Below are 72,089 nucleotides of genomic sequence, written 5' to 3'. Positions count from 1 at the left end.
AAATCGGAGAGTGGATGAACTAATATAGCCGTTACAAATCACAATCCTGTAAAATGCGTGGTACGGTGGTGAGCTCCTAGGAATTATCACGTGGTGGTCGAGCTGCCTGTGAGGTATTGCATGATGGCGAAGTGCCTAGTGGCGAGTTGCCTGCTGCATGGTGGCGAGCTGCCTGTGAAGTGGTGCATGATGACGAGCTGCCTGCTGCATGGAGGTGAGCTGCCTAGTGGCGAACTGGGTGGGGCGAGCCGCCTAATTATCACAAGGCTGCACCTAGTTGTCACGAGGTATCACTAGAGGGCCAAATCCGCATCATAACCTAGTTTTCATCAAAATTTATGTGGGTTTGATCAGTCAAAATTCATATGGTGTCATATTATTCGGGCATCTAGATTTTCCCTCTAAATTTTGTTATGCTTACAGATTCTTGATTATTTTGAAGAAAAATATGCAGAAAAGTTAATAAAAAGAATCAAACACCGGTGCGGATGAAATCTATTTCTTCCCTTCCGTATACGCTAAAGGCCGAATTAGAAAATAGAGAATAACGTGCGATTTTTTATTTCGAAATTCAAATATGTATAGTGAGAGTAAAAGTTTGGGGATCTCATAGTCACTGAACCCACAGCCAAAGAAAATAAAGTGGGAGGGATATACCTACCATATACAGTTAATTCTACACTTGTATAAATACACTTCAAATTCAAATTTTCAAAAGCCAATTGGCGCCATTGTAATTTGGAACAAGGGTTTAATTCGTAGCACGGATTTCCAGTTGAAACTTGAAATGATTCGCCTGCTTTACGTCGTACATTCTCATCTCTCTCGTTACTCTTTCCTAAATTCCATCTACAGATCTGATCTATTATGTAGTATGTGCTTTGATATATTAGATGTTTATTGATTAAATTATAAATACTTAAACATCATTAGATCAGTAATAAACCGAAGTCTGCTATTATAAGTCCCTAGATTCACATAATAGTAGAAATGTTGAAATGGTGCCGATGTTGTAGCATTTATCCAATAAACCCTCACGATTTTAAATATATGCATAATAAATATTTATTTATTTTTTCATGAATTTATTACAAAGAATAAAAAAAAAAGAAGTTACGAAGGAGCCAGTTTTATTCATATTTCATAATCAAAGGAACCAGTTTATTTAATAGTTAAGTGTAGAGGAGGTTCCAACACCAAGTTTCAAACTTCAATAATACTACGGAGCCAGGAGCCACAACGCGACAGAGCAAATAAAATCAGCGCTACCACTGTCCAGTGTGGCAGTGTCCACTACGGACTTTGTATTTTACTTTTTTTGCCTCGACTATATGAAATTAATCCACCCGTACCCGTATTCCAACTCAATATAACATGGAATCCGATGAATGAATCTTTGATTGAGTGACGACCATACACACTGCCATGTGTCCTGTAATGAAGATTAAAGAACGATTATAACATGGCCTCCCTCTCTCTCTCCGTTTGGGTTTGGCGTTTGAATCTGACCGATAGTCCTCACCACCGATCCGTAAATTTGACGGGTGGCGATTCACCGGCGTGAATCCCTCTCCAGCCTCGCCCCCACCTCTCCCTTATTCTTTGTCTATCGGATTCCAAATTTTATACAATTGAATTCGAGATTACATTAACACTTGTGCATGGTGATGGTGGTGGTGTACACTGTACAGACCGCCAGATGGCACTTCCACATCCATCTTTTGGTCATCTATGCAGTTGAAGATTTCAAGTACAATGGAGTCCTTTCTAACAGACGTCGGATGGGCGTCCTAGCACTGAGACCCGCCACATCAGCCATTCTGGGCTATGCCCCTCCCACTCCTGAAAGGGCGTTCAAATCAGCCCTTCACAAGATTGCTCCAAGCAACGTCCCACAGTATATCTCCCGCCCTGTATTGAAAGTATCTCTTGATGTTAACATCTTCGTTTCTAAAATTATCATTGTGAGATATTTTCAATGCCAATTTTCTTTTTCAGTTATTTGGTTTTAGGAAATTAGAGAAATTACTGAAAATGCAGAAGAATAAACAAGGAAAGAGAAAACCTTTCAATCAATATTGGGAGGAATGTGAATCACTCTCGTTGGGTTGGTGTGGTGTGGGTTCCTTCTTTTTTTATTTCTATCTTTTTTTGTATAAATATAAAAAAAAAGATATTTAGATTTTGATTAATAAAATGAGGCGTAGTTTGCCTTATTTGTATTTAATAGGTTGAATTTTGGATATGACCTGATTCGACTCAATAAATATCCGAATTCAATCGGTTATTTAATTCTTATATATAATATATAAAATATTTTATATTATATATATAATAATTAAGTTATATAAATAATTTAGATATTTATATACTTTATATCAATACAAATATTTATTAATTATCTAAAATAATTAGTTAATTGAATTCAAATTGAATATTCGAATATTTAATCAGATTCGAATTCAGATATTAATTTTCAATATCCATCGGATATCAAATCAAATTTGGATATCAGATTTTTTAATCAGATTTGAATTCAATCCGTTTACACCCCTAGTACTCCTGTTGAATGTTTGATATGCATTAACTGTTAAATGATAAAATCACTAATTAGGGGTTACCGGTTCCAACTTCCAACTTCCAAGTTGCAACTTCAACCACAATTAGCTCATGTCCGCATGTGAATTTCACGTGAGCACTGACTTCTTTTATTAAATTCTCCAGTCCGTGGCCTCGTGTAGGGATGCAATGGATCGGACCGGATTCGAATAAAAGTATATTTGAATCTGATCCGATATTGTTCATATTGGATCCAATCGAATCATATATATATATATCGGTAAGTTAAATCTTTGGATCTAATTCGATATTCAGTTTGATTTATTTTCTTTAAAATTAATAAATTAGTAAAAAAATAACATATAATAATTTAAATAAGGTAAAAATAAAAAATATAAGTATTTTTTTAGTTATTTTCATCATATATACATGTTTTTTTATAAAAAAAATAGTACAACAAATTTATATAAATATAATATAAAAATATATTTATAAATAAATAATATATATCTGTATATAAAAATATGTATATAAATAAATAATAATGCTGATGAGACTCGTGTAGCTCTACGTACGATATGTTGAGGATTCATCACACTATACGCCTAACAAACTGACAAAGTAGTCATTTATTTATCATTGATCAACAATGCCCCACCCACTCACCCACTCACCCAACATCGCCCTCTATCATTTTTCCTTTGCCGTTCCATTTTTTTTTTAATTTTAAATCTATGCACCAACCACCTTAGTTGTCAAGGCGACGAGGCGCTCTTTGAGGTTCGCCTCGCTTAACTGCCAAGCTGTTTTTTATTTCCTATTATAAAATATTTTTTATTCATTATATTTTGAGATTATAATTAAAAAATAGATATTATTAAACTAAAATAATCATTTTATGTGTTTATATATTAATTTCTTTTTATTATTTTCTTATTTATTAGGGTTTAATCAATACAAATATTGTTAAATGCTGTATTGAATCCTCAAAGACTTAAAAACCCGAACCAATATATAAGGAAGAATTTAAAATTTTATCTAATCAGCACATTTTCCTCTTCCATATTCTTCTTCTTCTTCTTCTACTACTACTACAACTACTACTAATACTTTTTATTTTCTTTTTTTCCTATAACAAAAATAAGGGTTCAGCCCCTATATTTTTTTGAATTTTATTTTCATTCTTCTTTTTTCTCTCGTGAATATGTTGATTTTCTATACTTTAATATGAAATTTATACTTTTCTTATAAAAATCATAAATAATTATTAAAGAAATATGGTTATGTTACCTAGGGAACTACCTATAGGATCTATGTGTTTAACATAAAAAAATCCATTGCCTGGGCGATTAGGTGACAAGGCGCTCCTAGTCGCCTAGCCTCACGTTGGCGTGGCAACCACCAAGTTTATCAATTCGCCTTATCTAAATGTTCAAATATTTAAAATTATATAAATGTCATCATTAATTTATCTAAATTTCCAAAAAATTTAAATATCAAGAAACGAAGTGCCCAAAATTCTTGATTTGGAGCCTCACTGATAAAGAGGAAAGTCACCTTACAAGTTAGTCACCAAAACCTATGAAATGTTAACTTGTACGATGGAAACCGGATTCAGTCAGTGCAAGCCCCATTCGAACAGTCTTTATAGCCTTTCAATGGGAATATCTCCCCATGAAATAAAGCACAGAAGTACGAAGATGTATCCAATGCTAGGTTGTTTGAACACCGTTCGAACGGAGTTTGCACTAATTGAAGTAGATCTCTATATGATGCAACTTAGCCTATATATGGTGCCTCAATAGACATGGGATCAATTTCTACAATTATAAAAAAAAATGGAAAAGTACAGACAGACCCAATGCATATTTCCTGAATTCCACTACAAAACTATAAACATTCAAAATGTCAAATACCCCTACTCTATGCTTCAATGCGAATTGACATTAATTCTGAGATGGCACCTACCCTAATTATACTTTGGGCCTAAAAATTCTGACCTTGGGCTGAACCATCATTCTCCAAAAAAAGAAGGATAAGTGGATTGCAATCCACCTCAAAAATTGGAATTGCAGCCCCCCCCCCCCCTAAAAAAAAAACCTTAAGGGAAGATCTTCTGGTAGTTTTGATAGTTAAAAGTCGCATTGAGCTTTTTGCATGAAGATATGAGCAGCCCGAAGCTAGTTTGGCAACGATGCGTCTTTTTGTGTCTTTCCGTGCAAGAATAAAGCAAGAAAGACGCAAAAAAAGCTTCATTTGGAGTTGCCCAAAGCTAGTTTGGCTACCATGCGTCTTTCCGCACGAGAATAAAGCGAGAAAGACGCAAAAAGCTTCATTTGAAGCTGCCCCAAATGGGCTTCTTATGTCTTTTCGGCGCACCAACTTTTGGTGACTAGATTTGTTACAAACCAAATGGAAAAAGACCGTGGCACAGTCTGCCTGGCTTTTAAACAACTGAAAGATTGCATGAAAAGACATGCCAAATGGGGCCTTAGCCTATATCATCATATCATATCATATAATCATATGTAATTTATTTGGATAATTGATAACAACTATTCCAGGGCTTTAAAAACTAACCAGGAACCTAGACCCATGGTTTTCAAAATTGGACCAGACCGGACGGTCGGATTGGAAAATCAGGAACCGGTCAGGTGGCTAGTTTCGTTTTACCCTAGAGTCGTTATTTCCCTAAAACTATTGATTTGGTCAATAAGCCGTCTGTTCAATCCAAACGGTTGGACCATTTGACCCGGGAAGTGGACCCCTAACCGGTTCGTTGTTCGGTTCGGTTTTAAGAACCTTGCCTAGAACGTTATAGCCACTAGTTTCTGGGTTGACGGTTTGATTGTCTGGTTTAAATGGATGGCTTGTTCAAACTGGAAAAAAAAAAAAGTAAAAAATCGTTGAATGGGTTGCAAGGGTCATGTTGCCCAAATCAATGGATTTTGGCCAAGGACTAGGTTAAGGGTGAAATGGAACTGGTTGTTTAGACAGTTTCTAAGCTGGATGGTTTAACCGTTTGGGTTAATGACAGTTTGAAAACACTAGTTCCAAGCCCCAATTTCCTGAAATTCCATTACTACACAAAAAGTGTTTTTTTGGGCCTCCAATAGGAAAAGTTCTTTGTTTGAAGATGTTTGGCTCTTTTAGGGGGGCTTATACAACACAAATGTTTTTTTTTTATTTGTTTTATGAAATCGCCACACCAGCTAAAAATAAAAACATGTTAAATTTGTTTTCAAGTAGAGAAAAAGAAGTTAGTTGTATTTCAAAATATAATAAATGTTTTTGGAACCATACAAATTATATGATTTATAGAACATGATATCAAATAATTACATGAAAACACGTTTTTAAAACCAGAAGTTCAAAAACTTTTTTTTTGGTTTCAATTTTGAAAACAAGAAATGCACAAATAATCAAGAATATTTTTTTTCTATTTTAAAAATCAACATGTTTTCAAACAAAATGATTTTGATTTGTCTTTAGAATTAGCAACAAGAAAAACAATTCAATGTTGTAGGCCTTAGACTTTCCTTACATTTTTTTTTTTTAACTTTTATAGGCCAGAATCAAGATGGAGTTGGGAATCAAGTTGGTTAAGTAACTTAGGTTGTGTTTGGTTGCAGTGCAATTTCTAGTACAAATATGTGGGAGTGCAAATGAAAAAAAAAATGTAAAATTTGGTTTGACTTTGTTTTGGATTTTACTTATTCTGCTTTAGGTCTTATTTTACTTTATTTGTACTGCAACGAAACAAACTAAGATAAAATTTGAAACAAAAATAAATCAAAATTTACACCAAAACATTTACACTACCATAGTTTTGCATCTATGCAAATTTATTTGTATTGCAACCAAACACAGCTTTAAATTCATCCAAGATGCTAGATGTTATATATGTTCAATCCACTAAAATAACGTATAAATACACTATATATATATATATATATATATATATATGCATTTCAGCCTTGTTCATTTTTCATTACTTGGGTAAATTGTTCCTGATCAAATGTTGCCCGAGTAAATTTGTGGCAATGTTGGATAGCACTTCCACTTACTTGGGTAAAGAGTTTTGCAGTAGATAATTATATTTTACATGGGTGAATAAAATATACAGGGAAAATTCCTGAATAATATCTTGTACTTTGGGCCTAGTGCCACTTTGGTCCATGGACTTTAATACATGACACTTACCTACCTGAACTTTTGAAATGTGCCAATCCAATACTTGTCGTTAACTAACAATTAAGTGGAATTTAAAAAGACACAAATGCCCTTTGAGTGTCATCTAATTATCTTTACCAGCCATCCAAACATTAACAAAAAATGAACAGTCCCAAATCCTTGCCTCTTCTATTCAAGAAAGTTGGGGTCGCATCTCAATGGGCATTCTGGTGACTCAAACTTTCTTGCATGGTTTTCAAAACTGGACTAGACAGGACAGTCGGACCGGAAAAACCGGGAACAGGTCAGGTGATTGGTTTCATTTTCCCCCAAAAACATTGATTTTGGTCAGCAAACCGTTGAACCGGCCGGTTAGCTGTTCGAACGATTTTGACCGTTTTCCAATTTTTTTAATTATTTACACATTAAGGTATAATTAGATATGCATCATATTGGCCAATTGGTGTATAGTGCATTAGTGCCCCCTCTCAATCCCTAAAAATCAAATGAAATGTAGAATATCTCGCAAAAAAGGGGATCAAATCAGCCCCCCACAACGTCTCACATTATATCTCTGCTGTATATTGGGAACATCTCCCGATGATATCTTAGAAATGATGATGTCATCATTGGGAGATGCTCTCAATATAGACAGTGGGGATATACCATGGGACGTTGTTATGGGGGGCTGATTTGAACTCGCAAAAAAGAAAGGATAAGGGCTGCCCGAGCTTCTTACTTTGCGCGTGAATGGGGAATTTATTGGAAGTTCGTAAAGAGAGAGAGAGAAGAAAAAAAAGCACTTTCCGTTTTAATAAACTCCTTCCGATTGATATCATGAGGTTTCAATTGATGGAACAAACCATTAAAAGCTCATGTTATATGTTCCAATGGTCGTAATAGTTCAAATTCTTAGATGTTGGACTTTTTTATGACATAACTTTGAGCTTTTATTATATGCCATGTTCAAATGAATAATTAAACATTGTGCTTAACAAATAGAAACAAGAAATAAAGCTTTCTAATAACTGTTTAAGATTCCCTAAACGACTCCTATTTAACCATTGATTCAACCCCAAATGGATTGCAACAATGCATCATCCTTTGGTAAAATTTGAATCCCAATATCTCATTAGCTACCTTCACCCATCATTTCTGGGTATTTTGGTAGCGTTTTGAATAATCCAGATTACTCTTCAATTAATGGTGAAATAGGTGTTATTCCATGGATATACCTAAACAAATTCTGTATGAAATTCTTTATTTTATCGGTGAAAGGAAGTAGTACTCCATCACCACCAAAAAGGATATGAATGGAAGTAGTTAGAGGCTCATAATATGACACCGGAAAGATTAGAATGGGAGAAGAGGATTCATACAGCCAACCTATGTAGTTGAGACTAGGCTTCAATTGAGTTAAGAATTCCTCATTTTATGACTTATTTGGTCATCCTTAAATTTCCTAAAATTGCACTCATTTTCAATTATGTCATTTCCAGCATTCAAATCTGTATGGTTTAACATCTTCACGAGATAATATTATTCATCATAATGGTAGTAAACTGTAAACATCGAGAATGTATTATTGTCATGCCGCATGCGTGACTTTAGGGCTAGGAAAACCGAAAATGTATCTATATACAACCATCCAAATTCCAATACAGAAAATTTCTTCACTTTGGTCACATCATCAATCTGCCTTTATGCATCTTACCACGTCAACTACCCTCTTGTAGGAATTTTGTTAAAAAGTGTGTGCACCTATTTTGCATCAAGTGGGAGCGCCAATTACTACTCCATTACCTACATGCCCCACAAGCCCACAAGCCCACAAGCCCACAAGCCCAGCCCGGATTATTATTTTGTCCGGGCCAACATAATTTTGGACCGGAGCATAAATTCAACCAGATGGGGCTGTACCTGTATTTCTTATTCTAAGATCGGTCATAAGAACCTTGAGACATAATAAGTCCTTTTTTTTTTCTGATAATTTGTTCGAATCATTTGGGCGATTCCGATCATGGAACATAACTACCCATTACCTGTCCATAACTTTGCTCGATAAGACCCATTCCACGCCCATTTCATGCCCATAACTTTAAACAATTAAAATGTTTTGGCTCATAATGTCGCCATACGGTGTCTTCTAGTTCTAACAAATGTTATGGCTCATTCCAGATTTCCAATCCACTAGAACAGTTGAAACTGTAACAACAGGGGGGGGGGGTTTGAGTCGAATAATACCAGGTTCTAGTTTGGTTCGAGACTGTTCTATAAGGCTTGAGCTCAAGTTCGAACTTGGTTCGAGCCAGAACCTTGAACTTGAGCTCGACTCGAGTAAAAAATGCATAAGCTCAAGCTTGATTTTGAAAAAAAATATATTTTATAAAAATAAAAATTATATATAAGAAATTTTTATATTATATTTACAAAATTAAGAATTATAATAATTAATAATTATATATATATATATATATATATATATATATATATATATATATTGATCCGGCTTGCGAGCCTCACAAACCGAACTCTAATAGACTTGAACTTAGCTTGTTTAATAATCGAGCCATTATGTTGGGCTTAAGCTTGAGTTCCATTGAAATCGAGTCGAACCAAGCGGCTCATTGCCACCCCTACTAAAAACCTAATAAAAATCAAACTTCCGAAAAGAAAAAAAAAAGAAAAAAAAAACATTTTGCTCGACAAGACCCGGAAGCGACAACAAAATGGGGTTGGAATAGGGGCATATAGGACCTGGCCCAACCCGATCGGATGACACCAGCCCTAGCCTAGGGGAAATAGGAGGGCTATTGGCACGATTTGCTCACGTCAAATTAGTATTTCACATCGCATGTAGATTGAAAGCTTCGACTGGGTTGAACTGTTTAGAGACAGAAATTGATCAATGGCACAATATTATGGTGGTGGGCGAAGGTTTCTTTCTCTCTTTGCTTTAGTTGTTGTTGTTGTCACAACACTCACAAGCACTGTTTGTGAATACTCCTGAGTTCGAGTCTTCTGACCGAAGATGCACTTTCTCAAATACACGTTTATCAAATCCAAACGCCAAACGCCAAACGCTTTCGCGCGGTAGTTGCCTAATGGAAGCTGGCAAGCTGCATACTCCGACACAGACACAGTCTATTTTCAAGCGTGCAACTGCCAAAGTTCCAATGAATGCCAATGAATGGCTCACCTTCACCTTCTCTTGACTCTTGTGATCCGCACTAGCTCTGAATTCTGAAACCTAGCCCAATATGGGAAGCCATCGATGAAATCTACCTTCTTTTTTCCTTTGAGCCATAATAACTACGGTTTGTGGGAATTGGTAAGGCATCCAAAGCCTCCCTGCTCAATTATTAAGGTATATGGGCCTATTTTGAGCAAGAGCCATAATAACTACGGTTTGTGGGAATTGGTAAGGCATATTCTCTATTTGTCCTTTTTGTTCGTGTTACTGGGAGGAAGATTAGAGGGACCGACTTCTCAATAGGTAGAAAAATAATTGGAGAAATAAATACCTGGGCAGTGGAGGACTTGAAGAATGTTGGAAGAGAAACGTTTCAATAGGTTCTCTGTCTTCTCTGTTCATTGAATAGAGGACATGAACCAGTTGTTTTCTCTCTTTGAGCTTTTGGGTGTGGGTTGAAGGTAAAATTTCATAGACTTTTAGGGTGGTCTACAGTTAAAAGATAAATGCTTTTTCATTTTTTATTTAAAAAAGGAAAAAAGAGGAATGGGAGTGTTAACCCAGCTCTCGTTACTTTTACACTTCTCCCCAAAAAAGCAACATGGAAGAATAGCCTGCTTTGTAACCATAGTTTTTAAAACCGAACCGATCAAGGGTCCGGTTACCGGTTTGAACGGTTCGACCGTTCGATATGAATGGCCGGCCCGTTCTGATAAAAAAGATAAAAAAATTGAAAAAACTAAAAAACGATCAAAATCATTAGAACAATTAATCGGCTGATTCAATGGTTTACTGACCAAAATTAACAGTTTTAGAGAAAAAAAATGGTTTTGGGAAAAAACGGAACCGATCAGATGACCGGTTCCCAGTTTTTCTGATTCAACCGTCTGATCCGATCCGGTTTTGAAAACCATGATTATAACAACAAACTGTAGCACATCCGAACACAGTTTGGCAATCCATGTAATGTCGTTCTCTATAAATTATAAATGCCCGTCCAGAGTTTCATTTTGCATTTAACTTAAAGAATGGTCAGAGAGAGAGAGAGAGAGATATGACGATGTCGGAGTTCGATTTAAGATGAGACGAGAGAGGAAATCAGAATCGTAACTCTGATCTTTGGAACGTGAAAAGCAGCAGCACTATATTTATAGGCAGGATGCAATGGAGGTTAATTTTTTTTTTTTTTTTTTTTGATAAAAACATGTCTGTGCTACACAAGTACGCTCCCACAGGTCTTTCCTACAAATAGAAAGTAAGGTTCAGTTTGGAAAGAATAGGAATGTAAATAAATAAATAAACAAAATATAAAGTTTTAATTTTACACTACATATTTGCATTGGCATTTGTATTCCTTCCAAATTCATCCAAAGTCAATTTTAGTAGTAAGTCACATGGGATATTATTCAAATTCAAATTTAGATGAACAGAGCAGACCCTATGCTCAAAATCAAATGGGCTTTATTTGTAATCCAATCTGCCACTTTAATTATTTGCAATGTAGGTTAATTCGTCGATGATGCCGGGTCCGATCAAGATCATCATGAGCAGAATCATAACCCTCGACCTCGAGCGATGTCGTCTATGGGAGAAGTGAGAACTCGGTGGTTGACCTAAGCAATCTACGCCTTTGGTGAATGGTGACCCCAACATTGCAGCCGCCGTAAATCAAACACTACAGACAACCTCCATTTGCGTGCGTCAAATGTGTTAATCAAACACAGCCGTTGGATTGTCTGATATGACCACATCAATTTATTTCTGGTAATTAAAATAGACATACCCTGATAATATAGACAGGATAGGAGGTCAATCCCTTCTAAATTAAAAAAAAAAAATATATATATATATATAATATATATATATATATATATATATATATATATCTTGAATCTTGGAAAATGATTACATTAATAGAAGAGGGGTCTTCCATGTGATGTGAAGGAAGAGCTATGTGGAATGACTTGTATAACACTTAACAACAAGGAAATTTCTATAGCAGATAAATTGATGAAACCTTTACCTTTGGCGGATAGAAACAGTTCAGAAAAGAAGGTCCAACTCCACCACAAATACACAACAGGATTAAGGTATGGTCTTTTGCTTTGGGAAGTGGGTATTAGCTGTTTATACCGAACATCAAAATAAGTGGAGAATTAGGATAGCCTTTCACTCGTACGTCTCCTCATTCCGGTTTAGGCCATATTTGAGTGTTTGAAAATAAGTGTTTATTAGGGCCGGGGCCATAATATTGGTGTTTGAGAAATAAGTCCAAATTAAGTATTTATTTAAAAAAAAAAGAGCTTATTTTTTTAAGCCAAAATTTTAACTTTTTTAAGTGCTTATATAATAAGCACTTATTCAATCTTTTTTTTCTTCTAAAATTATCCTTAGTTGAATTTTATAAAAGTACTTTTGTAAAAGTGCTTTCGTAAAAGTATTTTTGGGAAAATACTTCTATAAAAGTGCTTTCACAAAATTACTTTGGTAGAGGTTCTTTTAGTAAAGTGTTTTCATAAAACTACTCTTGTAAAAGTGCTTTCGTAAGACTAATAAAAGTGTTTTCATAAAGTTGAAAGAAAATGAAGGACAAGATAGTCACAAATGCTTATTTAAGTGCTTATCGGAGAAAAAGACTACCAAACCCCCCAATATTAAATAAGTGCTTATTCTTTAAAATAAGAACTTGAATAAATTGGGTACCAAATGCAAATAAGTGCCTATTTGAATAATCACTTATGTTTAACATAAGCACTCCCTAACATGGCCTAAATAAGGAAGCAAGCACATGACTAAATCCTGATGCTTCTAATTAGTCCCTCCTCATTTCTCTTCATTGGCAATCGGATACACACCATCTATATCTATAGATTAAAATGGAATTTTCCAAGTTGGTATTTTTCTGCTTTCTGAATTTTTCTCAAAGGCACATAATTTTTTTGGTTTCTTTTGATTTTTTTTTTTAAATTGAACAAAATAGCTCAAGTGGCTAATCAATTTTAAGACTTTTAAACTCTACTCATTAATTCACACATTAACTCTCTCTCCTCTTTCTCATTAACTCATTAATTATGACTTTAACTCTCTCATTGAATAACTTAAGCCAATAATTTTCTCTCATGTCATTTATTCCATGGAATTGACTAAATTCGTCAAATTTATCTATATCTATATCTATTCCAAATTAAGTATAAGTTTATGTACATTAGATATAAACCTTTTTACCTTTTTCCAAGAAGAACAAAGAAAATTATTCTTTGAAAGTTGTTTAGCAAAACAAATTAGTGGAGGGTAAAGTTGAAACTTTAAATCGCCTTATCAATGATAAATGTATTTTGGTAACTTCAATGTCTTTGTTATTGAAAAGTCAAGGGAAATGAGTTATTTGCACTTTTTTTTTTTTTGAAAACTATAGGGAGGCTTTTGTTAGGGTCAAAATAGAAAAGTGGTGTATAGTATTATTATAGAGACGGGATCTGCTCCTCACACTTGGGCGCTTCACATGCACATCCATCGTGCATTGGGAACATATCCTGTGAATAATAACTTAAAAGTACGGAAGATGTTCCCAATACATGGTAGGATGTACATGTGAGGAGCAGATCCAGTCTCATTGTTATAAAAGGAGTTTTTTTAAAAGAAATTTACCTAAAAATAATACAAAAGTAATAATAAACCATTAAAATTAAAAAACTAATGAAAAAGTTAACACTAAGATACAAAAAGTAATATAAATTTATCTAGAACATAGGAAATTGGCCACTTTGCCTGATTAAGTGCAACTTAGATTGTGATAAGATAAATTAAACATAATACAAAAAATAATAATTGAATTGGATTTAGATGAGTATCACTTAATTGAAAATGTCATAGAACTCTGTCTCCAATTTTATTTAAAAATAAAACCTATACATCACATGGGTCCTCACTAGTTATTAATTAATTTAAACTCAGAAAATGGAAGGGTATCGACCTCCACACACATATCATGTGTGTGATTGATGATATGAACACATATCATGTGCTGGGCTGTAGAGATAGTTTTGGATTTTGTTGGGAAGGGAATGAATGGCTGCGAATAAGTTGTATTATTAAGTAAAAACATGGATTGGATGATGGGATCTAATAAATTTTTATGTATGTGAAGGTGTTGCCACCGACATGTCGCATTGATTTACGGGAAAATAGGTGTTTGTCGGAGGTTATCTTCTCAATCTCACCACAATTAATTCCAGCAAAATACATACTTACTCTATAGTCTACTATTGATAATTCACACACAGAAGACAGAGTTATAGTTTAATTTGCTGTTAGAATTTAGGACCTGGGAAGGAGATGTTTCCAAACTTTGACAATCTGCCACCAACTGCCACTGCCATAAACCAATCACCCATCTTCCTAAAATATTAATATGGTAATAAGAATTAATAACAGAAAATGACTTTCCATAGTGAAATACTGAAATTCACTTGGCCAAGTAGAATAGTAGATGCAGGCTAGTGCTTTGTTTTTTTTCCTTCTAAATAATGAAGAGAAATTAAACTATTTTATTTTTTAAAATGGTTGGTCTACATCCAAATGGCCCCATCTAAAATGGTTGCCATGAAACAAAATCATTGCGAACACACATTCTCTCTCTTCCAATAAGCAATTCATTCTCAATTTATTCTATTTTTTATTTACTCTATCTATGAGCCAACATTCTGTATTGCTCCAGGGTCCAGACAGGATTTAAATTGATCCTAGGTATGTGGTATGGAACTTAAACTCGATTCTTGCAATGCACCATTTAACTTGGTTTATGGTCCGTAAGAATGCTAATAAATAAAAAAATTGCCGGAACTCTTGTCTTTGTCCTGTAGTTTTGTCTTTTCATGGGTTCTTTCATAGTGAATAACAGAAAAGTTGTATTGTCAGTAGACCTGTTCATGGGCCAGGTCAGGCCGGGCTTTCACTTGTCAGTAATAAAAATATATTAGGCCCAAGCCTAAGCCCAGCCCGACCAATGGGCCTATAATTTGGGCCCGAGCCCGGCCCTGGTAAAAAACCCAAAACCCAAGCCGGAGCCTGAAGCCCGACCTAATTGAAAAAAAAAATCCCCTATTCAAATTAGAATTAAAAATTTAGATAGTATTTTTTTTTCTATTTAAATGAACAATGGGCCTATAAGATGGTACTTTTCCCTTTCTTTTATATTTTAAAACACAATTTTATAATCTTAAATAAAAAAATTATTCAAATGAACATAATCACATAACTAATTTTAAGTTTAATATTAGGTTGGGCCGAGCTATTTTGACAAAACCCAAGCCCAGCTCGAATTTATTGCGGGCCAGGCTTTTTAGCCCAAATTTAAACCCACGGGCCTATAAACATGTTCAAGCCCGTCTGGGGGTTGGGCCGGCTCATCAGGCCACCCGGCCCATGAACAGGTCTAATTGTCAGTAACCAACTGATTAATATCTACCAACACTCCTTTATTTTCTATTATCAAATACCTCAACTCAAAAACTCCATTTGGGCGCATCATTTTTTCAATTGAAAATATAGAATTAGCAAATACGAAAAATCTTGGTTCAATCATGTTCATTCAGGTTGAACGACGCTGAACGACATAAAATCCTAATAAGACCATTGTTGAAGTGCGGTTGTTCAAAAGCAACAATTTTTTGATATATTTCGGAAGATTTATGTTTCATCCAGTGGTATCTTAGTTGGTAACAGGGGTGGAGGAAATTTTCAGCAGGGGCCAAAATCTAAAGTGGATTAGAGAAGGGGTAATAAAATATAAATAGGGCCATAAGGGGAGCCTTGGCATCATTGCTGCTACTTGAGATGCTGTTAGGCTGTGCCACCTAGGCATTTTGAGTTCTAATAGCAATATTCTGTTTGCTTGAGACTGTTGAGGGATATCAGCTACCCATTTGAAGAAACAGTCCAATGACCTGGATACACACCATGAGTACACATAAATCCTACCTCCAAAATAAAGGTTCTTTTTTTGGTTGTATATTTATAAAACCATGAGGTCTGTGTCTTAGATAATTTATGTGTAATAATGAGTCAATCATCAAAGAACATTTATTTTTAAATTTGACCATTGGATGAGATTATATAGTAGTGTATCTGATATCAGAGTGGAATAACAGGCTTACCATTTGCAAAACATCAAATTGAAATAAGCACAAGATACTCTCCCAATTCACCAGAGAGAGAGAGATTTGGCTGAATCCTTGACTATTGAGAAACGAATGCTACTTTGTTTTTATTTTAACATACAAATGACGCACAAAGTCAGAATTCACAGATGATACAATCAATCTGAATGGAGAGACATGCATCTTGAATAAATATTGGAACACACGGAGAGTTACAGCAAAAGATTGTCTTTGTCCAATGAGATCTGCATTTGACAGTCCACAAGGAAACCTTGACAGTTAAAGCTGCCCCTAAAGAAATTTCATCAAAACTAAATGAACAAATCATTGAAGACCAAAGTGATATCAAATGTCATATCTATTCCTTGATTTTATAAAACATCCCACCGAGTAAATTGGTTTGTGAAAGTAAGAAGAAAATGATGGGCAAATCATATTCCTTCTTCTTGACAATTACGAAAATGCTTTGATGCAATGCAAAAACAAGGTAAACATTATTGAAACTAATGTTGTCAGACTCAGACCAGATAAAAACGGGAAACAGTTTGTGGGCAAGAGATCCGAGCTCGCTGGCACTCCAGATCTCCTACCCACAAATTTCCTACATCCAAGACACTACCGTTGTGTATTAGGAACCTCTCTCCCCATGAATGACAAGGGATATATTCCCACTGCATGCCCGTAGTGTCCAGTGGGTATGGATGTGAAAACAGTTCATGGGTAAGAGATTCGAGCTCTTCACTGGGTGAAAACCATGGTTTTCAAAACTAGACCGGACCAGACGGTCAGACTGGAAAAACGGGAACCGATTCCGTTTTTCCCAAAAACGAGATTTTCTCTCAAAACCGTTGATTTTGGTCAGCAAACCGCTGAACTGGGCGGTTAACCATTCGAACGGTTTTGACCATTTTTATTTATTTTTTAATTTTTTGTCATAACAGGCCAAGCAGTCGATTCAAATGATCGGACTGTTCGATCCAATAACCGGATCCTGACCGATTCGGTCTCCAGGTCAGTTTTAAAAACCATGGTGAAAACCGTCATTTTAACTGGAATATAGAAAGGTCACTGGGTCATCGTCACCAGTTCAACCGTCCAGTCTGGCCAAGCCTGGCAACATTGATGGAAACAAACTGAGAGATTACCAAGAGAAGATCCTCATCGGTACCAAATGATTTGCGGGCTTCTTCTAGGAATCCCGTGGAAACCTTGTCACATTTCCTGCAAAAGCTTTGGAAATTAATAAAAAGCAATTTAAGTTAATAACTGATAATCAATAAATACATTTATATGGGTTCTGATGATGATGATCCCCTAATAAATTGTGAGTTCAAGTTCTCTAAAGAAAGAATTTATTAAGTAAAGGTCTATCTACTTTTTTCAGCACTTCTGATCTCTATGCTTAATGGTCTATCATCCTCTTTTTTCCATCCTACCAAAAAAAAAAAAAAAAACAAAACCTAATGGATGAAATAATTGGTGTGACAGATCCGACGGTGGGTCATGATTACTTGGGATGTCTGTTAGATGGAGTGCAACAAAATATGATGGCATGGCTTCTTCCCGTCTCATTTTTTTCCTATTCCTGTCAAGTCTTGACCTTTTGATTCTGTTTGGTTGTCAATAAAAGATAAGAAAATGAAAGACGACAAGAAATAGAAAAGAAAAGAAGAGGAAATTTTTATTTTTCTTAAACTTCTATTTGGTTAGCAAGAAAGTTAAGAGAAAAAAAAATTAAAATGGGTCCCACCTACTCATCTTGAACATTCAGCTAACTTTGTAAGGAAAAATAACCATCATTTAAAATAAAACTTTGGAATTAAAAAAAAATCTTATCGTATGCCGTAGCACCTTTCATAGGCTAAATGCTTGGCAAGATGGTGTACATGAGGTTGTATGTCTGTGTACAAAATTCTGCAAATGAGCAGCCCATCTCAAAAATTAGGTAGGTAAAAAGCTGTCACCGTACATAAAGGTCCTTTCTACCCCAGCTCTAGCTGACTGAACCACCATGTTGACTTCTTTTTGAAGTCCATTGGATATCATCTGTAATGGAAGCTAAGAGTTTCCTGGCTTTGTTTAGGAAGTGGGACACCATGGGCCCCTTACCACACCTTGGCTCATCTAGCGACATTTGCTTTTGAATTGCCTTCCACTAAAAAAGATGCAATATTTGCCCGGCTAGCTATCTGAGAAACTATAGGGAGGGCAATAACTTCAGCAATTTGGAGTCTGCAATCCCCACTTATGCGTGGCAATCTTGGATTTCCTTGTGATCTCCTAATTGTATTACCATGTTACACGGGGACGGGAGCCCACACAAATGGAAAAGCAGGGGAAGGCTGAAAAATCTCCAGGAGGTTATTTCTTATGTCATCAGAAGAAATGCCTTGAAGTTACTCGGAGGCAAGAATTCATGAACAAACAAGTGAAAATACATGCCCCCCAATAACCAAATTCCTGTTTTAAAAGTTTGTTGTGAAAATTTTACAAATAAGGGAGAAGAAAAAGAAAGTGCTGATGAAAATCTCTTTTAAATAAAATCATCTAAAACATTAGATACCTAATCTTCTATACGTGAATTGAGTCCTTCCAAAATTTGAAATAAGGATATAACTAAACGTATTCAGTTAGGGTAATCATACTAAGAGTGATAATTATAAGCATTGATCAGTATTTGTACCTGAAAATAAAAATTAAGGCTCTTCTTGGCACATTTCATGTTAACATTGATCACAGAATATCATTAGGTTGAATGAATAAAACTTGTCCATGTTCTGAAACAATATTTATTCAAGATAAATGTCTATTTTCTGTGGGACTGATGCCACTGTCACTCTGACATAAATGCTGTTATCTATAGATTCATAAAACAAATATTCAAATGCACAATGATTTACAGATTAACACGAGTATTCAAAATGACAACAGGAATTATTTCCCAAAGTTTCCAATTTGTCAATATGCAGAGGTTGTACCATGAGAGAGTTTTTGGTCTAAGAGATGGATGAATACCATAAGCATTATAAAACCAAAAGTATAGATGTTATGAAAGTAATTGTATACAAGGAAAACATGCAAGTTGTGTTTCTGTAGGTTCACATTGATATTGGGAGATCCATCACTGCTAAAGAGGGTTAAAAGAACTCCATTGACCAAAACTTTTTCTTTTTTAAATGTTTAATATAGGGTTACTAATTAGTATTTGAAATTGACTACTTCATTGTACCAAAAATGCATGGAGGTTGCCAATTCATCAGAAATAAAGAACTCTCCAGGAAAAAGAAGAAAAATAAATAAATAACTCTCTACAGATCACCTGGCAGACAATGGCATAACCAAAACCTGGCAGGCAGTAATCCATTCATATAGTAAAGATTCTTCCTGTCAAACCTGTAACAACAGCTATCAACTGTCCCAGGTAAAATGACAGGGAACACACTGAAAAGTGAAAGAAGTTGAGAAGGATGAAAGAAATGAAAAATGGATACAGTTTCTTAGCTTTTTCCAGCAGACATGATGTCAGAAAACAACATGAGGGCTTTCCACTGACAATTCATGATGCAAAAATCACATAACTTCAAGCGCATTTTTAAGCAGTGTAGTAATAACCATCATTTATGGAAAGCCATTACTAAAATATACATAAAAATTAATGGTCTCATGAAGTTGAAGCACCACGAGTATGCATAAAAAGAAATCTTTGCATCACATTGAACATATCATCAATCCAATCAATCATGAAAGATGGTGGCATCTAATACTGAGGAAACTAAAAGGAAATGGTACCTGGAGCTGGCTGGATCCCTTATTTCAAACTCATCTCTCTCTGCATCATAGCCACATACCACAATATAGTGACCTGCAATGTGAAAAACAGAAAGTTAATATCTAGAATTTATATAGTACCTTAAGCATAAAAATAAAACTTAACTCTAGATAAATTTTATATGGAACTCTAATCATAAAATTACAAAGTAGAAACTTATATTCTATATGGTCCCTGTAAGAATGAAATATAGAATTTATATGGTGCGGAACATAGAATTAAAGGTAAGGAACTAGAGATAAATTTTAACTTTGTCAATTTTCCCTTCTTGTAGATCTTCAGACAATTTCGCAAGTTACTTTAGATACAAGGAAGCATTCCTTAGATGCTGCATATTCCTTTGTCTTCAGATGCAACTTTAAGAGGAAAACTTCAGAATGGCATTACTGCATTCCTCACCCACTAAAGCAATTAGGTTAACTACCTTAACATCCCCCACCTTCCAAACTCGGTGAATGATCATCTACAGAAGTCACTTCAGATTTCAACAAGATTTCTTATAATTTTCATTTCACTTTTATGATGCTTTACCTTTTTATTTTTTATTTTTGTTGGAGACGAAATGGTTAGTTAGGATTAGGAAGGTAGCTTGCCCATGAAACTAATATGGTTCTTCAACTTTATCAAAATATTTCCTTTAAAACAGAAAGTTAAGCCTAAGGGAATTTCCTCCACATCATCTCTAAAATTATTTGCTCTTACCCTGTTACTTCAATGACTCCAATCAACTCTACCACTTGAGTTTGTGAAGAGATACTGCTGCACACTCATCAAATCCTCTCCAAGTTGACTAATTCTCATTAACGTGTAAATGGAATGCTTAAACAAGAAAGCTGGACCATTTATGTCTTGCCCAAGTGAAACAATTTCTTGGGAAGACCAAAGCTATAACAAGTGGAGACCCCATAAAAAGTTGTATTCCTTCAGTTACATTTCAAGAATTCCACGGTACTATTACAAGATCTTTTTAATTGCCATGAGAACCCCACATCAATGCAGAAAGAGAAAAGTCCTACAGGAATGAATGTGGAGGGAAGAGGAGGGAAAATTAAGGATTTGAATTTTGAGGAGTTCAGGACATCATCATCATCATCCAATCCTTATCTCAACTATAAGGGGTCAACTACATGAATCTTGTTTCACCAGTTTGTTTTGTTTAATGCCATATCCATTTTTAAATTATTGGCACTTAAATTATTTCTTACTACTACTCCTGTCCTATTTGGTCTACCCCTTGCCCTTCTAGCCCTTTCAACTTGTAATAAATGACTTCTTCCAGGTGCTGTTGATGGTCTTCTATGCACATGACAAAACCATCTTAGCCTACTTTCTCTCATTTTATCAACTATTTGAGCTACTCCTAAGTTTCTACAAATGACTTCATTTCTGATAATCTGATCCTATCCTTTCTAGCTTTTCCACTCACTCATCTCAGATATACATTTTGGCCACACTCATTTTCTGTACATGTTTTTTCTTGACTGTCCAACACTCTGCTTCATACAAAATAGGTTGCCTTACAACTGTTTTATAGAATTTTCTTTTTGCACCTATCACATAAAAGTCCAGATGCACCCATCCATTTTGCCCATTCTGCTCTAATTCTATGGGTGACATCCTCCTCCTCAATCTCTCCCTTGTCATGATTATCAAACCAAGGTAATAAAAAAGGTCACATTGAGTTATCCCTTGCTCTCCAATCCTAAGTATACCCTGCTTTGCACTTCCATTGTTATTAAATTTACGTCATATATCTTGTTTTAATCCTTCTTACTTTTGTTTCTAGGGGTTTTTATTGATTCCCCCACCTCATAAATTTTTATTGGTTTGTATGGTTGGGAAAAGTGACAAGTGCAGGAATCAATCAAAATACAAGGGGTAGTATCGTATCATAGCTGAGTAGGGGTGCAAGCCGGGTGGGCTGGGCTAGGTTTTAGCTCAACCCAGGCCCAACCCTAAGAAGTGGGCCTAAAGGCTAAAGCTTGAACCCGGCCTGAGTTCGGAGATCAAGCCTAAACTATCCAATCCAAGCCCATCCTGCACTAAAATTTTATGCACTCGGGTTGGGCTGGGGCCTGGTCTGGGCTCAAGTTGGTCAATCAGCTCACTAAAAATTGATATACATGTATCTATGCATGCATGTATGCATATATGTATGGTTTATTAAAATGAGTTATGCATATATGCATGTATGCATGCAAATATGTATCTATATATGCATATATGCATGTATATAATTAGGCTGGCCTTGGTTTGGGATAAGGTCAGGCCGGGCTTCGGCTACCAAAGTACTAGGCCCAAGCCCAGCCAAAAAAAAAAAACTGAACTGTTGGGCTTGGCCCAGCTTGAGGACCAAAAGTCCAATCCCAGCCTGTGTAAAATTGTGGGCTGGGTAGTCCGGGCTCAGGTAGGGCCCGCTCAAGATGCACCTCTATACCTGAGTGGTTTGGTAAATAAAACCAAAAGAACAATAAAAATTATGAGATGGGGCAAGCCATAAATTTCCCTTGTTTCTGAGGCATTTGTCCAAAAGATTCATTTTGCACGTAATCCTTTGTTAGTTTCATCATTTAAAACAATGCCATCGGCAAACAACTGAAGAAGGGATTCAGATCTGAAATAGAAAAGATAGAGAATAAAATATGCACTTTTTAGAAGATCACACTGTTATCTGGAGGACTTCAAAAGAAACTTTGCTTTCCATTGATTCCACTCTAAGGCCCCGTTTGATTCGTGGGAATAGGGGTCTGGAATCGGAATCGGAATAGGCTATTCCGATTCCAACTGTTTAGTTGGATGTAATTGGAATCCCATTCCCATTCCTGCTGGAATGGCATTCCCCCATTTGAGGGAAGGCCATTCCCTGTCCCTCCCTTTGGGAATGAGATCCCACTTCCTTCTGATTTCAATTCCCATTCTCATTCCTGTGTGAACCGAACAGACTATGGGAATGGACCATTCTGATACTGATTCCGACTGTGAACCAAACGGACCCTAAATTCCAATCACAATGGATCTATTTATAGGCTAAACACAAGGGTTCAGATCAACTTCACAAACTCCCATTTCAACTAGGAAACTAACCCAAAACAGATTCTAACCACTATGGCAACCTAATCTTAAACTAATAACACATTACTAATCCTATGACAACTAACTTATTTAAATACACCAGAAATTACTAAAAAATAATAATTGCAGGAATTACCATAAATAGTAAATCTGAAAGTTAAATAAATTGTAATATTAAATTTTACTAAGAAAAGTAAATTTATAGAAGACAAAAAATCCTATTCCTAACTTGCCAACTAAAAATACCAAATTTCAAATAGTAAAAAAATTATTAAAGTGTCATTGGTCCAAGAATATGAAGAATCTTGATTTCTTCCAGGGATTCTTTCCTTGCTTTCATGCCTGCCTCAGTTTCTCTAGGAATCAACACCTTCGAACTTGGAGTCAGCAGTGAAACACAAGTTTTAAGAAACAATTTTACTTTCATTAATTCTTAAAAGGGTGTTCTTTATAAAGAAAAAGGGTGTTCATAATGATGTTAATAATATGAACTTCAAATCATTTTGAGATCTACATGATATTTACCTTCTTAATAAGTGTATAAACAAGGAAAATGCTTGCTAACAGAGAAAAGAAATTCAAATCTAATTAGTTATAAATTTCTTTTCTAAATATTTAGCAAATCTTTGATCTGACTAAGAATCTCCTATTCACCATATGAGCCTCACTTGAACTAGTCAAATCTGATAGGATGGACCCAAGTTCATAGGTTGTGACTTCACTCATGGATGTCAAGTGTGGTCCATTTTATCTGAACCAACCTGCTCATTGTAGTTTCTCTTGTTGTATTGAGGAGGTATGACAGTCTCCATAGCCTACCGCTAACAGTTTGTCAGCACCCATTTATGTTTGGCAAATCTACTTCAATAGCTAAGGAGGGTAATTGAAGTTGCTTTGCTGTTAAAATATCCATGAGGACAGTTCTTAACTTGGCTTCCATGGACTCAACATCCCCTATAGGTAGGTCCTCTACAGGGCCATAAGGTACTCCAGTATGTGGTAATATCCTGGTGGGAAGTGGGATTCTAACTCTAGTCAGTGGATAATTTGGTGCTGCTTGTACAATCTAGGGGAGGTTCCTACTTAGTGTAACATAGGACATTCCTATGAACACTGCAGTCGCAGGCATCTAAATTGTAAATCATTTATTACCTCATTTTATTCAATATATAAATCGTGCTTAAATTCTGGTGTACAATATAAATAATATTGAGTACTTTCAAGTAAGTTGTTTAGCCAAGATCATTCCATGGTTGTCAAGGTGTCTATGCGATTCTGGGCAACACTGGGGCACTTGGGTGATAAGAATTTTGTACAATAAAGAGCTAACTTTTGGCTAGTTCCCTAGTTTTATATACCATTAAGCATGCATATTAATTGAAAAAATAGCAATTTTTTATTAAGAACATAATACTACTATGATAAGTTTTTAAAAGATAAAAATATTTTAAATTATTAATTTCATTATTTTCAAAAACAATATTACTATGATAAGTATTTAATAGAGCAATTTCATATCAATTAGCAATGAAATAAGGCTATTAACTTTATATGATAAAAAATCAAGATGGAAAGCAAAATAGAAAACAAGATAGGTGACGCCTTGACAACTATGGATCATTCTTTAGAAATTACTTAGGATATCAAACAAGATAGCATTAGAATTTGTATTTATATATTAAAATCAGAAGAAAATTATAACAGGGTTGCCTCATCAAGAAAAAATAACATCCATAGTTAATATTGATAAAATGATTTTTGTAGGTATAAATAATGGTGGATTACCAAAAAGCGGCCTCAAAGAGAATTGATCTACCAAAAAGTACTGTAGCCAATAATTACAAAGCACCACTCACCGCTGTAGCCAGAATTTCCTGCATAGAAGGCTGAAACACAAACATCCTCCAGCCAAGACCGACTGCATTGATAAATTTCAATGATAAGCATTTATTAGAAGTTTTCTGTATTAAGAAATATCTCATATAAAACCATAAGAAACCTTTAGTTTTTATCCAGCCAAAGGTATCAGAGAGAAGGAAAAAAGAAGAGAAAAGAATTCAGTCAACACTAAAATAGTTACAAACTAGAAAATATTTAGTCAGCATGATGACAAACAGAAAGCACAAGGAAAACATTATGGTGATCGTAGATTGGCAGCTGTCCATTTGTCCAGCATATGCCAATTTTATTTTGAGCAGGGAAAACTGAGAATCCATTTCTCTGGTTCTTGCTTTTATCTGACACCAGTTGCCCTTTCCCCTCTTGGTACATAGTGAGATATGATAGGCTTTCTTGGAAAAAATTGTCATTATCATAACTTTAAGACATAAGTATGATATTATTTCAAGCAAGTCAAAGAAATGAAAACATTTCAACTAAATGGAAGAGAGAAAATACTGAAAAGAAGCACAACACGGTACCACCTCAACTTGTACTGGTCAACCAACACGATTGCAATATATTTCCCTGACAATATCAAGATGGAAATTTCTTTACAACTGATTGACCTGCACTGTAGTAAAAAGAAGATTGACCAACCTATCTCAGAGAACTATCAAAAACTAAAAAAAAAAAAAAAGATCAAGAACTATTTAAATAATCTAATTATTCATACTAGGAACTCATTTGTACATGTGATAGAGGGCTTTTGAGAAGATGGCATTCAGATGGATGCATGTTGAAGAGGGAAAAGCCACATGAAAGAACAGGCTTTATATGCACAATTTACAAAGAAAATGGAGAAGCTTTTTTATTCATTAGAAATGGAGAAAGTTAAAGGTCCTTAAATTTAGCCAAAATTTACTCTTCTGTCACCTTTCTATATCAAAACTCAAAACATGTCAAACTGCCTTGCCTTTTTGTATGTCTACATGATAAACAAAACCATACAATCTAGACATGTTAATGAGAGCTTTAGGACAAGGTTTGTTTCATGGTTAGTTTTCCAAAATTGTAAAATGGAATATGACCTCAGTAGATCATTAATTTACATGAAACTTGAGTTTTTCAAGTGGCATAACCAAGTTAGCAAGTTAGAGACTGAATCTATATTAAACACTCAGGTATTGGATAAATCTTGAACCAACTAGGTTCCAAGATAGTGTGTTGTATAAGCTACTTGCCACTGACATAATGTTGATTAACAAGGATAAAAGGCGGATGCAAACCTTCATAGTTAGAATGCACAAAAATGATTTAGAATGAGAAGGATTGAGTATGAACTAAAGTAGGGTATATTATATAGGGAGAAATTCTAATGAAAACATAAGGGATAACTGACCCAAGTCAAATTAAGGGAGAGATCGAAGAAGATTTTGCCTAGAAAAATGGAAGGTCAATGAAGCATGTGCTTTAGAGTGTCGTGTTTGGAAGAAAAATCTTAACAGGTTTATAAAAACATGCATACTTTAAGAAGCAGGTTTTAGACACACAACATCTGTGGAATGAATGTATCCAAGATTATTTTTAGAAGGAAAAAATACAAGACTAGGAAGAACAAAACTAGAAATGACTGTATTTTTTGAAACCTAGACCTAGTCCCTATTTACCCAAATACAGAAAGGACACTGCTGCATATGGCATTGAATATGAAATTTAGACTAGATATTGAAGTATTTGACATGATACATCATCCTTGTACAGTTTCTGAATATCATAGCCTAGCCTAAATGTATAAAATTTTACCTTATTTTCTCAAAAAAAAAAAAAAAAAAGCCTAGCCTTAATGACAACATAGTTGCATCATTTCCATCAATTAGCAATGAATAAACTAGAAAGAAAGAGTGATTCCGTACAAGCTGTTAAAAACTGTTAATTCTTTAAGTATAGTACCACAGGAGTACTATTATAACTTTCTCCTTTTATTTTTTATATTCTGTCACCCTAGTATAAATACTAATAGCTGGCGCCGCGAGCTATACTTTTGGCTCTCAAATCTCTCTTCCACTCTTCTTCTCTCCTGCGTAGCATGGTATCAGAACGGGACTATCAGAAAGGAGAGATCGAGTGAACTGTTTCCTTCGCACCAGATTTTCAGATCTGCCATCCTCATCTACTGTTTGGGTGATTGAAGATCCAGTTTTCTCATGCACTGAAGTAATCTCTCTCCTCTTTTTTTCTGGTCGTGTGCCAGAGCAGAACCTATACTAGGTCTGCTGGTTGGATGTGAGGTGACCAGCACCTCTTTCTTTCCTTTTTTGAGGGATCGACTGATCCCTGTAAAAAACTGTAGGTTGGTGAAGACCTTTTGTGTGCTGCGATAGCAGCTTTTATGGTGAACCTGAAGGTCAGAGAGTGACCTGTAAATGCTTTTAACAGCATCTCTGTTTGATGCGTAGGTCACAAGACGACCTGTATGCACTGTGACAGCAACCAGTTTTCATTCTGTAGGTCAAGGGATGACCTGCTGTTGGTGCTGTAACAGCACCTGTGTTTAAAAAAAGGGGGGGTGCTTCCGGAAAAAAACAAAGGGTTACTTTCGCCCTTGGTGTTAGAATTTTTAAAGGATTTGTGACCACTTTAAGAGCCTTTTGAATCTGTAATCATGAGCGGTGAAGATTCTGCTACATCTGGTGTTTCCTCAATGCAGAATGGAACAAGTGGGGGTGTGGACCTATCCCTTCCCATGGTTGTTATTCCCCTCGATGGCTTAAATTATTTAGAGTGGTCAAGAGGGATAAGTTATACATTACTGCAAGGGGAAAGATAGGATACATAAATGGGAGAATCAAAGAACCCAATTCTGGGAGTACTGAATATGATAGATGGAACCAGGAAAACAACATGGTCATGTCCTGGCTTTTAGTGTCTATGCAACCTCAAATAAGAAGGAATTTTATGTGGGCTCAAACGGCAAATAGGATCTGGGAACAAGCAAAATTAACTTATTCTGAGTTGTGTCACTATGCAAAAATTTACCAGTTATAGGCAGAATCATCCACTTGTAAACAGGGGAAGAGGTGCCTTTCTATGTACTATTCAAACTTAACCTCTATCTGGAAGGAGTTAGATCATTATCAAAGTGTGGACTGGAAGCAAGGATTAAAGTATCGTTATTGAGTATCGTATCGAACAAATTGGATACGGATACGGATACAGATATGCTTTGGAAATGCATGGATATGGATGCAAAATATGGATACACTAGGGAAACATATAAAAATTTCATAATACATTAATAATATTAAATTTAAGCTCAAATAACCACAAATAATGTATAAATACATAGAAAATGTATATTTTAATGGTGTATACGAAAAAAATATATTACAATTAATATAATATGATGCAGAAATATCATACAATTTTATTGATGATGTATCAATCAAGAGTCCAAAGTGCAAAACATATTTTCCTATTATGTTTTAATTATTATATCAATTATTTTTATTTTACTATTTTTACGTTTTTACATTAACAAAGAGGTCAACTAAATATCAAATTATCTATGTAAAATAAATATCCATTAAGAATTTATAAAATGTATAATCTGAACTTAAAATATATCAAATCTATTAAAATTCTAAGATACATATCATATGCAAATTCATACTTTTTAACTTTTAAAGTGATTATTCCATTATTATAGTTTTATTCCTATAATTTTCTAATTAAAAATATTTTTTTGGTATAAATGTAGATTAGTAGATTTGATAGATTCAATTTAAGATTATATTCTTGAATATTTTGTAAACAATGATTTTATTTTCTAAATAATAGATACGATTTTATGTAATGTAAATTAATATATATATATATATATATATATATATATATCATATGCAAATTTATAAATTTTAAGTACTAAAATAATTATTCTCTTATTAATATTACATTTTTATAATTTTTTGAGATTCAAATAATGTTTTGATATAAATGTGGATTTGATATATTATTTATTTCTATTACTTTATAAAATACTGATTTTAAGTATTACTTTTTTAATTTTTAGTTGGAGTTAACCATAATATGTATTATTTATTTGAATTGCACTTAAGTAATAAAGAAATAAGATCCGTAATCATTTAGTCATAAAGACAAAAGATGGAGTGGCTTAGTGGCTTATAGGCACGAACGTTTAAGCTCTTCTTTATCTCTAGATGCGGGTTCAAATCTTGCAAATTTCTTTTTTAGTAGATGAGTATGCGCATCCACATTCGCGTTTCGCGAGTAGCGTATCAATATGTATCAGCCGATATAATGCGATACAGACCGATACACACCTGTATTGGCCTAATACACATGATTGGCAGGATACATAAAACGTTGTAGTGTATCCCGTGCCGAACACTAACGATACCGATACGATACGCCCCATATCGGACGTATCGTATCAATATTTGAATCATTGATTGAAAGTGTGATGAAGCAAAATTGTACAAGAAACTTGTTTCCCAGCAAAGAGTGTTTGCTTTCCTCCATGGCTTGAATCCTGAATATGAATCTATCAGAGTCCAGATCCTAGGTAGCAAGGATCTTCCATCTGCCCAGGATTTTATGATCTAGTACAATCAGAAGAAAGTAGAAGGAATTTGATGAACAATTCTGGAGGGGATGCAGTTGTGTTCGCAGCAAAAGGGAGTGTTACTACAGGTGGGGGAAATACCTTTAAGGGGGACTTTCAGAAAATGGTGGATGACAAAGACAAATTGTGGTGTACTCATTGCCAGAAACCCCGACACACCTGAGATACATGCTGGGATCTTCATGGAAAGCCGAAATAGGCTCAAGATTTGAGTAAGAAACAAGATTCATATCTGAATAAAAAGTCAAGACAGCAAGGTATAAGAAAACACACTCGCAAACATCGCTACTCAAGAGGATCAGCCCCCTATTACTACTATGACTCAAACACATGTCTTTGGATCTGATCTAAGGGAAGATATTATTAATTCCTTCCGTGACCATTTAGAGCTCTATGTTAGACCAATTTGTTAGATAGATGCTCCTTCCTCAACTTCATTTGCGTCTACATCTGGTAACTCTGCCACAACTTTCCATGTAGCATCACGCTCCCCTGACACTCCTTGGATCATTGATTCTGGAGAGATAGATGCCCCTTCCTCAACTTCATTTGCGTCTACATTAGGTAACTCTGCCACAACTTTCCATGTAGCATCCCGCTCCCCTGACACTCCTTGGATCATTGATTTTGAAGCATCTAAACACGACTAGTAAGTCCTCTCACTTTCAAACCTATCGCCTCCTTTCTGGAAGAGACAAGGTGAGACTAGCTGATGGATCATACTCCACCATAGCTGGTCAAGGAACCATTTCTCTTCCTTTTGGCCTTACCCTGTCTAATGTTTTTACATGTCCCGAAATTTTCCATTAATTTGTTCTTTGTTAGTAGTATTACTAATTCCTTAAACTGCTTAGTGACATTTTTCCCTTCTTACAGTGTGATCCAGGATCTGGCCTCGGGAAAGACGATTGGTAGAGAATGTATAGTGGATGGGCTCTACATGCTGGAGAATAAGGCTGGTCTTACAGTCATAGAGTCTAAGAGTCAAGTCTATTTATGGCATAGTCGTCTTGGTCATTTATCTTTTAAGTCTTTAAAAATGGTGTTTCCAGAGTTGTTTAAGTCAGTGTCAGAATTTACTTGTCAAACTTGTCAATTGAGTAAGTAGTGTAGAACTCATTTTTCTTCAAAAAATATTAAATCTAAATTTCCTTTCCACATTGTTCATTCTGATGTTTGAGGCCCTGTTACTTTACCATCTAAGAGTGGCTACAAGTATTTTATTACCATTATCGATGATTATTCCGGATATACATGGGTATATCCTATGCAAACCGGGGATGAAGTACCCAAAATTATTCAAGATTTTCAGTGGATGGTCTTCACCCAATTTCAACTTAAATCCAAAATTTTCAATCGGATAATGTCAAAGAATATTTTCATACTGATCTCATGGATTTTTTTGCTTCGTGTGGTTCACTTCACCGTAGTTCTTGTGCCCGAACATTACAACAAAATGGTGTTGTTGAAAGAAAGAACCTACACCTCCTTGAAGTGGCTCGAGGGTTACTAATTCATATGAATGTCTCCAAACGTTTTTGGCTTGAAACTGTCCTTTGTGCTACCTATCTCATCAACCGTATGCCCTCTTGTTGGTTAGAGTGCAAAGCCCCACATCAACTTCTTTTTCCCAAGGCTTCCCTTCTTTCTATTCCTCCTTGTGTGTTTGGTCGTCATTGTTTTGTTCAAAATCTGTCATCTACTCATGGAAAATTGGACCATCGTGCTATTCCTTACATCTTCTTGGGGTACTCTCTCACTCAGAAGGGATACCAGTGCTTTGATCCTGCCTCTCGAAGGTATTATGCTTCTATGGATGTCTCCTTTTTTGAGAGTGAGCCTTTCTTCCCTGTTTCTCCTCAGGGGGAGTGTAAGAATAAGGAGAAACTGGTTCAGCTCCCTCCTCTTCCTGATCCTCCTCCCTTTCGTGTCTTCTTTCGTCGTCACAAAGGCCAACCATGTTCAAGAGTTGTTGGAGCACCTAGAAGCTGTACCACCAATGCCATCAAACTCTCCTGGGGTGGATCATACCCAATCAAGTACCTTGGTTCCTATTGAAGTTTCTGACCCTATTTGATAAGAACCCACTAGATGACCTGCTCTAGGAACTCTTGAATCAAGTTGTTATGCGCACCCAGAAGCTAGAAAACAAGTTGTAGTTGATCAGGTTAGAACCATAAGGAAACCAAGTCCTTAAAGAATCCAATCTTGAAGACGCCACAAAGGTTGATCACTCCCTTGATAAGTCAAGATATTGTATTCTACCAAGAACACAAGAAGGCAAAGCTAAACTTCCTAAAAATACCATTGTATTATTGATTAATTTTCGTGTTACATAGTTGTGGCATTTATATAGGCAATGTAAACATCATTATCTTATAAAGAAACTCCTAATCTAATAAGGAAACTCCTAACTAATGATGATCCCTTTAATTTAGGAAAGCAAAACTGCTTTGAAATAGAAATCCTTCTAAAAAACTACAACTAATGACAACTAAGCATAGAAAGGTCAAAGTAAACCAAAACAAGACAAAACAAGCCCATCAATACATCTTAGCATGTGAATTGGGCCTTTTCTTATCATGTCCATGCGCCAAGCCCATCGATACATCTTATGTCATGGATTCCAAGCTTGTTCTTCAAGATCCAAGCCTTGCTCATCGTCTTGCACATAAAGATAGGTGATTATCCTTGGTGAAGCTTTGGACACTTCTAGAACAGTCTTAGAATCTTCTAGAACAGCCTCTTTGTCATGCACTTTCATGATTAAGCCTTGTAAAGCCTCTTTCATCATCTTTGTTCTTGCCCTAGTCATTGGTCCACCGATTCTTTGCAAAGGATCTTGAGAATATTTAGGAATATTAGCTTGAGCCATTTGGCCAGCACCTCGATCTCCATTACTATTGCTAATGACCTTGACCTTCCTATTGTTCACTAGAAAGGTGTTAGATCTTGCACCATAAACACCCCATTTCCCACTTTGTTTCCTATGAAAACATTTCACCCTCCTTTCCTTTCTCTCTTCCATTGACAGTGTCCCTATCCCTAAGAATGTGGTAGAAGCTCTTTCGGTGCCTGAATGGATAGATACTATGAAGGAAGAAATTAATGCTTTACATAAAAATGGTACATGGGAACTAGTAAATCTTCCTGAAGGGAAAGATCCAGTTGGATGTAAATGGGTTTTCACAGTAAAACATCGGGCTAATGGCACGGTGGAGCGGTATAAAGCTCGTTTAGTGGCAAAGGGGTTTACACAAGTGTATGGAGTAGATTATGCATAAACTTTTGCACCGATTGCTAAGATGAACTCTATTAGAGTCCTTTTCTCCCTAGTTGCTAATCTTGACTGGGATCTTCCTTAGCTTGAAATTAAGAATGCCTTTCTAAATGGTGACCTTGAAGAGGAAGTATACATGGTATAACTCCCTAGTTTCCGTGGTCAAGGTAATTAACAGAAAGTGTGCAGATTAAAGAAATCATTATACGGGCTGAAACAATTACCGAGAGCCTGGTTCAATAGGTTTCATGTAGCAGTTCAGCAAAGAGGATACAAGCGGTGTCAATTTGATCACACATTGTTTGTGAAAAGAGGGGAAGGAAAAATTGCAGCATGTTGATGATATAGTTATCACTAGTGATTGGAATGATGAAATTCAAAAGTTGAAGAATTTTCTTGCTACCCAGTTTGAAGTAAAGGATCTAGGTCCTCTACGGTACTTCCTTGGGATTGAAGTGGCCCGCTCACAAAAGGGTATCTTCATTTCCCAAAGAAAGTATGTCCAAGATCTACTCCAGGATACAGGAAAATTGGGAGTGAAGCCATTTGATCCCCTATTGATCCTGACCACAAATTAGGTGATTGTCAAAGTGAGCCCGTCAAGGATGTAAAACAATTTCAGAGACTTATAGGAAAATTGTTATATCTTTCTATGACTCGACCAGACATTGCTTATGCAGTGGGTGTTCTTAGCTAGCTCATGCATGCCCCTAAGGCTACCTACCTTGAAGCAGCAGAACGAGTTCTTAGATATCTTAAGAAGTTCCTAGGTGCAAGCTTGTTGTTTCAAAAACACGGACATTTGAAAGTTTAAGTGTATACTGATGCAGATTGGGCAGGATCCCTGAATGATAGAAAGTCAACTAGCGGCTACTATACCTTTGTAGGAGGGGATCTAGTTACTTGGAGAAATAAAAAGCAGAATGTGGTAGCTAGATCTAGTGTTGAAGCTGAATGTCGGGCTATGTCTCATGGAGTGGCTGAAATTATGTGGCTAAAAAATTTGTTGAGTGAGTTGGCCTTTCCAGTTGACGGACCTATGACCCTATTCCGTGATAACAAAGCAACCATAAACGTTGTTGCTAATCCAATGCTGCATGATAGAACTAAACACATTGAAGTCAACAAACACTTAATCAGAGGTCGTCACAGGGGAAGTGTGTACTCCTTATGTTAGTTTTGAATATCAACTTGCAGACATCTTTACAAAAGGGTTACATCACTCATAGCATCATGATTTATGTGACAAACATCTATGTCCCAACTTGAGGGGGAGTGTTAAAAACAGTTAATTCTTCAAGTATAGTACCGCAGGGCTACTATTGTAACTTTCTCCTTTTATTTTTTATATTTTGTCGCCCTAGTATAAATACTAATAGCTAGTGCCTCCAGCAATACTTTTGGCTCTCAAATTTCTCTTCTCTCTTCCTCTCTTCTTCTCTCCTGCATAACACAAGCTAAGGGCTTCATAAGGACAAGGGGAAGCCATGTTACCCACATATTGAAAGTGGTAGGTTTCTGCCCACCTCAGGAGCTTCTTCAAGGGAGCTCAGGCCTCCTACAGAAGAGAAGAGAAGGGAAGATGGTTTTTGGTGCTCAAAAAGGTAATCCCCCTTATTGTTATTCCATTGTTTATAGCCCCATTACATCACATGGGTATGATTCAGTTGTAACTAACTGGCTGACGTGGTCCTCTCACGTAGGTCTTCGGATAAGGCTATATGGGGAACATACTGCTGAGCCAAACAGTGGTACAGGGCCTAGCTGTGCTCCTATCAACTCCTCCCCACCTTGAGATCAATCTTGCCCTCAAGATTGACGTGGGGAAATCCATGCTTCCAATCGATAATAATCTTCCCAAGTGGCTTCTTCTTCCGGTAGGCTGCTTCACACTACCAGTGCTTCTTCTATGCAGTACCTCCCCTTGCGTACCCAACGGAAGTCTATCAGCTTGTGGGGCTCCATGACCATGACTCCCTCATCAGTGAAGGCTGGGAGGGTTGCCTGAGTTTTGTCCCCTTGACCCACTTGTTTCTTGAGGAGGGATACATGGAAGACAAGGTGGAGTTTGGAGGATGGTGGAAGTTTTAGCTTGTAGGCGACTGACCCAATTCTCTCCAAGACTTTGAAGGGTCCATAAAACCTGGGAGCCAGTTTCTGCCATGCTTGCTTGGCTACTGAGGTTTGTCGGTAGGGTTGCAGATTCAAGTAGACCATGTCTTCAGGCTGAAATTCCAAGGGACAATGCTTGTGGTCATATGTATCCTTCATTACCTGCTGAGCCCGCTGCAAATTGTTCTTAAGCTCCTGCAAGATTAAGTCTAAGCTGGTTAGGTATTCGTCTACTGCAGCTACAGTAGTGGAGCCTGTCTCATAGGGGTGAATGGCAGGGGGCTCTCTCCCATACAAGGCCTTGAAAGGTGTCATACCGGTAGTCACATGGAAGGTGGAGTTATTCCACAGTTCTGCCCAAGCTAACCACTTCAACCACTGTTTTGGCTTCTGCCCCACGAAGCACCTCAAATAGGTCTTGATGCATCTGTTAACTACCTCTGTCTGCCCTGGGGGTGATAGCTCGTGGAATGAGCTAGGTGTGCCCCTTGGATTTTAAAGTACTCCTGCCAAAATCTCCCCATAAATAGAGGATCCCGGTTAGAGACGATGGAGGCTGGTGTTCCATGCAGTCTTGTGATGTCTCTGACGAACAGATCTGCTACCTGTGTTGCTGTGAATGGGTGTGACAAGGCTGAGAAATGAGCATATTTGCTAAATCTATCCACCACCACCATGATCACTGTCTTGCCTTGAGAGGGTGGTAAGCCGGTGATGAAATATACGGTGACATCATCCCGGACCTGATTTGTATCTTAAGGGGCTGAAGGAGCCCAGCTGGTTGTTGAGTATCATATTTCTGCTGTTGACAGGTTGGGCAGCCAGCCACAAAAGCCTGCACATGCTTCCTCATTCCCCTCCAATAGTAGTGTGCTGCAATGCACTGATAAGTCCTTAGTACCCCTGAGTGACTGCCTTCAACGGAGGAATGAAACAACTGTAGAAGCTCCATTATGTGTGAGGATGAAGAAGGTAAGACCAGTCTCCCCTTATAGTACAAGAGGGAGTCCTTCACAATGTAGCCCGGTGTTTTGGTTGGGTCCTCGGCCCATCTTCTTTTGATAGCTGCCAGCTCTTCGTCGTTCAACATCTCCTGTTTGAGTAGCTCCAATAGTGGGTGCACGGGTCTAGATTCAGCCATCAACTGTAATTCATTTTGTCTTGACAGGGCATCTGCTACCCAATTAGAAGCTCCAGTTTTGTATTCTATCAAGTAATCAAACCCCAATAACTTGGACACCCAATTTTGCTGATCTTCCGTAAGGAGATGCAGCTTCAACAGATATTTGAGGCTCTGTTGATCGGTTCTGACGATGAAGCGTCGTCCTAGGAGGTAGTGGTGCCATTTAAGGTCAGACAAAACGACAGCCATTAGTTTCTTAACATAGGTAGATTGGGCAACTTTACTGAAATAAGCCAGGGGTTTACCCCCTTGCATCAAAACAGCTCCGATGTCAGCGCCAGATGCATCGCATTCTATTACGAAGGGCTGCTCAAAATCTGGTAGGACCAATGTCGGCGGAGTGGAGACTGCTGTCTTCAAGGAGCTGAAGGCTCGTTGGGCCTCCCCTGTCCAGTAGAAGGCATCCTTCCGGAGGAGTTGAGTCAGAGGTGCTGCTATCAGCCCATAATCCTTGATAAATCGTCTGTAATACCCGGTTAGGCCTAGGAAGGCCCACAGCTGTCTAACTGAAGTGGGCCTGGCCCAATGCCTTATACTGGTTACCTTCTTGGGATCGGACTTCACCTACCCTTCCTCCACCACATGACCAAGATAATGTACTCAACCCTGCCCAAAGACACATTTGGAGGGCTTGGCCAAAAGCTGATTTTGCCTTAGCACATCTTGAGTTAGCTTCAAATGTAGAAGATGCTGCTCCCAATCAAAGCTATAGATAAGAATGTCATCAAAAAATACTAAAATGAACTTACGAAGATAGGGCCTGAATATGTCATTCATGAGTGATTGGAAAGTTGACGGTGCGTTGCATAGACCAAACGGCATGATTAAGAACTCGTAGTGGCCATCATGAGTCCTGAAAGCCGTCTTATGCACATCATCACTGTGGACTCGGATCTGATGATACCTGGACCTGAGATCCAATTTTGAGAGAACCCAGGCCTTCCGTAGTTCGTCTAGTAGTTCATCAATCAAGGGAATTGGGAACCGGTCCTTAACGATGATGGAATTCAATGCTCGGTAATCCACGCAAAACCACCAAGAACCATCCTTCTTCACTAGTATAACTGGGGAGGAATATGGGCTGTTGCTGGGCTGTATGAACCCCTTTTGTAGGAGGTCTTGGACTAAGTGCTTGATTTCTTGGCGTTGATAGTATGGGTACCGGTAGGGCCATACATTTGCTGGTGCTGCCCGTGGTACAATAGGAATCAGATGGTCATGAACTCTCTCGGGAGGGAGCCCTTGTGGTTCTTGAAAAAAGTCAGGGTACTTGGCTAGGACTGCTTGCAACTGTGGATCTGGGCTGGCTATCCTACCTTCATTGCCTATGGGCTTCAGATGTGGGCCAGGAGTGCAGGCCCCTAAGAGCATCAAGGTGGGCCGGTTTAGGTCCCAACTGTTTTGATTATAGAGCTGAGGATAGCAGGTTGTGGAACCAACAGCCTAGAGCTGCTTAGAGTTATGGTGCAATCCCCCCTTTGGAATTCCATGGTCAGTTTGGACCAATCACAAACCACCCGACCCAATTGTTGCAACCACTGTACCCCAAGCACAATGTCGGCCCCACCGAAGGCCAATGTGTATAGATCAGCGCAAAAGACCTCTCCTTGGATGACTAGCTCCATGTCTTTACAGACCTCTTCACGTGGTATCTAACTTCCGTTGGCAACTTGGACATTGAATTTAGAGGTAGGTCTAATGGTCACCCCCATCTGGATGGCCAAGTCATCTGAAATGAAATTCATAGTGCTCCCACTATCCACCAAAATGGATACCTCCCGGCCCTTCAATCTACCCATGACACGCATGGTTTGGGGTGACGTGAGGCCTGTGAGGGCCTGTAGGGAAATCTCGAATGGGCCAAGCCCGAATATCATATCAAGGCTAGTTGGGTTGTCTTCTTCAAGGCCCCCCACAGCCTACTCTCCCTCTTCTGGCCCATCTGTCTGCAGCAAGAAGGCCTGTTGGGCCTTACATCGGTGACCTGGGCCAAACCGTTCATCACAGTTGTAACATAGGCCCTTGTCCCTACGGGCCTGCATCTCGGCCCATGTCAGCCATTTGTAGGGGACGTTGGGCTTGAGGCTTGGGTTCTCTAGCTTAGTGCGCCCGGTAGTGACTGGGTCTGGGCCGCTTCTGTCTTCAGGACCATGCCCCATTGTAGGTCTCTTCAAGAGGGGTCCTTGAAGGCAACTTAGTGGTCTTCTGAGTCTGCCGAACTTTTCTTCATAAAGCCTGGCCAGGCTACAGCAGCCATGACCGTCGGGGGTTGCATGGATTTCACCTCCACTCGAATATCCTCCCTCAACCCTCCGATAAAACTGCCCAACAGGGCATTTTCCGGCCACCCCTGTACCCTTGAAGATAGACGCTCAAATTCCACCTAATATTCTCTCACTGTACCAGTCTGTCTTCACTTAGCAAGTTGTTCGTCGTAGTTTTCGAATCCAGTGGGTCCAAACCGCACACATAGGGCATCGGTGAAATCCGCCCAAGTCACTTGGGAATGTGACCGACGAAACCACTGGAATCAGAGAATTGCTTATCCTTCCAGATGGACAGTGGCAATTGAAACCCTCTGATCTCCGGGTATCTCATGGTACTCAAAGTACCTCTCAATCCTATAAATTCACGGTATAGGGTCCTCACCTGAAAAGTTCGGGAAGGTGATTTTGGTCTGCCACAACACTCCATTTCCTCAAGATAGATTGCTGGGCTGGCTGCTATCTTCTCCTTCGCCTTCCGTGTTCTCACTGGCAGTTGCCTTCTCCAGCTTGGCCAAGACCGCTGATAGTGTCGCCTTGATCTCAGTGATATCTCCTTCTAGTTTCTCGATACGATCATCACTAACGGACGCTCTCGTCCCCACCACGGTGTCAACCCAAGATTGGGCTCTGATACCACTTGGTAGGTTTCTGCCTACCTCACGAGCTTCTTCGAGGGAGCTCAGGCCTCCTACAGGAGAAGAGAAGGGAAGATGGCTTTTGGTGCTCAAAAAGGTAATCCCCTTTATTGTTATTCCATTATTTATAGCCCCATTACATCACATGGGTATGATTCAGTTATAACTAACTGGATAACCTGGTCCTCTCACGTAGGTCTTCGAATAAGGCCGTATGGGGACCATACTGCTAGGCCAAACAGTGGTAATGCGCCTAGCTGTGCTCCTATCAGAAAGGGTATAGTTGAATTAAAATTTACACTTAATTGAAGTACCCAACACAAGATGGTACCTATGTACAAGTAACTGTAAATAATGGCTTGAATTAGTAAACAAAAGTTGAAGAGTTATATCCTAATAGAGGAGATAGCCCTAGACAGAATAGAATGTTGGTCTCAGATAGTTTATAAGCTTAATTAAGCTCAGTTGTATTAACTAATACTCAAATGTGGAGAAGGGGAGAGGATCTGTCAAGTCACCATCTAAAATCCTTAATGAGTATCTATGTTTGCCAACCAAGGTTGCCTGGGGATTTCAACAACTAAGCAAGTCTTCATATTCTTTTCTCACTAACTTAAAATGTGCATTCTTTAGTACTCCAACTCATCCTTTCAGTGTGTAGGAAATCATCCAGAACTATAATTTTGACCTTCAAATTTGGCACTTAAAACATAATTTTAGGTAAATAGTTAGTGCTTTGGTAGCGTCAATAAAAGTTTAAGCACATTAGGTTTTTAAACATAAAGGTTAGACCTTGGCTTGGTGAATAGAACATACCTGTATATTAATTCCAGATTCTAGAGCTTTTTGAAATAGTCTATCCACACGTACTAGGTCATTTGGCAATTGCTCCTGCATGTTTTCCGAGGGAAGATTCTAGAAACCATTAATAAAGCAACATCATGGTGAAGGAGTAGACACAAAGGTGCAGAAGCTGTAATACGAAGTACTAAACAATAGGAATGATGTAGTATGCGGAAAAAATTTCCAGTGATATAATAATAATAATAATATATTTAATATAAAAAAAGTTTTGTAAAAACACATCTAAACAGGTGTATCGGAGCTCAAAGATATAATATGATACGATACGCCCCATATCAGGTGTATCATATCGATACTTTGAACCTTGGGTCCAAGAAATTAGAACCAATGATATCTAGATCAAGAAAGAAAAGGTTGAATAAACATAAGTACATAACCTAGAAATAAGCATCTGGGATCCTCTAATTAACACTGAGAGGATCTACCAGGAATGAGGAATCAATACCAAGCAGAATTTTGAAGGAATTAGAGCATTCAATGTGTCAGGAAATTAGCATAGCAAAGAAAAATCAAAATAATTATAGAAACCTTGAGTTTCAGTTTCAGTCAAATTATGGATCTTCTATAGATTTATTTCCAAATAAAGAGTTCAAAATACTTTCAACGCCATACATATAGACACACTCCAGAACTAACTGAAGCTCCTTACAACCTTCTAAGAATAGAAATTAAATTATTACAACAATGATGTATATTTTTCGTAACTTCTCTTAAAACAAATCGTTTAGGTTATAAAACTCTTATTTGAGAATTCAAACAGAAGATCACATCAAATGCCTGCTGCATGTAAAACAAACATAACTCAATGTAATAATAAAATGTTGAGTTTGATAACTGCTTTACATGCCCCTTCTGATAACATCCAAATCAACTGGGAAAACTTTGACACCTCAAATTTATGCCACACATAGAATAACAAACTTGAGACAGTATGCTCTTTTTGTTTTGAGTTGAACATTTGGGCCAAGTTGGCCCAGTGCCCAACTGACTGGTCCCACCTTTTATTTGGACTAAGCAGCCTTTCAAAACTTATAAGTTGGGCTCCAACTGAAATTGGATTATATATGGAAAAATATTTCTAGATCTGGTCAACTAGGGAAGCTCCTTAGATGAGTTTGCCTATTTGAGCCATGTGGAGGAATCCTGTCGAATTCAGACTGTCCACCAGATGGAGGACCCTCTGGATTGGCCATGTGTACACTCCACACTCCATCTCAACCCAAACCCCAACCCACTTTTTATAGGAGTTTTAACCAATTAATGATAACTGTCCAATTTCTGGGTGCATGTGGATTAGGCCAGCTGATGCAAGTTTGATTTTTTATCCTTCTTTCTTCCCTTGGTGTCATAGAAGAGGAAGAATTATGTGGAGGTGTGCAAGAGCAGCGCCGATTTGGTCAATGTGGGAAGAAAGATACCAGAATTTTCCAAGAGAAGGAAAGAATACTAGAAGAGCTGAAGGAGTGAATCCTAAATAGGGTGGTCTTGTGGCTAAAATCATTGGACCTATTCCATCAATTCTAATTTAATGATATTTGGTGGAATTGGTTAGCAGGTGGCAAATTGTTCACCCTTAAAGGCTAGAGTGAGTATGGGTTGAGAACCCCCCCCCCTGTAAGCTTATTGAAGCTGAATTTTGATGGGGTAGTAGTCTTGGTAATCCGGGCCGATCAGGGGTGGGAGGGGTACTAAGGAATGTGTCTGGAAATGTGGTTCTTATTTACTCAGGCCCCATAGGAGTTGGAAACTCTACTAGGGCGGAACTTCTAGCTGCTACCCAGGGACTCCAAAGTGGTACTGGGTTGGCTACAAAACCCAGATTCTATAGTGTGGTGCTTTAAGAATGAAATTAAGAAATTCAATTGGCTGATAAGGAGTTTGACAGTGAGAATACAATGGGTGGAGAGATCAGAAAACGCTATGGCTGATGGTCTTGCAAAGCAAGGGATAAATAGGGAAAGATTGTATTGGACTCAACTGTAAACTGAATTTGTTTTCTGTTTTTGATTTCTTGCTTTTTTCCTGATGTTAGGTGAGGTTGCAGGTCGCCCCTCTCCATGGGAGCTTGTAACTGCTTTATTCTTCTTTTAATGAAAACTTAATTTACTTATAAAAAAAAAAAACTGTCCAATTTTTTCAAATTTTTATTTTACCCAGAAAGACTTGAGGAGTTATAATGAAAACATGGCAATGATTTTTTATCTATAATTTGTTCCAAAGATAAGGATGCAGAGAGAAATGTGGATAGTCCTCTTGAGCCCCCAAAATAAGTTGCCACAGGAATTTCCCATGTTAGGGAAGTTCAACAGGTGACCTGGCTACCAAACATGCAATCAGTCTGCGACAGGTGAAGCCAATATGTGCATATATTTTATACACACAACCATTAAACTATCCATTATCTTCTCCAAAGAAACCTCTTTTCAATTTGCAACCCAGCATTGGCTAATATAAGTTCTACCGGAAAAACACAAATAATGCATGTTATAAAGTATGCAATATTATTTGTGTTCAGGTCTTCTTTTTTCCACAACAATGTCTAAGACAAGATATCAACTGTCTATGGAAAAGGAAAGACCAAGGTGGGTTAGGAATAGGGAATCTAGGGAAGAAGGACATTGCTTTATTAGGGAAATGATTATCGAGGTTTATTGTTGGAGGAGAAGCTATGGCATAAGGCGGTGACAATCATTCATGGGCTCATAGATAATGGATGGGATGCTGGTTTATCTCGCAAAGCTACCCTTACCTCTCCTTGGAAGGCCATCAATAGTGTTCTCCCTTGGTTTGTCAACTGCATCTGGTATGATCTTTGCTCTGGTAATAAAATAAAATTTTAGGAAGATCTTTGGGTGGGGAATGTGCCTTTGAAAGACCAAATCCCATCTCTTTTTTCACTCTCTTCTGTCCCTCCCCAAATCCCACATTGGCGGGAGCCTCGTGCACTGGGATACCCTTTTTTCCTTCTTCTCCCAATAGGCTCGATAAAACTTGGGTCTTAGGAGAAATCTAGGGGACTCAGAAGCCTCTTCAGTTGGTGACCTTTGGCTGCTCCTTGATGGGACTTGCCTCAACCCTAGTAAGAGTGATGATAGAATTCGGGTACCTCTTTTGATTTGTTTTTTTTTTGGGGAGAAGAAATTGGTTATCCTTCTCACACAGCCACTCATCTGTCATCTCTGTTAGGGTCAATAAGAGTACTATAGAGCTTTTGCAACAAACGAGCAAAAGGTTTAATCTCCCAGTCATTTAAAGCTCTTCCAACAAGGGGATTCCAAACACAATTTCCACTGGAAAATTGCAAATAATCTGCTACCTTTGCTTCCTTATCCACTACTACTACAAATAATTCAGGGAAATCATCTTTCAAAAGACTACCTCCACAGTCCACACCAGCAATCCTTCCAGAAGCTGACTTTGGTTCCTTTCCCCACTTAAAAATTGATTTCCTTGCTGAGATGGCTATAGCTTTTCTCTATCTCATTCCATACCAAGCATCCATATGGCTGACTTGCTTCACCTGGCTCCCAACCCCAACTTCTTAGACCATATTTTGCTTTAATTACTCTCCTCCACAGGCTATCCTCTTACTGACCAAACCTCCAAAACCATTTGCCGAGAAGGGAAATAGGCAATATTCAAATCTTTCAATCTTCTGATTTCCGAACCTCCACTTTTTCTTGTGCTTGAAGACCCTCCCCCAGTTTACTAGATGAATCTTCTTAACGTCCTTCCAGCCTTTCCATAAAAGCTCCCTCATTTTCTTTTCAATAGAGGCTTCCATCCCAGCTGGAATTGTGTACATGGACAGTAAATAGATGTGATAAGTTACAGCACACTTTTAAGTCTTAGGTTGGTTTGAAACCCCCACCCCACCCACACACACACTCACACACCTCTCATGGTGATTTCCTGTGAAGGAAGTTTGGTGTTTGCTCATCCCCCCCCCCTAAAGTGTTGCATTTTTGCTGGGAAGTGCTCCATGGTATCATTAATACCTATGACTTGGTAAAGAAAAAGAGGCCTGACTGGTTTTTATCTCCTCACGAGTGTTATCTTTTTTTCTTTTTGTGCAAATCAAATGATGGCACTATCCACCACTTTACTACTACTATATCTGGGTGGTTGTAGGTGGACCCTCCAGGAAGCTTGGACAGGTTGTTTGAGCCATCTACTTTCAGGTTTCCAAAAAGAAGAGGTAGGTGTGGAGGTGTACCAGGGCTGCAGCATTATGGACTGTTTGAGAGGAAAGAAATGCTCAAGTGTTTGAGAATAAAGAGAGAAGCTTAGGCTGTGTTTGGAAGCAATGTAAATGTTTACGCCGGTTTGGTTTTGTCGGCGTTTGGAAGGAGTGTAAATCAAGATCGACGTAAAACTCCACTCTGGTTTAGATTTGTCGGCGTTTGGATGGAGTGGAGTTTTACATTGTAAATCGATGTAAAACCTCATCACATGTAAAGTTTTACATTGATTATTGATGTAAATACTACATTGATAAAATTGATGTAAAACTCTAGTAATTCACATTTTTCGAAGTTAACGGTCACTTTTTTATGATTCAGTGTAAAACCTCATTGATGGACTTTAACACCAATGAGGTTTTACATCATTTCCAAGCAAAGCCTTAGAGACTATCATAAAGACCATTACAGTAAGTAAGAGTGGCACATTGGGTCAAAACCTTACACATATTCTCAGACTTCACAATTGATGACATTATGAGGAATTGAGGTGCAGTAGTTAGAGCTTCATCAAGAAAAGCCCAAGTGATAAAGAGTTGGACACCACCAGAAACAGGTTTTTTGAAAAACTTTGATGGGAGTAGCTTTAGGTGTAGGAGGAGTTATAAGAGGGGAAGCTGAAGGCATTCTTGCTATGCTTACAGGACCTATAGGAGAAGGTAATTCAATCAAAGCAGAACTTATGGCAGCAGTGACAAAGGATATGGGGGTGGAGAGACTTGTAATTGAAGGGGACTCGAACTGTGATAAGTTGGTTGAAGGAAGGTCAGGAGATGTCGTGCTATAGAAATGAGATTGAGCAATTCAGGTCAATCATGAGAAACATGCAGCCTAAAATATGTTGGGTACCAAGATCAGAAAACTCCCTAGCAGATGCCTTGGCCAAGCAAGGAGTTCACAGAGGACCATTGTTTTGGGCTCAACTGTAAAGCTAAAAGGGAAAGTGCTGATTTTTGTATTGGATTTGGTTCTGATTGGTAACACTGAGAAGTTGGTTTATTGTGTTTATGGGGTGGTTAGATGGGGCTAACTACCACTCCTTGGGATCTTAGTTTTCTGAAGTATTTTCTCCATTTTTAATTAATAAAATATTTCTGTTGCCTATCAAAAAAGAAAAAAATATATATAGCAAGTGTCTCCAGATACTCAGCATGCAAAGAGACTCTTAATCTTTTTATTTTCCATTTTTGAAAGTCAAACACAATTAGAAGATAAATTCTCTAATACATAAAAGACTGTCATTACAAAACATAGATGCAGAGAAAGAAGAATTAGGAAGGAAATTATGGCTTAGAACAGTGAATATTCTGTTTTATACTTGTATCAGAGGAAGTATGCAAGACATTTAGAAGGTTAAAGATAGAGGATATCATCTGGAGAACATAGGCCATGCCATGAACTAAATGTAAGCAAAAACTACATTTCAGTCCAAAACCTCCAAATCCAATTAATCAAGAGGGCAGTCTCTCACTAAATTGATGTTTGAACCCCCTAGGTCAGTCTTCCACATGGTAAAAAACTGTGACTGCAGGCTTGAAAAACAGTATCCAAACCTTTCACCAGGATTTTAATAGTTGGTGCCATAAAAAGGAAAACACCTTTGACAAAATTGACCTTTACCTTAATTTTTTTTTCCTCATAGATCATCACAAGAAGAGTTTTCTCAGGCAACCTAGACTTTTTCATGAGAAAACATATTCTATTTCAGACATGCTGTTAGAGGGATGATGTCACCAATCCAAGAAATCCCCCAAAGAGGAGAACCTCCAGTTTAGCCAAGTCTACAGTTCCCCAGTCCAAACCTCCAATTCCCTAATCCTCATCAACTAGCCCTCTGTGTGGGATAACAAATGAATTCAAAATTCTCAATCTTAAAAAAGCCCAAAAGGACTTTACTTTTGTTGGTCTATTCACATAGTAAATCCATCTCAATTTACTAGCATACAAATATATGTATGGAGACAATCTATATATCTACCTTTAGATCATCATTATCCAATTCTTATCCCAATTATATAGGGTTGGCTACAAGAATCCTGTTTTGTTGTTCCATTCTGTTTAATGCCATATTTATCTAGCTTTAGGTGCATAGTATAAATTTGGAGGGTCTAGGCTACTTGGGCCAAGTCTAGAGTGACAGAATTCCAAATTTTTTACATATTTATTTTTATGGGCACTCTAGGTGCACTTCATATAATGTATCTTACAAAAATTGAGAGGCCTACTACTTAGTCCGTTTAGATTATATAGCATAGTCATGCAAACTTTATTTTATATTTTTTCTGGTGTTCTTATTGAGGCATGGGTGTAGGTGATGGAAACACCCCCTAGCTCAGCCCCTGACTGGGAAAGAAAAGAACTAGCTGATTACCATGACAAAAGAACTCACCTTGTAAAAGGACTCAATACAAAAACTTGGATTTGCTCCTAATGTTATGGTGAAGAAGGAAAAACTAACAGAAAACTTCTGCAATAAATATGCCAGATCAACAGTCCAAATGCTGCCAAAAAAAACAGTAGATAAATAAATCTAATTGAAAAAGAAAAAGAACAGAAAAAATCCAATTGAACGAAAAAGTTCATCAGAATAAATATTAATGATGTGAATGGTGTAATAAACTATAAAGCAACCATCTCAAAATAAAAGAAAATTCATTTCTACTTCCAACCAATAACAGCATCAAAGCATCATAGCAGTCAAGATTATTGATCAGAAAATTAAAAGAAAGACACTCACCAACCACTAAGTCTTGCATCTGGTCCAAAGTAATGCAAATATTGTGTAAATGAATTCTTAAGTGTCTTTTACCACAAGTTGATGCTTTAATAAAAGGCTGTTGTATCGTAGCATATTCCTCTTACTAGTTCATTTCTGCTGGGTTCTGCACTATTTATTCTATTTGCCTCATCTTTCTATCATCCCCGTATTAAATTTCATTCAAAAGATCATGTTATCCTCAGTAAGGAAAATTCTAGAAGCCTTTTTTTAAATGTTTAAAACAGACAAGCAACTATCATAAAAAATTAAACCCCACAACTATTTCTTAACCAGATAAAAAATTCTTATCTAAGTAAAAGTTGAAAAATTCTGCTTCTAGTTTACAGTTTCACATAAAAGATTAGGATCTTATTTTACTGACCCTATCCAATATTAGGATCTTATTTTCAAGGAAATGGTTTAACCTATTCTCAGACATTTGTCCTTATAAAGTTACATAAAATCAAATTCTTATGGCAAATGGTAACATAAGGATTTGAAAGTTTCGCATTTCAGATAAGAAAAATATACCTTGTTGTGCGGCAAAGTTCCGCTAAGCTACAAAGGTCACAATGCTCAATGCCGAGAGTCCTCAAAACCATCAAAACACAAGCAAGACCGCAGTCCCAACTATATAGCTGGCTAATGTGTGGGACCTACAAGTATTACCACACCTTAATGGAGAAAAAAACTGTTCATGCTTTATAGAAATTAGATATTATTTCTTTATCAATAAATGAGGGGCTAAACATGTTTCTTGAAATACATATTAGATAAAAAATAATCAAAAAGGAAACAAAGAGTATTGGTAGGTTTGGGATTGACTAACTTCCACAAAGTGAGAACGGGGCAAACCGGCATGGTAGATCTTTCCACCATTTAATGAATGCACAAATGGATAGCCTACAGAAAAGCTAGAACCACCACCATTGGATCCTCTGGCATTTTCTTCTTCTGTTTTTAGAAGTTTGTTTAAGATGATATATAAAGGCCACATCAATGACCTAGTAAACTAGGGTTTTCTTCCCAGAGCTTGGACTGTTGTGCATAAAAACTACTTGAACTGTAAAGGTTGCAGTTAACTTTGTCTCATAGCGTTATCCTTCAGATTCTTTCGCCTCTTCTTACCTGCACTCCTACAGAAGTTTTTTATATGACATACATAAGATAAGAGGGCATAAAAGCTACCAAACAAACCATATGTACCAGATCTGTAATAGTGGGTAATTGGTTAAGCAGTAGCATAAATGAAGAAGAAAACTGCAAGTTAACCAATGGCCAGACAACAAACTGCACCCACTTTAACTAATAGGCATTATTGAATAGGTAGGGAAGGTAATAATATTAGAAGCCATGAAAAGAGGAGGTTATGGCACCATAGATCCAAAGGCAACGAGAGTAAAGCTACCATCAAGGGCCTAACATTGCAATGTTTGAGATAAAGGAAGCAACAGTACAGATGCTTGAAATTTGAGTGATTACATGTGACACACATATTTATAAGCTAGGTAATGGCATGAGTTAATGTAAGAACTGAACAACAGCTGCCCCTCAAATATTAATCATTCCATTCAAAGGCACACTGCTACATAACTATTGACCCCAAGAGGACAAGAACACTTTTCGTGCTCTTATTATGTTTGCAAAGCTTCTTTACAATAAGTCTTCAAAAATTTTGTTGCACTTAGAAGAGAATTATTATAATAAAATTAATAATGCTTTATCCAGAAACAAAAGAATGAGGCGTGTGTCCGAGTTAACTTGTTGAACTGTTAATTGAATAAGATAGTGGAGCCATTTCAAGGAAAATTGTAGAATAGAAACTTTAATAAACATATACAGTCTTACAAATTCACAGCATAGAACCCCCAAAACCAAAAGTCCAATGTAATCAATTAATACTTTGATTTGAAGTAGCCATATTGATAGACAGAAAGATAGATGAGATAACAGGAAAATATTTCGCTAAATGGAAGAGAGCCTTCTCGTTTGAACAAAATATAACTCAAAAAGAACGAAAAAGTTAGAAAAAAACCGTTGTTCAGAAATGGAAATAGAAGATCCAAGCATGCTAGTATCTGCACGATGGTTCTCGGTTAAAAGAAACAAAATAAAAGAAAAAAAACTGAAAATATTTGAAAATCCTTTCTGTAGGATCAGATAAAAGGAAAACGAGGTTACTTCTAGAGAAACTTCTGCGAATTCCAGCGTCTCTAACAAAATAAACAAGTAAAAGATCCAGCAGTGATTCATTCATGTCAAGAAACAGAAACGCAAAACGTAAGATGGCATAATTGGGAAATTCCGAGAAAAATAAAACGATTGAAAAAAAAGGAGGTAGAAAGGAAGGCATGCCTTTGAAACCAGAAGCAAATGGAGGAATGTGATTGCTCGACCAGGTGAGAGAAAGAGACGCCCGTCCAAAGCCCAAAGGCCAGCAGAGACTTGCAGTTGGGCGTCTTCTTTTCTCCCTCCTTCGTTGTTGCCTTTCTTGAGTTTCTTCGTTTGTTATACAGCCAGCGCTTCTATCTTGCGCAGGTTTGCATCACCGTTTTAAGTTACGCACACTTTTTATTAGGCGGATTGGCAGAAGATAGTGTCAAGTCAACGATTATCCTTCACCTTTTCCTGAATTTAACAAAAAAAAAGCAGATAATGCTGTCAACTGGTAATTATCCACGAATGCATCATACACTGACCATCAAGAAATTTGTGGGCCCGTAACATGGGTGCAACCCTTCATCACAAATAGTAGTAGCCTAATCAAGTGTACTCACTGCAGGTTGCAAAAACTCTAGGTCCTGCGTGCAGATCAACCTCCCATTGGTCCACGTCATCCACCGATCCCTCAGCTATTCAACCATGCACCGGGCGGGCGGGCGGGCGGGCGGGCCCTCACATGAAGAAGCGCATTGAAGCCTGAAGGTAGTTCACTGGATAATTAATCCGTATTCGGCACGGGGGAAGTTATATTCGGGTTAGACTGGATAATTAATCAAGTGTTATTTAACAAAATTGATGAATGAGTTTTGATTGGTCAAAATTCTTTCCATATCATATCTTTTTCATATTATAGATTTTCTCACTTATGATATGTAAAAGATAAACTGGAATCATAATATTGTTCGAGACCCATTATAATATGATATGGAAAAGATTGATTTTCCATATTGTTTGAGACCCATTACCAAAATTGCATTTCATATTGAACAACTTTTATTAATCATGAGTCATGAGCTGGCTTCATTTGCATTCGGACATTGTAAATGGATAAGACCACACGATATAACTTTACGTTTTTTGAGATCAAATCAGGACCCCACAGGTTCCACAGTACATTTTTGTTATGTATTGGGAACATTTCCCGATGATAATACTCCAAATGGTGATGTTATCATCAGTGGGGGTTAATTGAACTTACATTTATTGTATTGTTTCTTTTATTGAGTTAGGAGTTAGGACATTAGGGTTGCAAACGGATAAGATCAAATTGTATATAATTAGATTCATATATATTATCTGGATTGCAATTAATCCTGTATAACATTAATAATTAATAAGTTAAGCTAAAATGATAAAAATATATTATATATTATATATTACCACTAAAATGAATTAAAAATAACTTTGATATTATGATTCATGAGAGTTCAAAAGCCCCCACAAGATTGTCTCCCACAATGTCATACAGCACATCCCCGCTGTGTATTGGGAACATCTCTCAATGATGATATCATTATGATGTTCTCAATACACATCTACATCATTCAAACTAATTTTACTGATATAAACAATATATCAGATTATATTGGATTGGGTTCACCCATGCTCATTGAATTAATTATTAAATAAAATATATCAAATTTGATTTCAATTTTGTGGATGCTTTTTATTTGCTTCATGAAACCATATATACAATGGGGGTAGCCTGTTCACTAAACCTATAATCCCCAACTCTGCTGGCGAAGGCCAGGTCTCCACTACAAACAACAAGAGAACCAACCAACAGTTGGTGAAAAATGGATATCATTTGCAATCATAGAAAAAAAATTTAAGAAAGGTTGTAAAGTAACTTTGTGATGACATTTTTTTACTAAAAATAAATAAATAAATAAATAAAACCTGATTTTGATGAGACCGGGATTTTATAGCTGGGGTAGGTGCTGGCTACAAAATACATATTTTTTGTATGAATATAAATGCCCCACAGGCAAAGCCAGAAAATTGACCCTAACACATAGCTCTGTCACCAATTAATGGGCCCTGTAGAAGATGTTTAACCATTGAACCTATATATAGCCCATATGTTAGGCTACAAGAAAGAGAGATAAAAAAGGTTTACAGGGGTAGAATATATATTTATTTTTCTTTTAGCTACTAAATTTCAATGCATTAAACAAAAGCATCACAGCACAAATTAGATGGTAATTTAGAAGTTAAGACATGAACAATAAAATTAAAACTGCCCATGAATAAAAAGAATTTCAAAGAAGTCTCTGTACAGGTGCAATAATACAATGGGCGTCTGCAATAATATTCTGAATCCTCCAGGGAGAGAGGACATATCTCTTCTGATCATAAGATTATTTTTTAAGGATTTTCTGATCATAAGATTCTTTTTTACAGATTTTCTGATCATAAGATTGATGACTGACTGACAGTCACACTTTGGAGATGTGTGGATCTACGTCGACAATTCTTTAGGTAGGTGTTTAGCATGGGTGGTGGGAACAATACATCGTTTTATGAGAAGACGGTGATTATTTTTTGTTTGAAACAGGTGTTGTTATATGGGCTGTTTTCTTTTGTTTGGTATCACTGCTAGTAGCAATGTTTTTAATATGGTCTATATTATTTATATATATATTACAGTCATATTGATGCTATATTGTTGCATCGTTGGCAGTAATACACCATTTTCTTAGAAAACAATGAATTTGACGTTGTTTCAGACCACACTTTCTTGATTTCCAAGGCATGGTTTGGAGTAACATTTTTTCTAGAGAAATGGTATGAATAAGAGGGTGTTGTCTGAGACACCACTTTCTCTTATGTAATGCCTATGTGACACCATTTTCTATCCATTTTCTCAAAAAATGGCATCGATGCCAAACACCCACTAGAATGTCGATTTTTTTGACTGATTTTCTTGATTGTTTGGAAAATCATTGAAAAAAAAATTCCTAAAATCAGGCCTAAAGGAGGGATCACCATTTTTTGGTGCATGATTCCCCGATTTCTAGCTGATTCCTTTTTATCTTTGGGATGACGTGGCATCCTATGTGTAAAGTGGAGTCAGTGTGATCCGGTGCTTCACAAATCAATGGATATGTCACTTCATGCTAAGACATGTTGATTTCTTTTTTTTTTCTTTGTGATATTTTTATGCATTTGATGTTATCATTTTTTAGAAATGTTTGCAATCTCTACGGTTGTATGTGATATCTTAAACCGTTTGATATGAATTTATCTTTCAGGCCATTACATGGTATCTAAAACATGTGAGTACAATACACTGAATAATAACTCCACTGAAAAAAAAAAACCCTTTAGAATCACAACCTGATGAGGGCGGATTTTGCCCTCCAATGATATTGTGACACATGGCACAGGTGCGACCTAGCGGCCTGGCCCTGGCACGGCATGGGCCAGGCCGCCACTGAATAATAACTCCACTGAAAAAAAAATACCCTTTAGAATAACAACCTGGTGAGGGCTGATTTGGCCCTCCAATGATATTGTGACACATGGCACAGACGCGACCTAGCGGCCTGGCCCTAGCGCGACCTGGCGGCCTGGCCTGGCCTAGGCGCGAACTGGCAACCTGGCACTGGCACAAGCTGGCAGCCTGGCACAGGCGCGACCTGGCAGCCTGGCACTGGCGCAAACTGGCAGCCTGGCACAGGCGCAAGCTGGCAGCCTGGCATTGGCGCGACCTGGCGGCCTGGCCCAGGCGCGAACTGGCAGCCTGGCCCAGGTGCCAACATGGCGGCCTAACACAGGCACCAACTTGGTGACCTGCGAGACATGCTCGCCTACAAATTCGACATGCATATCCAAACACTCCCACTATCCTTGGAAGTTGGCCCACGTGCCGAACGATCTAAAGGGTGGTCAACGTGCATGGCAATTACCTTAGGGAATCTCAGGCCACTTAGACGACTTCTCGAAAATCTCGGATATGGTGTGTAAAGCCCACACCAAACAATGCCTATATAAAGGCACCTACCCCAATGACATGAGGGGGCAAGTAAGCATATTTTACCTCTCATACGTTGTGATTTTTAGCTCGTAGTCTACTATGAGAGTACTGACTTAAGCATCGGAGCGACCTCGCCAGGTTAGCCACCCCGGGTCCTCTGACATTGGTTCCTCGCAGGTCCCTAAAGAACTACGAAGCTCAACAACCAATCCGGCTCGGCACTCTGGTCAGCTCAGTACCTAATAGGCAGCTCGACAACTAATAGGCAGCTCAACCCTCTAGTCAGCTCGACTACTAATAGGCAGCTCGTCCCTCTGATCAGCTCGTCACCTAACCTGCCTAGCTCGACCCAGTCAGCTCGTCACCTAACCTGCCTAGCTCGGCCCAATCAGTTTGGCACCTAACCTACCCAGCTCGGCCTAGTTAACTTGACACCTAATCTACCCCCAACTCGGCATTCAAGTCCTCATCCAGCAAAAGTTCACTTCAGCCACTGAATCATCGACCACTTGGAAGCAAACCAAATGACGAGGTACTTAGCACAAAAAATTAATACATCACCAAAAAATTGATTCATCAAATTGGCATCGTCTGTGGGAAATGCTACAAAAAGCTAAGTTATCCTCTGAAAGGCTAAGTCCTCTTCTTTGCGATGACATGGCATCCTATGTGTAAAGTGGAGTCAGTGTGATCCGGTGCTTCACAAATCAATGGATATGTCACTTCATGCTAAGACATGTTGATTTCTTTTTTTTTTCTTTGTGATATTTTTATGCATTTAATGCTATATTTTTTTATAAATGTTTGCAATCTCTATAGTTGTATGTGATATCTTAGACCGTTTGATATGAATTTATCTTTCAGGCCATTACATGGTATGTGAGTACAATACACCGAATAATAACTCCACTTAAAAAAAAATACCCCTTAGAATCACCACCAAATAAATTCATAACCGAATTTCAAAAAATCGGGATACATAACAAAAGTGATACCAGACAACAAAAAATTATGATTTTTTAGAAAATCACTGATTCCACAGTAATCACTTATTTGTTTGAAAAATAAGATGTGAGATATCATCATTGATACCAAACATCACCTAATTTGAATCACCTTCTCTACAAGAAGCCTAGAAATGGGTTTGTTATAAAACTATACAATACTTATCCACTCTAATAAGTAATAACATAAAGCTAGCAAGGGGAAGTTGATGAGGATGAGGATTTGAAGGGAATATTGAAAAACTATAATAAATTAATAAATAACAATATTCAATGTAATATTTATTAGACAAAGCTATGAGGAGAATCATACTAACAAATAAGATGTTCTTAATGTACCCAGACTAAGAAACACAGACCCCACATTATATGATATTTTTCATGGCAAAGTATGGATTTCCCAACCCGGAAAAATAATGTATCAAGGACTTTACATAGGAACTAGAATGCTGAATGCTGAATGCTGAAGTATAGTGATTGACAATGGGTGGGATGTGGAAAGTAGCTGCATCTGCATTTATAGATTGACATGGCTGCCTGTTGGTCTCAGTTCCCAGTAAGTGATTGAAAGTAGCTGCATCTGCATTTATAGATAACTTATTAATTAGTGATGAGGTGGAAGGATACCGTCCATTATGTTTTACAAAGGCTTCATCTCTCATGTTCAGAACTCATATATATATTTAGATGTCTGACAGATTTGTTTGGCTTTTAACTCCCCATGGCCATTAATTGTATTGCATATTTTTACAGAGGCCTCAACTTTATTGCTTGACATGGATCGAAAAAGCTTTGGTCTTTATAAACTTCTCCACCGGTCATCGTATAACCATGTTTTTTGTGGAAAACTTTTGATGCGCGCAATTCCTACATTAATTGACTGTTGTTGCTGAGCAGTGAGCAACTGAGCACCACGTGCATGACATTAATGGATCGATTATGCTATCTTTGCTAGTCTCGGAAATCAGAATGATCAAGTTCATTAAGCCCCGTTGTCCGGGCTGGGCTGTGTATGTACTTCACTTTACACACCAATTACCTACACTTCAATACGTTCATTCAATGTACTTTTATAATTATATTTAGTGGAACCCATTAATTGGGTCCAGCGTTGGACCTGCTTCTCAACTCATGGAATTGAGGAGTATTCAGGCCTTTGGTTGACACTGTGGATTAGTATATATTTGGGTTATGGCTGAGTTGGTCCTTAGAGATACGTGGCCATCCAATCATTACTCAGTCAACTCAGCCACATCAGCATAGCTCAGCCATAATAGCATAGCCCGACTATGTCAAGATAGTTCGGTCAAGCTACGCTACTATTGTGCCTCCCATCTTATCCCCTTATTTACATTAACCATGCGTCGATGCGGATAAACGCAACTACAGATAAGAGGAGAGAGGAAAGACAATTCTACTAGGGAATAGGACTCTAGCCCGAGAACCTCGATGGAGAACCTCATTCCAAAAACCTCAGAAGCCCAATTCGACCAGAACACGGATGTTTGGCTATAAAGAGGCATTCCCCACTCAAGATAAGGAATTCCAACTTCTCACACCCATACTGTTACTCTGCTCGAACCAGCACTCTTATTGCTCGGCCCGACCATCCATCACCTCCTACTGACTTAAGTGTCAGAGTGCCTACCCGAGGATAACACCTCGGACCTCTGATTTCTTCTTTCTTGATCACAGGTCTTGAAGTGCGGCCTCCAGCCGTAGTTGATCCTGTGCAGTTTCAAGCAATGCAAGAGAAGGTCGATAAGATCTTTGAGATGATGGAAACACTAGGATCCGCGGCACTGCCCAACCGGGCCGTCCCCCCTCATGCCCCGACACGTACGAAGGACGATCCTCATCCTGAGGACCCCAAAATGCGTCGGCCAGAAAGGAGGGGAGCGCGGTCCGAGTGTGCAAAGCAAGACACAACAAGGAGGTCCGCTTCCATGGCCCGCACTTGCGAGCCCGATAACCGCAGCAGGACGCACCAAAGCACACGAATCCCCTCTAAAGAGAGACTCGGCAAGCGAACGCCACCTCGCGTGATCTCCGTCGCAGAGTCCAACTCAGTGAAAGACCGCTCCGCACAGCCCAAGAAGGAAAAAGTCGCGTGTACTGCAATTCTGAATAACAGAGACACAAAAATTCAAGACATTTGACAACGCTTGGAAGAGTTGGAGTACAACCAAGGCCAGAGAAGCACAACGCCGGTTGTAGATCAGCCTATGCAGCCAGCTGTGCCAACCGCTAAGGAACCACCGTTGACCCAGGTGATCGTGGACGAGGTGCCTCCCACAAGGTGGCCACCCTTATAGGGATATTGATCCCACTGACCACATTGAGGCATTGAAGGCTCATATGATGTTGGACGGATCCTCTTGAGGGCCTGATGTGCAAAGCCCTAGTGGCCACCCTTACAGGTCCAACCCTGACTTGGTATTCCTCCCTGCCTTCATGTTCCATAGCATCGTGGGAGCAGTTGGAAACCCAATTCCGCACACAATTCATGGCAATCCAAAAGCACTAGAAGACCTCGGCCAGCCTTATGCAAGTATGACAGAGGAAGGCAGAATCTCTCAGAGACTATATGACGAGATTCAACAAGGAAGCGCTACAGGTCCGGAACCTGAATCAGTCCGTGGCCGTCACTACTATTCAACACGAACTCCGCCCCTCACCATTCAACTTCTCCATCCCAAAAAACCCTCCGCAGACCCTAGATGCACTAATGAACCATGCGCAAAAATACATCAATGCGAAAGAGGCACAACAGCTGTGGATGAGGAAGAAAGGCCTGATAAAAAGAGGAGAGACACAGAGGAGCGAAAGGCAGACATATCAGACCGGGACACACAAGAGGCAGGACCGCCAACCCGATTACAAACTGTGGACATCGCCATCGACCTATTGGAACTTCACACCGTTGAATACACCATGGTTTGAAGTTCTAATGTAAATCCGTGACCACAGTTACGTTCGCTGACTCGAAAAGATGAAAACACAAGGCAACAAGAGGAACCATGACAAGTACTATGAATTCCATAGGCACCACGGTCATGACACGGAGAACTACTTTGACCTGCACAATCACATCAAAGTCCTAATCAGGCGCGGGTACCTCGGCGGGTTCATCGATAAAAGTAAGTAGCCAGCACAGGAGGAATAACATGTGGAGAATGCTTGGCCACCGTCCCGAGCTCCTCCTGCCGGTGTGATTCATGTGATATCAGGAGGGATCGTCGCAGGGAGAGAAAGCAGCTCAGGGTGTAAGAAGTATGTGCAGCTTTGCAAAATCAACAACCGAGGACACAAGAAGAAGCGCAACTAGTCAATCACCTTCACCGGCGACAACCTCTAAGGAGTTCAGACCCCGCACAAACGACGCTTTGGTAATCAAAGCCAAGGTTGCCAACTTCAAGATGCGGTGGATTCTGGTTGATGCAGGTAGCTCCATTAGTGTGCTCTTCGAGGACTCATTCGAGAAGCTAGGCATCGATAAAGAGCACCTCACCCCTGTCAACACTCCTCTAATGGGCTTCTCTAGGGAGTCCCTTTTTCCCACTGGAAGGATAACCCTTCCCCTCATGATCGGAGACAGCGACATCACTGCGATGACAATGGTCGACTTCATTGTGGCTCGTTGCCCCTCATCGTACAACACCATTCTCGGTAGGCTGACCCTTAATGCTTTGCAAGCTATGGTCTCTATATTCCACCTTGCCATGAAGTTCCTCACCGAATACGGTATAGGGATAGCACGTGGAGACCAAAAAACTACATGACAATGCTATTTGCTCTCTTGCTGAGGATGGTAGAAGCTTATGATTTGCAGGACGAGGTGAGAACACAACATGGCCAACCTGTCGAAGACCTCATCCAAGTGCCACTCAACGAAAAAGACCTTGAGAGGATGGTCCAAGTTGGCTCTCTTAGATGATCGCATCCGGGAAGAGCTTGTCTAGTTGCTAAGGGATCACACCGATGTGTTCGCTTGGTTAGTGGTGGATATGTCGAGGAAGGACCCTAAAGTCATCACGCACCGCTTGAACGTCGACCCCCGCTACCAACCTATCAAGCAAAAGAAGAGAAGCTTTGCTACAAAATGGTGGCAAGTGATTATTGATGAAGTGTAGAAGTTACTCGATGTCAGCTTCATTCGGAAAGTCAAATACCCCGATTGGCTAGCCAACGTGGTGATGGTGAAGGCCAATGGGAAGTGGAGGATATGCATCGACTTCATTGACCTAAACAAAGCCCGCCTAAGGACAGCTTCCCTCTACTGAGGATTGATCAGCTTGTCGACACGACAACAGGGCATGAACTCCTGAGCTTCATAGATGCTTTCTCAGGGTACAACCAGATTCGAATGCACACAGATGACTAGGAGAAAATGGATTTCATCACTAACTGCGGCCTATACTACTACAAGGTGATGCCCTTTGGCCTCAAGAACACTGGCGCCACCTATCAACGACTGGTGAAAGAGGTATTTAAGGACCAGCTCAAGCAAAATGTGGAAGCATACGTCGACGGCATGCTCATGAACAACAAGAAGGCCGAGCACCACCTTGCTGACCTAAAGGAAGTCTTCGGCACCCTTAGGAAGTATAAGATGAATTTAAACTCAACCAAATGTGCTTTTAGGGTTGACTCAGGTAAATTCCTAGGGTTCATGGTGACATAAAGAGTGATTGAAGCAAATCCAGAGAAAATACAGGCCATCCTCGACATGCAATCGCCCCAGACTCACAAAAAGTGCAACGACTCACCAGTAGAGTAGTTGCCTTCAGCAGATTCATGTCCGAATCTATGTATCAGTGTCTGCCCTTCTTCAAAGCCCTGAAGCGACCGAAGAACTTCTACTAAACCGAGGAATGCGAATGGTCCTTTCAAGAGCTGAAGCAGTACCTGAGCTTGCCACCTCTCCCCACCAAACCGAGCCAAGGAGATGAGCTATTGCTCTACCTCTCAATGGGGTTGAGGTCATCAGCTCTATGCTGGTTAAGGAGGAAGATTGGGTACAGAGGCCGATCTACTATATCAGCAAAGTCCTCAATGGTGTGGAAACTCGGTACTCCAACTTGGAAAAAATGACCCTGGCACTAGTTACCTCGACCAGAAAGCTCAGGCCATACTTACAAGCCCACAACATTCGAGTGCTCATCGACCAGCCGCTCAAGCAAGTCCTACAAAGGCCGGAAGCATCTAGCCACTTGATCAAGTGGAGCATAGAGCTAAGTGAGTTTGACATCAAATACACACCTCGACTTGCGATCAAAGATCAGTCCCTGGCCGACTTCATTGCTGAATGTACATTCATCGCCGAGGATCCTACCCCCCTACAACAAGTATGGACTCTGCATGTGGATGGTTCATCAAATTAGCAAAGCAGCGGGGCCGGCCTCATTCTCCTCGCCCCAGATGACATGGTGTCAGAGCATGCTCTTAGGTTTGAGTTTAAAGCGTCCAACAATGAGGTTGAGTATGCCCTGATCGCAGAATTTCGCCTCGCCTTTGATCTGGGAGCCCACAGAATTAAAGCCTTCAGCGACTCCTAGTTGGTAGTCAACTAGATCATTGGCCAGTTTGAGACACGAACACCTACGATGGTGAGCTATCTATAGAAGGTGCAAAAGTTCATCCACCGGCTTGAGCATTTCAACATCCAGCAGATTCCTCGGGTTGAAAACACACGAGCCAATGCGCTGTCAAAGCTAGCTAGCTCCCCAAAAGTTAACCTTGATGCAACAGTGCGGTTAGACGCGCTGGCTCAGCCAAGCATCGCATTGACAGCCCTCCTCATCCTTCCGATGCAGCATGGTTCATCCTGGATGGACCCCATCGCACAATACCTCTGAGAAGGCATGCTTGCGGAAGATTGGACAGAAGCAAAGAGTCTCTAGCATAGATCAGCCCAGTATTGCCTCATCCAAGGCCAACTTTACCGCCGCTCGCACACTCTCCCCTACCTGAAGTGTCTCTCCCCAGCCGAGGCAGATTACGTCATCAGGGAGATCCACAAAGGTATCTGAGGAGACCACTCCAGTGCGCGCACCCTAGCACACAAGGCACTCCAGCAAGGTTATTTTTGGCTGACGATGAAGCAAGATGCAATCCAACTAATTTAGAAATGCGACAGTTTTCAGCGACATTCTAATCTTCATCATCAGCCCACAGTCCTCTTGAATCCAATCACCAACCTGTGCTCATTCTCACAGTGGGGTATGGACATCCTCGGTCCCTTCCCCATCGTGGTCACACAAAAGAAGTTCTTCTTGGTGGCAGTGGATTATTTCACCAAATGGGTGGAAGCCGAAACTCTGGCATGAATTACCACGCACAATGCTTGGAATTTTTTCTAGCAATGTATTGTCTGCCAGTTCGGTGTTTACCGCATCCTCATCACAAACAACGGGATGTAGTTCACCGACTGAAAGTTCGAAACTCTCTGCGTTGACCTAAGGATTGACCACCGAACCACTGCCATACATCGATCCCAAAGCAATGGGCAGACCGAGGTGACCAATTGAACCTTATTGCAAAACCTGAAAACTCGGCTTGATCAGGCCAAGGGAAGGTGGGTCGAGGAATTTCCGAGCATACTTTGGGCATACAGGACTACTCTGTGGATGACTATTGGAGAGACACCATTCAGCCTGACCTACGGGGCCAAGGCCATGGTACCCATGGAAATAGGCTTCCCAATTCTCTGGACCGAGGTTTTTTACAAAGATCAGAATGACGAGGGCCTCTGCACAGAGTTAGACTTGGTAGAAAAAGCCCGGGACTGAGCACATATCAAGATGGTAGCACAACAATAGAGGATGGCAAAATTCTATGACTCCAAAGTCAAAAGACGCGAGTTCAAAATAGGTGATCTCGTCCTCCACAAAGTTATTGTGCCTGCACCCGATGAAGGCAAGCTCAGACCAAACTGTGAAGGGCCATACAGAGTCACTAGAGTTCTTTGACTGAGCACCCATAGACTCGAAGACCTCGATGGCTGACCAATATTGAGGAGTTGGAACATAGGGAATCTTCGAATGTATTATCAGTAGTTTGATGATTAATGCATAATGTTTTATTCGAGTCACACGTCTGATTGTCCTACACACTACACACACACCGCGTAAGCTGCACTACACAGCCATGCTACACAGCTGTACTACACAGTCGCATAACATTCATTGCACAACACTATCCTCTTTCTCCGCTGGTGAGTGTCGAATCCAACCAAAGATAAATAGTCTTGCTCCAATTAAATAATTTGTAGATAGTGATGAGCATGGTCGTCTCCACAGGGATTGGGTGGATTTATTTCCAAGTAAACGAAGTAAGGGGGTTGTAAAGCTAAGGAAAATAAGAAAATAACAGAAAGCAAAAGATTAAATCAATGCAAGTTAGCTTCTGGTTAAAGGGACAAGTTCTGCTTTGATTCTTATCATTGATCCTCGATGCAAAGATAGATTCATATGTTTACGAATAAATTGGTTATAGCCATTAACAAGCTCTAAAGGCCAGCCTCTACTTGTATTATTCGACAACCAAAACAAGCTCTTTGATTGCTTCTCTTATTAATAGACAGTCTAAACAAGCTCTTAGGATTTAATCTATTAATAGCATTAAGAGGGGAGAGACCCAATTCTAGTCAGCGATCTCACAAGCTCAGACCGTTTAAACCGGATCATACATTTTCTTAACATAAATCGAAAGCTTTTTTGCAATCAATTTTTGTTAGTTGCCATCATGATTGAACCTACCAATCATATACGAAACTAGAGGTTCAATCGGCCATAGATTATTTTCATTGAATGAGCAAGGGGCCATTTTTGCTTAATCAATAAAAATTATCCTCACAGTTAATCACAAAAAACATATGAATACCCATAAACAATGAACTGAAATAAAAATCAATTAGATCTCACAATGTTTATAAAATCAAAGCTTCCGTAACCAATTCGTTATGATGAAATCGCAGCTTCAAGATGAGAGGGGGGCGAACTCTGCTTCTTCCTCCTTGGTTGCTGATTGCTCTCTTTGAAGGCTGAAGCTCTCTTGGAGGGTTTGATGATGGCCCTGGGTGCTAGTCCCCCCCCCCCCCCCCCCCCCCCCTTTATATAGAATTAGGAGGGAGTTATCTCATTCTCCTCTAAGGAGTTCTTTCTCCATTGGGAGATCAGTTCTCTAATAGATAATGCTTAGATTAGATCTAATCTACGCCTATCTCTTAACTGGTAATCCTAATCTCTTTTATCTTTCTAAAAATACAACAGAAAATTGAATCTGATAGGACTCTTTGATGTTTCTTATTCTTGCATTTGTATTGGGCTTCCTTAACGAATTGGGCCGCTGCAAGGCTTCTCTGCGAATTGGGCTTCAACTGCGAAATGGGCTTCAACTGCGAACTGGGCTTCTCTATGAATTTTCTTAGACTTTTGCCCTAATTTTGACCTCTATTCAGTTCGAATCTGTCAAAACTCAAAACATGAAAGTTGTAGAGTTTTTCCTTATCTTTCCAATGCATCTTTAATCTTATCAATCGGAGTCTGAATGAGAGAGTTATTCTCAAATTATCTCATGGTTCCGAAACTATATAAAATTACCCGATTAGCCTTGTTTTTCCCATAACGTATTCTTTCGTGCCCTAAATCGAAACACAAGAATAGTGAGTCCAATTAGGTACTAATTAAGTATAAAAGACTGAATATTGAAGGATAAAAATATGATAATTTTTATTCTCATCAAATCCCCCCACACTTAAACCTTGCCCGTCCTCGGGCAAGACAAAATTCAAGCAAAAATAGAACAATAACAAACTAACTATCCTACCGATTTTTAAACTCAACTCTCCTTCATCTTTTTCCACAAATATTCTAGGTTAACCATTGCAAGTCCTTAAATCAACGCAACCAAGTCATACACGACTCATTCATCAGTCATTCCAATTTTTGCTACTGCAAACCAGGTAGTAAATCAGGGAAAACATCATTGTCTTCTCTCTCTTTTCATTTTTATTTGTTTTTTTTTCCTTTGATGAAGTGGGTGCATTTTATGCTCCATTTCACTTTTGGATTACTTGGCCAGTAAGTGCATTTTATGCTCCGTCCTACTATCAGATGACTTGGTTGGTAGCTGCATTTTATGCTCCATCCTACCATCGGATTGTTTGGCTAGTAGGTGCATTTTAGGCTCCATTCTACCATTGGATTGCTTGACCGGTAGGTGCGTTTTATGCTCCATCCTACCAATTATAGCAATGATAAAGTAATTGCCCTGTTTACTTAAACCTGAATTGAGGACTAACTAAAAAGGAGATGGCTTCAGATAGGTCGTGTACTTCTTAATTGTACCTCATTACTAGGTCCACAAGAATTTTCCCAGAACATTGTTTCAATTGATTTTAAAAGAGTTGAGTTTATATATATAATGCAGAAAAACATGACCTAAATCAAATTTTAAAACATAGCCTAAATCCCCTCCCCCACACTTGAAACTTACATTGTCCCCAATGAAAAGAAAAAGTGGAAATAACTAAACTATAAATGCAAAAAAAAGAAGAAAAAGAAAAAAATAAACTTCCTTGTTTTTAATCATAAACTGGATCCTCCAGGTCTTGTAATTGCAACCTCCAGTGCTTTCCCCTTTCATCTATCATGGGTGGGTTCAAATTTGGAATAGGGACTTGCAAAACAAAGGGTAAAAGTTTTATGTCAAAAGTCGGCAACATAATATAAGGAGCATTACCTGACTGTTGTAACTCTGGAGAACCATTCAATGCTGCAACAGTTTCTTGCAATTTAGAACTCTAGGTTATCTCTTCTTTCTCAGGATGCTTACTAATGGTGATTTCCAATACATCTTTCCCATCAAGTTTAAAAACCTCTTGTGTTGAAGAATCAACCACATCAACGGAATAAACATGATTATCATCAGTAGGATATTTCATGTCATCATAAATATTAAACTTAACAATTTTACCATCAAATTCCATGGTAAGTGTCCCCTTATGCACATCGATTTTAATCTTGGAGGTCTTAAGAAATGGCCTTCCCAACAAAATTGAAGTTGGATTGGAAGAATCATCTTCTTCCATATCAATCACATAGAAATCGGCAGGAATGACCAGATTATTAACTTGGACCAAGACGTCCTCCAAAACCCCCTTCGGGTGTGTAGTAGATCGATCAACGAGTTGTAAGATCACACCCGTCTCTTTCAGTGGTCTGAGATTCATGGTCATGTAAATAGAATGGGACATGGCATTTAACGAAGCTCCTAGATCTAACATTGCTTTTTCGATATGGACATTTCCTATTTTATAGGGGATAGTGAACATACCTGGATCCTTGCATTTAGGGGGTAGTCTCTTTTGGAGAATTTCTGAAACATTTCCTCCTATATGGACTTTCTCATCACCTTTCAGCCTTCTCTTAGTGGTGCACAACTCCTTGAGGAATTTAGCATAGAGGGGTACCTGCTTGATTGCATCAAGGAGGGGGATATTTACCTCAACTTTGTGGAATGTCTCGAGAATATCCTTGTCTTGCTCCTCCTTGGATTTTGCAAATCGGCTAGGAAAACATGGAGTGATGACTATGGCTTGGGGTTGCTTTCCGCTTGAATTTTTTCGGGGTGATGGTGTCTCCTTTTCTTTCTCTTCTTTGGTTGTATCCTTGGATGCTTCTTCACTAGGTTCATTCAGCTCCTTCCCGCTTCTCAAGGTGATTGCGCTAGCATTCTGTTTTGGGTTAGCTGTGGTCTGGGAGGGCAGCCTTCCTAATACTTGAGATTCTATTTGACTCATAGCAGTTGCCAATTGGCTGAATTGATTCTCTAGGTTTCGGATGCTTGTCCTTGTTTCTTGTTGAAATTGTTGAGTGTTAGTTGCAAGTGCTTTAACAATTTCATCCAAAGACATACCTGGGTTGGAAGACAAATATTGTGGAACCGACAATCTAGATTGATGCTGTTGTTGGAAGCTGAAGGGCTTGGCTCCATAGCTGAGGTTAGGATGATCCCTCCATCCTGCATTGTAGGTATTTGAGTAGGGACTGTATCTCTTTTGTGGGAAGCCTCCAATAGCATTGGCTTGTTCATAGGGTTCATCTTGAAGTGTAGGGCACATGTCGGTTGGATGACTCGTAGTTGAACAAATGGCACATGTTCTTGCTTGCTATACTTGACCTACCACCAATTTTTCCACAAGAGAGGTAAGAGTGTCTAATCTTTGATTGATGGAAGAAGTGCTTACCTCATTGACCCTTCTTGGAATGGATTCCTATCTAATGCTGAACTGTTGTGCATTGGCTGCCATGTTCGAGATTAATTCTCTTGCTTGGGTAGGAGTTTTGTTCACCAACACACCTCCGCTTGCTGCATCAATCATACTCCTATCCATCGGCAATAACCCTTTGTAGAAATATTGGATAAGGAGCTGATTTGGAATCTGATGTTGTGGGCAGCTGGCACAGAGTTGCTTAAATCTCTCCAATATTCATAGAGAGTTTCCCCACTGAATTGTCTTATACCACATATATCCTTTCTGATGTTAGCAGCTCAGGAGGCAGGGAAGAACTTTTCAAGAAATTGCCTTTTCATACCGTTCCATGTGGTGATAGAACCGGGGGGTAAGTAGTAAAGCCAATCCTTTGCTTTATCAGCTAATGAGAAAGGAAAGGCACACAGCTTGATCTGTTCCTTGGTAACACCTTGAGGTTTCATGCTTAAGCATACTAGATGGAATTCTTTTAAGTGTTTGTGGGGATCTTCACCTAAAAGTCCACGAAAAGTAGAAAGTAATTGGATAAGACCAGATTTGAGTTCGAAAGGTACCGCTAGATCTGCATATTCGATGTAGAGTGGTTGTTGGTGCAGATCAAGCTAGATCTTCCTCATCCAATGCCAGCTCTACCACCGCTCACACACTCTCCCCTACCTGAAGTGTCTCTCCCTAGCTGAGGCAGATTACGTCATCTGGGAGATCTACAAAGGTATATGAGGAGACCACCCCAGTGCGTGTGCCCTGGCACACAAGGCACTCCAACAAGGTTATTTTTTGCTGACGATGAAGCAAGATGCAACTCAACTAGTTTGGAAATGCGACAGTTTTCAGTGACATTCTAATCTTCATCATCAGTCTGCAGTCCCCTTGAACCCTATCACTAGCCCGTGCCCATTTTCACAGTGGGGTATGGACATCCTCAGTTCCTTCCCCATCGTGGTCACACAAAAGAAGTTCCTCCTGGTGGCAGTGAATTATTTCACCAAATGGGTGGAAGTCGAAGCTCTGGCACGCATTATCGCGCACGATGCTTGGAATTTTTTCTGGCAATGTATTGTCTGCTAGTTTGGTGTTCAGCACATTCTCATCATAGACAACGGGACGTAGTTCACGGACTGAAAGTTTGAAGATCTCTGCGCCGACCTAAGGATTGGCCAACAAACCATTGCCATACATCGACCCCAAAGCAATGGGCAGACCGAGGTGACCAATTGAACCTTATTGCAAGACTTGAAAACTCGGTTGGATCAGGCCAAGGGAAGGTGGGTCGAGGAATTGCCGAGCATACTTTGGGCATATAGGACTACTCCGTGGATGACTATCGGAGAGACACCATTCAGCCTGACCTACGGGGCGGAGGCCATGGTACCCATGGAAATAGGCTTCCCAACTCTCTGGATCGAGCTTTTTTACAAAGATCAGAATGACAAGGACCTCCGCACAGAGTTAGACTTGGTAGAAGAAGCCTAGGACCGAGAACATATAAGATGGTAGCACAGCAGTAGAGGATGGAGAAATACTGCGACTCCAAATTCAAAAGATGCGAGTTCAAAATAGGTGATCTCGTCCTCCGCAAAGTTATTGTGCCTGCATTCGATGAAGGCAAGCTCAGACCAAACTACGAAGGGCCATACAGAGTCACCAGAGTTCTTTGACCAAGCACCTATTGACTTGAAGACCTCGATGGCTGACCAATATTGAGGAGTTGGAACACAGGGAACCTTTGAATGTATTATTAGTAGTTTGATGATTAATGCATAATGTTTTATTCGAGTCACACGTCTGATTGTCCTACACACTGCACACACACCGCGTAAGCTGCACTACACAGCTGCGCTACACAGTCGCACAACACTCATTGCACAACACTATCCTCTCCACCGCCGACCTTCTCATCGACAAGGTTGTCCAAAGCAGGTGGGGTATTCGAGTCATATGCCTCCCAAGTCTACGTGATCTCACTCAGCTCTAAGTAGTGGCGCAGTGCCCTCCTACGGAAGATATTGAATCCAACCTCAAAGGAAGCCAAGGCATACTGATCCATCTCTTGTCGATGCTCCACTGAGGCCTTGTATTGGTCCATTGCCTCCTCGGTTGCCTTCTGCTTCAGTCGCTCCTTCTCCGCCTTTAGCTCGGCGATCTCCAGCTTCAGGCTACGTACCATGTTCGCATGTTCATTCAATTGGGCCTTCAGCTCGACCACCTCCTTCTCCAACATGACTGACTGCACCCCGGCCGCCCGAAGTTTGACCAACTGCTCTTCATTTGCAAATACTCGGAATGCTCCTTCTCATACATCCCTCGCAAGTGTTGAAACTAGTCAACCAGGGCAATCGTCGAGCATGTGTTTTGCAGACATAAGTGTTCTTATCACGAAGAAACTTAAAGCAATGAAAACAGGTGCGAACTTACCTGAGCTATTGCTCGAATTAGTGAACATTCCAAGGCACCGCTTCTGATGCTCCTAGCTTCCTCGATAATGTACCCCATCGTCATTCTATAGAGTAGCTGCTCGAGAACCCCAGGGCTCTCTATCCCATCCCGGCTATAGACCAACCAACACAATGCGTGGATGTCCGAGCTATTGCCCCCCACCTCAATCTGTGAAGAAAAGGTAGCCCGACGAGCCTCCTCGGGATCCACAACGATGACGTCCTCATCTTTGTTTCCCCATTGCGAGCTCTTTTCTGGCGATGGGATGCCCTTTCAGAAGACCTCGGTGGAGGAACCACCTTTGGACGGACCTACGGTTGGGCACCAACCCGGTTCTGCCTTTGCCAATTCTCCCTCATTCAACAATATCCTCCTCATTGGCCATCTCTACACCTGCACCAAGGAACCTTAATGATTAGTATGAGATCAAAAAAGAGAGCAAGGATTTAACAAAGTAAACTGAAGCAACAAAAAGAATAGATGAGCATCAACATTTCCGAGCATGTGTACGACACCACGTCTATCTCATGAGTCATGCTCAGGCCATGGCACTCTCATCCTTGGCTCCTGTAGCACAACCGGGAAGGGGAGGCCCTCGGGACAATGCACGAAGAAGAAAGTCTCCTTCCAATGCTTCATAGAAGAGGGGCCCTCGACCAACAACTTGATTTTCTTCCTAGCTGAGAAGTAGTACTTACCCTGCTAGTGAGGTTTCAGTTGAAGGAGGTAGCTTACCATGCCCAGGGTCAACTCAATGTCATGGACCGCATAACAGGACATAAGGTCAAAAGAAATCTAAAGGAGTTCAGCGTTAGCTGCATCAACAATACTCGATACCACCCCAGCACCCCAGTGATCTCTTTGTTCAAAGGAAAACCTCAGCCCGACCTCCAAACTGTTCTCGTACACACATATATCACCTGGCCAAGCATCGGTTACCATCTCGCCAAGCTGTGGACACCTCATCCTGAACTCCTTGGGGATGCCATACATAGCTCAGATCCAAGCTATATCCCCGGGAGTCAAAACGCAGGGTGTGGTCCCAAATTTGCGACCAGCTCGCAAGGGAAGCTCTACTTCTACCCTAGAGAGACCAACCTCGGTAGCCTCAAAATCCCCAACCTCAGACTCATAGTCAGAGCCACTAGAGATCGAAGAGGAATCAGACCTAGAAGAAGAATGGGAGGATTAGGAAGACATCTTACCAAACTTGAAGCCAAGGAATAAGAGCAAAGGCCGAGCAACGACAACCACACCTTGCCGAGCAATCCAGGCAACTCCTCTCGCAAATGGCAAAGGAGAAATGCCCATCCACCCACCCCTAATGAAACTCAGGAGGACCAATCAATGCGACAGTCACCGCATGCACAAGGCCTCAAGAACCGAAGCGACAATCTTGACAAGCAATGGCCAGGGCATTAATTGCTCCGGCTCGCCCTGTAGCACTGGTCCAACTTGCATTGTGGATGCCCGAGGTTCGCCAAAGACCACCGGTCCAATTAGCCTCTCGAGTCTCCTTGGGATGTCTAGCAACAAATGCCAACCAAGGGAGGTTGCGTTGTGCCTCAGCCGAGGACTCCACTCTTTGACTTTAGAACTGGGGGAGTGGTGTTCAGATTCCAAAATTTCAAGAGCAAGTTCCTCAACCGAAGAATAGAGAGCCCTTCCTTGACGCAGCATGGCCGAGCATTAGAGAGGCCCAAACCTCAAAGCTCGGCCCCTTTCTCGGCACAGCGCCACCGAGCATCAGAGAAGCCCAGACCTCGAAGCTCGGCTCCTTCCTCGGCACAATGCCATCGAGCATCAAAGAGGCCTAGGCTTTGGAGCCTAACTCTACACCTCGACTCCTTCCTCGACGCAGCACTGTCAAGCATTAGAGAGCTCAGCCCCCTCCTCGGTGCAACATGGCCAAGCATCAGAGAGGCCTAGACCTTGAAGCTCGGCCCCTTTCTTGACACAACGCCATTGAGCATCAGAGAGACTCAAATGAAGCTCAACTCAACACCTCGGTGCTCAGATCTAGGTTATGCACAACACCGTACAATGCCTCAGCCGAGCACCCTAACTCCTCGTCTCCAGAATTGGGGGAGTGGTGCTTGGATTCTGAAGTTAGGATTTTGGGAGTTCTGCAGCCGACAATTGAAGGATTCCTCGACCACCTTCCACATTGCCAGATCTTAAGCACCGAGGAACACCAAGCGGACCAGACGCTCAACCACACTTCAACTCGGAAGTTCCTCAGCCGAGGAACTAAGCGGGAACACTTCATTCATCGACTTGAGAACTAGGGGAGTGGTGTTTGGGTCAAAGTTGAGCTAGTCCTGAGAGACATGTAGCCGCTCAGTCATCGCCCAGTCAGCCCAGCCACATCGTCATAGCTTGGCCATGATGGCATAGCCTAGCCACGTCGGGATAGCTTGGTCAAGCTACGCTACTATTGTGGCCCCCCATCTTATCCCCTTAGTCATGTCAGCCACATGTCGATGCGGATAAACACAACTACAGATAAGAGGAGAGAGGAAGACAACTCCCTTAGGGAATAGGACTCTAGTCAGAGGACCTCAGTGAAGAACCTCATCCCGACAACCCTAGAAGCCCAATCCAACCAGGACATGGATCTTTGGCTATAAAAAGGCATTCCTTGCTCAAGGTAAGGGATTCCAACTTCTGACACTCAGACTGTTACTCTGCTCGAACCAGCACCCTTATTGCTCGACCCAGCCATCCATCACCTCCTACTGACTTGAGCGTCAGAGTGCCTACCCAGGGATAACACCTCGGGCCTCTGACTTATTCTTTTTTGATCACAGGTCTTGAATTGTGATCTCTCCCTTGTAGCTAGGCACCACCCTATTGGCAAGGACTATTTGGTTGCGCTCCTTTGTTCGTGCACCACATAGGATTGAGCAGCATCAATATCATATCCATACTTCTTAATGGATGCTACCTATATTATAATCTATAACATGTTTTACCTCTGATTTATTTATTATTTATTGTATGTCTAGCACTAATGAGGACCTACGTAATGGGCCTAATGGCCATGTCACTCATACAGTGGCAGAGCTAAGAATTTTCTTTGAGGGGCTGAGTTATATACATTATTTTTGCTTATAGTAACAAAAAGAGTTATATAATTTGTAACATAACCAACAAAAATAGTATTATAGAAAATCATAAATGTATAAATGATACAAAGGGTGAGAGGACTGCCATATCTTTCTTTTTTTTTTTGTAGGCTTTGTGGTAACTCCTAAGCCTGTGTTTGGTTGCAATGCAAATAAATTTGCATTGATGCAAAATCATGGTAGTGCAAATTCTGATATATTTTTATTTCAAATTTTAGCTTATTTTGTTTGACTGTAGAGCAAATGAAGTAGATTAAGATATGGAGCAAAATAGAGTAAAACCCAAAACAAAATTAAAGAAGAATTTACATTTTTTTTTTCATTTGCACTCCCAAGCATTTGTTTCTTGGAAGAAACAAGAGGGTTTGGAGAAAAATAGGGAGAGGGTTTGGGTTGTCTCATTATATTTATTTAATGACAAAAAATAATGTTTTTTTTTTAACTTTGGGAGTTAAATAGATGGATATTGGAGAGTTAGATGGAATTTTATAAATCTGAAAAGTTAAAAAATATATTAAAAGTGTCTGAAGTCTGAAATCTGAAAAGAGGCATAGATGCTTTTCTACTTTTTAAAGGATCTGAATCCATAAGTTTGTTTGTGTTGGATCAACCCTTTACCATCTGAAATTTACTAATTTTACTATTTTACCCATAAAACATACTATTTGGAAATGTTGAGTTCAATTTGCATGATCTCATAAAAAATAATTTTCAACCTCAAAATAATATTGAAACAATATAAATAAAAAATAAAAGACTAATAATTACTAATTAATAAATGAAACAATTAAAATTAAAAAAAATAAATGACTATACAAAATATTAAAATAATTAATAATTAATAATTTACATAAATAAAAATTAATGTAACAGAATACACACAGAGAGAGAGAGAGAGAGAGAGAGAGAGAGAGAGAGAGATGAGATTTGAACCCAAATTGATTGATCTACGCCTTTGAAAAGACAGAGACACCTACCATTTTTAGTGATCAATTAGAGTAACAGAGATAAGGGTAACAAAATGCAGATGAACACTACGAAAGCCCTCTCAGTAGAAGCCATGTGAGCCCATCGACGAAGCCATCTGTGTTCACAGAATATGGATGAGCACATATTGTTTCCGGTGATCTCGTCGTAAGGACTGAAAGCCCTCTTGAGGGATTGATCGTCGGTAACCCGCCTCCAAGAGCACGA

At 39.1% G+C, this 72,089-nt stretch overlaps 2 protein-coding genes across 43 annotated transcripts; both read right to left on the bottom strand.

Moving 5' to 3' along the window:
• Nucleotides 1–16,005: 16,005 nt before the first annotated feature.
• On the bottom strand, nt 16,006–49,563 carry LOC148870697 (guanylyl cyclase 1). Of its 42 annotated transcripts, none has more exons than XM_088968703.1 (11): nt 49,203–49,453; nt 47,677–47,983; nt 47,379–47,503; nt 46,479–46,590; nt 39,801–39,875; nt 25,405–25,496; nt 24,841–24,902; nt 19,873–19,945; nt 19,403–19,476; nt 17,229–17,304; nt 16,006–16,374 (listed from the first exon to the last, which is right to left on the bottom strand). In XM_088968703.1, exons 2-10 carry the CDS (start codon nt 47,842–47,844, stop codon nt 17,273–17,275), a joined length of 813 nt encoding a protein of 270 aa, XP_088824829.1. In that variant the 5' UTR covers nt 47,845–47,983; nt 49,203–49,453; the 3' UTR covers nt 16,006–16,374; nt 17,229–17,272. The 42 variants fall into 42 exon arrangements, with proteins under 42 accessions (XP_088824829.1, XP_088824807.1, XP_088824809.1 ...); XM_088968681.1 differs by having other exon boundaries at nt 16,006–16,328; nt 19,403–19,488; nt 39,801–39,899; nt 47,677–47,975; XM_088968683.1 differs by having other exon boundaries at nt 16,006–16,328; nt 19,403–19,488; nt 25,408–25,496; nt 39,801–39,899; nt 47,677–47,975.
• Nucleotides 49,564–63,858: 14,295 nt separating this feature from the next.
• On the bottom strand, nt 63,859–65,178 carry LOC148870696 (uncharacterized). The gene has a single exon (XM_088969986.1). The coding sequence runs from the start codon at nt 65,176–65,178 to the stop codon at nt 63,859–63,861; it is 1,320 nt and encodes a 439-aa protein (XP_088826112.1).
• Nucleotides 65,179–72,089: the final 6,911 nt, after the last annotated feature.

The sequence above is a fragment of the Nelumbo lutea genome, chromosome 2, assembly GCF_056320005.1.
Source record: "Nelumbo lutea isolate HS-2025 chromosome 2, American lotus-T2T, whole genome shotgun sequence".
NCBI lineage: Eukaryota > Viridiplantae > Streptophyta > Magnoliopsida > Proteales > Nelumbonaceae > Nelumbo > Nelumbo lutea.
The sequence above is the reverse complement of the archived record's forward strand: the minus strand, read 5'-3'. Positions and strand labels throughout refer to the sequence as shown.

Coding starts and splice junctions, on each gene's coding strand:
- LOC148870697 (XM_088968681.1), bottom strand. CDS start 47,844: ATGTGGCCTTTATATATCATCTTAAACAAACTTCTAAAAACAGAAGAA. Junction 24,903..25,404: donor GACCAGTACAAGTTGAGGTG/GTACCGTGTTGT, acceptor TTATCAATGCAG/TCGGTCTTGGCTGGAGGATG. Junction 17,305..19,402: donor GTTATGCCATTGTCTGCCAG/GTGATCTGTAGA, acceptor AAGCTTTTGCAG/GAAATGTGACAAGGTTTCCA.
- LOC148870696 (XM_088969986.1), bottom strand. CDS start 65,178: ATGTGCCCTACACTTCAAGATGAACCCTATGAACAAGCCAATGCTATT.